We start from the raw sequence: 71,562 nt of genomic DNA, 5'->3' as shown, positions 1-71,562 counted from the left end.
ACTCTTATCTGTCTGTCTGGGTTGCTTGGTCAGAAGGGCTTTTAAAAAAGAGCCTTTAGATTTTATATAATTAAGAACAGCATGAACAACATTATGTTCAGTAGATGTCTGTATCAGTATGTTGGTTTACTGTGTGTGTGTGTGTGTGTGTGTGTGTGTGTGTGTGTGTGTGTGTGTGTGTGTGTGTGTGTGTGTGTGTGTGTGTGTGTGTGTGTGTGTCTGTGTGTTATGAGTGAATGTGTCAGAGAAGAACGTAAATTCATGTATTCATCAGTATGTTGGACTTGTTACCCTAGTTTTTACCCTATTTTTGACAAAGTACATTTGACTTAAGCAAGGTTAACAGCTCAATTAAAAACCATTTACACCATCTTCATTTTGTGCCTTTATCATTCCTGTCTACTCCTTAACTTTTCTTGATGGAGTTAATATTGTGCATTTCAAAATGAGTGAAAGAATAAATGTTGTTATTTGTTAAATTCATCTTGTTCTGATTTAACTTCTATTGGTGTTTAAAATGGGTTGTAAGTATACATACAGTAGACACTTGACCTTGATTTTTTTTTTATTGTCTTTTTTTTTAACGCCCTCTTCCCATGTTCCCACGTGGTCATCTCCCCTTTCTTCTTCTCCTTCCCTTATCACCGTGTCCCAGGTTCAAGTCCATCCACTGCCTGTTGTACCCAGAGACCGAGTGGTGCCCCAAAAGGACTCGTCCCTGACTTGGTGATGCTGCAACAACTCCCAAAGGGATCATATGGAGACCAGAGGGCCAAACCGACCTGCCAGTGTTTTAAGCCAGCAGTACACTACACACCTGGAGAGGTTTTCAGGCTGACCAGAACGTAGCCGGGGCCGGTGCCCGCACCAGATACATTTGTCACTTAAGTGCTTATATGCGAATCGTCCGTATTCATACCGGGCTCTGAGCTTTTTCTGCACATGACTGTAATACCCGGATGAACCTGCTGACGGCCACGTTGTCGTCACGGTTCACGGAGAAAAAACAAAGTATTTTGCAGTTCGCATTGTGAACCAACTTTCTAGTTCGCGAACGCTAATTTCTGTGGCGTGATCACGACGGTCGGTTCGCGATTAGGTGCAGGAACGGGCTCCGGCACGGTTCTCAGTTTGCCTGAATGTGCCTCTGGAGAGGTCTCCCGCCCAGTACAACCGGAGGCCTCTGCTCACCACTGTGTGGCTGTCTTGAGGATCGGCTCCTGTGGTGCCAGTGATCATATTGCAGTTGGCTATTGACATTACCTGAGGCTGTGAACACTCATCGAACCCCTAAGAGCCAGAGAGATCTTCATGGCCCTGGAGCAGCCTTGAGTTGAAGAAGAGGAAGATTGTGCACGTCCCTGCATAAGGTGCAGGACACAAGGCTGACTGTAATTTTCAGAGTGGGGAGTCCGCACACTCTCTCTCTGATGAGGGCTGTTGAAGTCGAAACATAATCCAGCCATGAAATAATTTTAAAAAACAACAAAAAGGATTTTAAGTGTGCGGACTCCTCACTCCGAAAACGTGAAGCAGCCTTCCCATTCGCTGATGTGCGTGGACTCCACTCGTCATGAACTGGCTCTAGCTCTGGCCTGCTCGAGTAGGGGCCTAAAGTTAGAGCTTGTGCTGAGCTTGTCAAGTATCAGCATTTTATCATTTCAGACTCGAAAAGGGCAAAAAAATAAAAGCTGTGCTTTTGCTTTCACATAAATCTCTCTTAATGAGGTACAAATGCCAGAGTTTATATCTGGCGGTTTCTTCAAACAGGGTAAAGGCTTTAATTTATTTTTTACAATCAGTCCCGAAACAGTTTTTTTTTTATACACAAACTGGACAGACATAAGAAGAAGTCCTTTTTGGATTGTGTATTGAGTATAATGATCAGTGTTACTGATGACAGGCCTGTTTAGTTGGCCTGTTCATCTAATGGCAGTTACTTCACCTTTTTTTTGTTGCCCCTCATCCGTTAAAAATCTGCGTGCTTGTGAATCCAGAATGGCGCATGTCACCCAGTGTCCTGGCCACCACTATTGCTATGGAGAGACAAGAGTAAATGGGCCTTGAAGCCTTTTATGGCAGTGGAGCTATTGAGTTCCATTGAGCTTGGCAGAACATTTTGAGAGGGAAAAACATTGGGGCACTTTTTACATTTTTATTTTTGCATGTGTGAGTAATCCACAGCACTGATTTAATCTTTCAATCGTCATGCCAAGTCATTTACTGGATGAGGTGTGCATAGTTCACTTCAGGTCATTGGGCAAATCGAGTTTAAAAGAATTAAGATGAAGGCTGCCTCATGGCTGTCCAAAAATCATATTTTTTGCCCATGTCACGAACTGGTCAACCGAAAAAGAGAATAACTTAACAAAATTGTTCATTCCAAGTTCCTGTCAGAAAGAACTGGGTTGTGAGTAATGATTATGTTGGTACTTTTGAAAATGTTGGGTCTTAAAAAAAATAACTCCTTAATATTCCTGCCAAGTTTTGTGTGTACGTATGTTGGTTCTTATTTTTGACAGTGTTGTTGCATTTTCCTGCTCCGTTGCATTGCACAAGTGTAGATCACTGCTGGTCAGTGGTAAGTTAAGTTGTAAACATGCCAAAACCTACACTTGATATATATTTTTGTTATTATACTTATTCAAGCACATTGCTGAAACACTACCAAAGAATGTTCCTGTTTATTTCAAATGTGTTCTGTGTTTTATGTGTTATGTTCATGTGTGTGTGTGTGTGTGTGTGTAAATATGTGTGTGTGTGTGTGTGTGTGTGTGTGTAAATATGTGTGTGTGTGTGTGTGTGGGGGTGGGTGTGTGTAAGTATGTTGAGTGTATGCTGTCTGAAAAATAAAGCATGTTTGCCTCAATCTGTACCCCCCTCTCTCTCTCATCCTGATTTATTAACATGTTTTCACATGAATTACACACATAAGAGCTAACAGCCTCTGGTGCTTCTGGACATTGCTTATCCCAAAAGCGTGAGGGTAGTAGTCAGTCACGATGATTGTCAGTAGCTATTAAATTAAGCCATAAAAACGCCTGGGCAAAGTAATGAAAAAGCATATTGTGTTCCTTTGTAACCAAATAAGGTATATGAGATTGCTACTACCTCATAACACTATCATGCCACCTGAATGAACTGATGAAATGTGACAAACAAAAAAGGGGTTCACATGGTCCAGTGGTTGGGGTTTGTATCAGGCAGGGCAAATTATATAAATTATAGTTTAAATTTGGGGCCTTAGTGGCACATGATCCACTCTCTTTGCTGTCCTCCACAATTTATGCGCAGGGTATTTTAATATAATTTCAGGTTTCACTGCCAATGGTAGAATGGATCACTGCTGGTTCTTGCCAAATGCAAATGCAGTAGAGCGTGTAAAGAGCCCGTTTGAACGAGCTTAGACCAACACAAGTATTATGATGTGTAGGCCAGGCCTATGTTTCCATTAATCACCTAGCCAAGCATGTGTGTGTGCGCCCTTAGTATCTCACGGGCACCATCAAAATGTGTTGAACTCAGTCAAACGTGCTCTATAGAATTGACTGTTCTTTGTTCACCAAGCCCTTAACACTGGTCCAATCCATGCAGTCTATTTCTGTACATCAAGACGTTATTCTTGGAGTCTGCCACTTGTTTGTCTGTCAGAGACACGACACCCTCTCCACATTAACGCATCTGCCAATCCAGTCCACTTCTGCTACACAGTAACTCTTTTTTGCGACAATTTTTGCTGTGCTGTTTCCTCCTGGTTGAACTCTGCTGTTGACAGCAAAGCTGAACTTCGACCAGTCGTCGGCGCTAGAAGTAGAAACGATTCTTGCTGCGAGCAGGGTAAGTGTGTATGCACTTTCTTTTCCAAAGTTAGACCGATAGTTTCGCTTTGAATGTTCATAAGATTCTGGAGAACTAGTGCCTAGGAGGTGAGATCAACAAACATGGCTGCAACATGCAAGACGGTGTTACTGTTCCACATTTCCTGAATTCCTGCAGGCTAGCGTAACTGTAACATTTCCTTCACAACTTGCCATACTAGTTTTAACCTGTTGCACTGTAGGATTACATTCATCCTTATACTCTTCAGGTATTCTATTCTGCCATGGAGATCACGTTTGCTGCAAAGCGCGCGCTGGTGACGGGGGCGGGAAAGGGTGAGCTTTTAAAGTTATGAGGATAGTGCGCCATCATTTGATCTGCTGGTGCGCATTGTTTACAAAGTGATTCGCAATGTTTTCTTTCTTGAACTCCAATATGCTTGCTATATAAGCAAACTACTCATTACAATTTCAACGCCATTATATCATTATCATGAAATCTTGGATTTTTGTATTGCTGATATTAATGTATGACATTATACCTTGTTTTGTGTGGTCTCTCTTTCTCTGTTGACAGGCATCGGTCGCGCAACCGTGCTGGCGCTGGCACGCTGCGGGGCAGAGGTCACGGCTGTCACACGCACCCAGGCTGACCTGGAGAGTCTCGTGCGCGAAGTAAATGACCCCAGTCGCTCCCTCACAAGACACTCCAATCGAGTTCCGTGACCACGCGCCCCTACGGTGCTATTGTAGTTTCAAGCCCACACCGTCTCCATTGCCATGCATATGCATTACGCGCGAGATAATTACCTATCCCCGCCGTTCATGACTAATGGTATTCGGATGAAAGCTGTGTGTGTGTGTGTGTGTGTGTGTGTGTGTGTGTGTGTGTGTGTGTGTGTGCGTGCGTGCGTGCGTGCGTGCGTGCGTGCGTGCGACAATGTCAGGAATCCCTTTGTGATATTTTGACGTACTTGATCTCATCTCATCTCTAGTGCCCCTCTGTCACACCCGTGTGCGTGGACCTGTCCGACTGGGGGGCCACGGAGGCGGCGCTGAAGAAAGTCGGTCCCGTGGACTTGCTCGTGAACAATGCCGCCTGCGCGATGCTGCAGCCTTTTCTGGAGGTCACGGAGGAGCAGTTTGACATGTAAAACATTCCATCACGTCCTTGACAGAGACAGGCAGCTATTCATCAAAGGCTCTTTGACAGAATAGTGGTGGTGGTGGTGGCTCGGCCAGCGACAAATGTTAGTCATTTCTGAAATAACTTCCAAGATTGAGTAATGATGCTTTAATGACATGGTGTTGTCCACGACCACGGTCAGCATTGCTGTGTGTGGAGGCAGAACGGCTGAAAGAATTTTAAAACTAACACTACTAGGTGCCAGATAATTCAGGGTTTTCAGACCACATCCTCATAAATCTTGTATTGAACTCACTGCCTCTGTCATTACACCCTGTTAACCCGTAGCATCCTCAGCCATCAATCAATCATGCATTCATCTCCAATATTTTTGTTTTTTTGTGACTGGACAGTTGAGAGAGACAGGAAGCAAGTGGGAGAGAGACAGATGGGGGAGGTTCGATAAAGCACCCAGGCCAGAATCGAACCCGGGTCCCCGCTGGTGTAACAGTCGAGTGCCCAGCCTATTGAGCCACAGCCATTTCCAATATTTACATTACATTACACTTAGCTGACGCTCTATCCAAAGCGACTTATAGTTTAAGTAGTACAGGGTATTGATTACAGTCCCTGGAGCAGCGTGGGGTTAGGTGCCTAGCTCAAGGGCATCTCGGCCATGGAGTAAGATAGGGAGAGGCACAGCAAGGGTAGGATTCAAACCTGCAACTCCTGATCCAAAGCCTAGCCCACCTCCTTAACCACTAAGCCACGGCTGCCATCTAATGGAGTTTTGACTGATGTCTCTTAATGGTGTTTTAATGTAGTATGTATATAGTTATGGAGGTAGACTATTCTTATCATCAATTATATGTTTTCTGCTGCATTTCTTCTCAAGGTCTTTCAACATCAATGTGAAAGCTGCTCTACATGTTGCCCAGGTAGGCATTAACATTAACTTAATGCAAGTCAGAGAATATGAGAAGGGCAGCATTTAAAACACAAGTCTTTGTTACAATTTGTTTGTAGCTGGTGGCTCGTGGCATGAAAGAGCGCGGTGCCGGCGGCTCCATAGTCAACGTCTCCAGCCAGGCCTCCCAGAGTGCACTGCGGGACCACGCCGTCTACTGTGAGAACCACACCCACACACACACACACCCATGCTCCGCTCTGCTACACGCCATGTCTGGCCGACCTCCGCAGTCCGCACGCACTCCCATACTCCCTAGCTGAGCTACACACTGCTCTTAGGGTCAGGGGTCAGGGATATGTTAATAGGCTATTTTGATGTAACAATCCATTGGGTGTGTGTGCGTGCCACGTTTGTCCTATCTCCGCACCCCCCCAGCCCAGAACAGAAGCGTCTCATCTTTTTTTCCCCCAGACATCAAACACTTGGACAGGACAATATGACAAATGCTGAAATAAAAGGGAGACGTAAACATGCACTGCTCCCCGTAGGGCAGGGACAATGGCATGAGTCGCATATCAATGAAGAGAGATTCAAACGTGTATATTTGTCATTGACGTGCCAAACTCTGAAGTTTGAAGGATAAGACTAGAACCCAATTAGGCTGAATGCTGCTGAGTGATCAGGAAAACTAAGATAACACTGGTAGGGAATTATTAGTGCAATAATACATATATTGATATTTGAAATTTGAAATAATGGCCTAAAAAGACAAGCTTAAAGCAAGCAATTTACAGATTAAAATAATGAATGAAAAATGTGCTCAAAAGAAGTTATTTACTTAACGCAAGCCTTTGGGTCTGAACCACGTTTTTAAGTTGAGAGCAGAGAAATGAGCAAAAGTCCCTCCAGAACAAATAATAAGAATGAATCAATTGTTCATTTTTTCTAAACAAGAATTAGTATAAGATCTGTGATGATTGATAATAACTAAACAGAAATAAGCCTAAAAATCTCAATTGTGAATAAAAAAACAAAAAAACAAAATGGAATGCAGTCAATTAGGCCCAATGATGTGCACATAATAGGTCTCATTCTTGAGATGTTTTCCCAAGATAACAAGAGCCTTCTTCTGGTGAGCACGTGGAATGCATTAGCCAGAGAATGCTCTCCTCCACTGCGGCTAATCACACAATGAAAACTATGTGATGAGTCGAGGCCTTTTAGAAAAAGATAGATAGTCTGTTATGTTCTGTGGACTTCACGACCGTTTCAAGGATGAAAAAAATTAACCCCATCCAAAAGATGTGTCTAAACACTTTAAATCTTGAAAACTATGTGATGACTCTGCTTTTTTAAGGATAGTCTGTTATGCACATTTCACACCAGTTTCAAGGATGAAAAAAAATAACCCATTCCTAAAAAATGTGTCTAAACACTTTGAATCTTGAAAAGTATGTGATGAGTCTGCATTTTAAAATATAGTTGTGCAAGCTTGCCAGTCTCACTAAACTCAAAAAGATTTATACTATTCCACATACTTGGAAATCTTTGTTGTGTCTCTGTGTTGTTTGGAACAGTGTGATGTTTTGACCATTCTGTTGCGTCTTCCTTCGATTCTTTATGTCCACCACCTGAACCTCCTGGAATGCACATCAAGATTTTATTTTGGAGTGTTTCCATATGACTTTACTGACCTTCCTTAAGAAGCACAGCTGTTATATTCATATCTATATATATCATCCAACCGCAGCTGTTTAAGAGATACGGACAGTATATCTGTATATCACTCCACTATGTCACACAGATAGCCTACAGCAGGGCTATTCAATTGGAGGCCCCAGGGCCAGATCTGGCCCTTGCATGGCAAGGCTCTGGCCCTCCACGAGGTCTGAACAAAATGAAAACATAGGCGTGCTATCTATATATAACATTATGTTCGGCCCTTTTACTGTGATAAACTGGCCCTCTGTGACTTGTAATTGAACACCCCAGGCTTTAGTGTGTCTGGTGTTGGTGTTGACATGTTCTCCATGTTCTCCATCTCCATCTCCTGCTGCAGGTGCCAGCAAGGGAGCGTTGGACATGCTGACTAAAGTCATGGCAATGGAGCTGGGACCGTATCAGGTCAGGTGCCCTTTAAACTCTTTATCTGTTTGTTTTTATTACGTGTGACTGACTGCATAGAATTCAAATTCTTATTTCTATGGTGTACATGTGGATGGAGAGAGAGAGAGAGAGAGAGAGAGAGAGAGAGAGAGAGAGAGAGAGAGAGAGAGAGAGAGAGAGAGAGAGAGAGAGAGAGAGAGAGAGAGAGAGAGAGAGAGTACTGTCTGTATGTGTACCTGTATAACTGTGCTCATGCTCAAGGCCAATAACTTCACATAGGGTCATCTGAAACTAGAAGGCTGCTATGGCTATAATATAGTATAAATACTAAAAAAAGGAAAAAATCCAGGCAACTCCAGGTGGAAAAAGAGGAAGTCCATTAAAAAGCCTTTATTGTAATAGGGCTAACACATGATTAAAAAAGCCAACATGTTTCGACCGCACTGGTCTTCATCAGGGCTTTGTCATGACAAAGCCCTGATGAAGACCAGTGCGGTCGAAACATGTTGGCTTTTTTAATCATGTGTTAGCCCTATTACAATAAAGGCTTTTTAATGGACTTCCTCTTTTTCCACCTGGAGTTGCCTGGATTTTTTCCTTTTTGAATTGAACTGATCCCCTTCATCCAAGAGCACCCAACAAATACTTTAAGAAGATACTGCGACTTGTTTGAGCTACCAGCCATTTTGTGTTTTTCTCATAGTATAAATACTGGCTTAATGTATTAGGGGAAACAGTGATATCCCTTACGAAAATCGACCATGGTTTTACTATTGTAACCATGGTTTTACCATGGTATTCATGGTTAGTGTCTAAGTACTCTGAATCAACCATATTATTACTATGGCTTATCCATGTTTTTTTGGTAACCATAAAATCCGTGGTTCCTGATTATGGTTATTCATGGTTTTCATGTTTTTTTTAAGCATGGTTCGTGACTATGGTTTTGACCATGGCTGAAGTGCCCTTGAGCAAGGCACCTAACCCCACATTGATCCAAGGACTGTCACCAATAAGTGCATTGGATAAAAAAGCGGTTTTAGGTGTCTAAGAGAGTTTATCAATGCATTGTTTTGGCCCTGCACCTGTACTGGTGTATTGTGCTCACATTCTTTCTCTTCTCTTCTCTTCTCTTCTCTTCTCTTCTCTTCTCTTCTCTTCTCTTCTCTTCTCTTCTCTTCTCTTCTCTTCTCTTCTGGTGGTGAACTGAACACCCTTCCCACACCTCCCATCTGCTTCCACATTCACTTGTCAACATCAAGTACCCCACCCAGTTACACACACACACACACGCACACGCACACGCACACGCACACGCACACGCACACACACACACACACGCACACGCACACGCACACGCACACGCACACGCACACACACAGACTCTGCCTTGTTTATCAACTGTTACATCTAACTCCTCCTCCCTCCGTTGGGATGACTAAATGTTATCCTCAATTTTGTCCTTTTTTCCCCCCCAACAGTTGAGTGTTTCTGTGAAAGATTTACGGTTTGAAATCTGGTGGTATTAGCAGTTTTGGCACCGCAAACAGCAGTCTGTTGTACGTGTCTGTGTGTGTGTGTGTGTGTGTGTGTGTGTGTGTGTGTGTGTGTGTGTGTGTGTGTGTGTGTGTGTGTGTGTGTGTGTGTCTGTGTGTGTGTGTGTGTCTGCTCTGCAGGCACCTCTCCCCACGCCAATATCATGTGGTGACGGATGCTTCCACCCAACTTGAGCCAAAACACCATGGCAACAGATGATTTTGTGGAAACGTGTTGTTTAAAAAATAAAAAATAAACAGGCGAGCTACAAACAGTATTTCACAAAGAATATTTTTCTCTGTACAAAATGAGAAAACGTATTGCTTCAGTGGCTTCAGTATACGCATGAACGGCATGACGTGTGCCATGTGTGTTACGCCTTTTTTGGGGGGAAAACATGGGGGGGGGAGCCAATGCAAGTCAATTGGTGGTGTTAGGAAAGAATAAACAAAAGACAAGAACCTGTAGACTAGCGTTGTTCACGCTCAACATGCCGAAAAAGTGTTGTGTTGCCAGCTGTTCAAATAATACGTATAGCCAAACAGAGGCGCAACGCACGTTCACGAGCAAAGTACCCCGATGGCCATTCATACATACTACAGTGCCCTCCATAATTATTGGCACCCCTGGTTGAGATGTGTTTTTTAGCTTCCAATTATTGTTATTTTTTTCTAAATAATATGGGACCTTAATAGAAAAAAAGAGAAAAATCCAACCTTCAATACAAGTGCATTTATTCAGTGGGGAAAAAATCCCACATAAAGAAATAATTATTTGACATCAAATAATGTGTGTCACAATTGTTAGCACCCCTGGTGTTAATATTTTGTACAACCCCCTTTTGCCAACAAAACAGCACCTAATCTTCTCCTATAATGTTTCACAAGATGGGAAAAGACAGAAAGAGGGATCTTCAGCCATTCCTCTTTGCAGAATCTCTCTAAATCATCCAGAGACCTGGGTCCTCTCCTCTGTACTCTCCTCTTCAGCTCACCCCACAGGTTCTCAATGGGGTTGAGGTCTGGGGACTGAGATGGCCATGAGAGGAGCTTGATTTTGTGTCTGGTGAACCATTTCTGTGTAGATTTGGCCATATGTTTAGGGTCATTGTCTTGCTGAAAGACCCAGTGACGACGCATCTTCAGATTTCGGGCAGAGGGCAACAGATTTTGATTTAAAATGTCCTGGTATTTCAAAGCATTCATGATGCCATGCACCCTAACAAGCTTCCCAGGGCCTTTGGAAGCGAAACAGCCCCACAGCATCACTTACCCACCCCCATACTTCACAGTGGGTATGAGGTGCTTTTCAGCATGCGCATCTTTCGTGGCACGCCAGACCCACTTAGAGTGTTTGTTGCCAAAAAGCTCAATCTTGGTCTCATCTGACCAAAGCACACAGTCCCAGTTGAAGCCCCAATACCGCTTGGCGAACTCCAGACATTTGCGTTGTGAGTGAGGAAAGGCTTTCTCCATGCATGCCTCCCAAACAGCTTGTTGGCGTGTAGACAGCGCTTGATGGTTGATTTGGAGACTTTGTGACCCCAGGATGCTACCATTTGTTGTAATTCTGTAACAGTGAGCTTTGGAGATCTTTTGATTTCTCTTACCATCCTCCTCACTGTGCGTGGTGGCAAAATAAACTTGGGTCCTCGTCCAGGCTTGTTTACCACTGTTCCAGTGTTTTGAACTTCTTAATTATTCCTCTCACAGTGGATATGGGCAGCTGCAGTTGAGTGGCAATCTTCTTGTAGCCTCTGCCTGACCTGTGAAGGTCGACGCACATCTGCCTCACTTGTATGCTGTGTTCCTTTGTCTTTCCCATGTTTAAAAGTGGATAAGAGAAATGGCCTCGGTGTCACGTCATATTTATACCCCAGGGAAACGGGAAGNGATGAATTACTNATTAAATGTTCCTACATACTCTGGTAAACTCTCTGTAAACTACTGTAGAAATGACAGAAATGCTTAAATTATATTTATTTCCTGGGAATTGTTAAGGGTGCCAATAATTGTGGAACAGGTGATTTAATGAAATAGAATTATTTTTCAGTCAGGGATTTTTTTTATTTTCTTACAATTCATTTGAGTTGAAGGCTACATTTTCCTACAATTTTCAGTGTGACAGTATTCTTCTGCAATAAACACTGAATTTATTTTAAGGCTTTTAACACATCTCAACCAGGGGTGCCAATAATTATGGAGGGCACTGTAATCTAGTCTTTCGTCTTTACGTTGTGTTGTGTTTGTGTCATGTTGGTGGTGTGTGTTTTGTAGATCCGTGTTAATTCCATTAACCCTACGGTGGTGATGACAGACATGGGCAGGATCGGCTGGAGTGACCCGGAGAAGGCCCGTGGCATGACCTCACGCATCCCACTCGGGAAATTCGCAGGTCTGTAACGGACATCTCTGTCTGTCTGTCTGTCTCTATTTCTGTTTGTCTGTCTGAAGCTCACTCTCTGTGTTAGCACCAGACATCTCTCTCTCCCTCTCTTTTCCCTCTCTCCCTTTTATCTCTCCCTCACTCTGTATTATATGTCTCACTGTCTCTCCCTCTCTCTTCATCTCCCTCTCTCTCTCTTTCTGTCCCAGCCATCTCTCTCTCTCGCTCTCCTTCTTTCTGTCCCAGACATCTCTCTCTCTCACTCTCTCTCTTTCCTCTCTCTCTCTGCCAGTGCCAGACATTTCTCTGTCTCTTTCTGTCCCAGACATCTCTCTCTCTCTCTCTCTCTCTCTCTCTCTCTCTCTCTCTCTCTCTCTCTCTCTCTCTCTCTCTCTCCCTCCCCCCACCAGTGCCAGGGTGTCTAGGTGCGGTCATGTTGTATGTGTACTTTAGGGAGTGCTCGATGGCACATTGGACGCTCGCTCGCAAAGCCCGACAATCACACTGGGAATGCGACTCAGGATGCCAAGAAACACAGCCACCCTCTGTTCTGTGCTGTGCTGTGCTGTTTATCTCTCTGACCACTGTTTTTCAAAGACATTTTTTCATCCTTACTCCATGAAATGGAGCTAAAACCAGGGCTTTGAACCGTTACTTTTTTCCAAACGTTCCGTTCCGAACAGAAACGGAATTATAACGTTTCCGGTTCTGAGTTCCACCAATAAATTCACGTTCCCGAACCGGTTAGAACCAAAAAATATTGTTCCCGGAACGGTTAATTTCGTTCCTGTTAGCTGATTACTCCCCATAGGCCTAACTGACGTTAACCAAGAAAGACGGAAGTGCAAATGAGTCAGCCTACATTCAAAACTGTTTATTCAAGCGGATGACAAGAATATCTTCCAGAATTTTGTCATTCAGGGACGACCTAAGCGGAGAAGCAGGGAATAAACCTCAATGATGAAAATGTGCGCTCCACGCTGACTTGGGTCACGGGGAGCACTATGATGGACATTGTGAGTTTGTGCATATTTGAAGCGGCCATGGATGCCCAATAATGCCGAACATTGTCGGTGCGCTTTACACGCGCTTCCCTGCAATGTCTTACAATAATGCAATGCAAACTCTGTCCTTTTGTATGACATTGGTTTCTCTTAATTAAGATGTGGAGTGAAGACTTTGTAATCTACAGCTTTCTCTCCATTCAGTCAGAGAATGTCTGATGTCACACAGGATGTGAACCTCAGCCGTCATGGTAACGTGCGCAGGAAAATAATGACTTTTTTTTTAGTTTGAGGAACGGTATTAACCGGTATTAACCGGTTACCATTATTTTTAAATAAGTGTTCCTGTTCCAGAACATAAAAAATAATAACGTTTCCGGTTTCGTTTCTGTTCCCTGTAAAATACAAAAAGTTTCTGGTTTTCGTTTTCGTTCCTTGAACCGGTTCGAAGCCCTGGCTAAAACGCTAAAAACCCAAACATCCCATTACTAATTTCAGCCTTTACTCAGTGTGGGTGGGGGTTGCACAGATTTTGATTCTAGATTAGTGTTTCTCTACGGGGGCGGTGCAGCCCCCCAGGGGGGCGTTGGGGAGCTCTAGGGGGTCGTTGGGATACAGCTGAGAGGGGGCGGTACTTACAGTAGTTGCCATTGGGGGGCATTAGTCCATTTAATTTGATAATACTGAGGCGGGCGTTGTCATGCTTATGTTGAGGCCAAGGGGCGTTTGTTCAAAAAAGGTTGAGAACCACTGTTCTAGATAAAGGGGGCTTTGAAGGGGTTGCAGGAGTTTTTATCCAGTTGTGTTTAATTAGAAAAGGCACATAGGCCTTTGTCATTGTGACTTTTAAGAATAAATTACTAAATTAAAAATGCACTCAGAGAGTGCAGACCTCTGCCAAGGAAGCTGTTTGATAGAACGTTTGACTATGTTGCACCCTATTTTTTTCCAAGTCTTTCTACCTTCTTTTTGTGGAGTTGTAAACTTGAATGTCAAAATTCCCTCTATCTTGCAATAGTGAAGAATCTTTCAAAAGGTTCTGGTTCTGGATCATGATCCGGATTACCATCATAATTGTTCTTTTGATCATTTCCAACAACTCCACAACGTTTCATCCAAATCCGTTCATAACTTTCGGAGTTATCCTGCTGACAGACAGGCAGACAAACAGACAGACAAACAAACCAAAAACATAACCCTCTTGGCGGAGGTGATTAAATCAAATGTAATTTAAGTTATACACTACCGGTCAAAAGTTTGGGGTCACCACACTTTCCTCCCACAATGCTTTTTTCTGACAGTCAAGCTTATTCCTTTTCAATTTCAGTTCTGGTATAAAATCAGTGTATAGAGTTATTGTTCCCTGAAATGAATGCATGCAACAGTTTGACAGCAGTTTGATATTGGAAAAAGTATTTACTTGTATAGACAATGCATAGAATAGACCAAAATGTATCACTAACTTGACTAATCAAAGTGTACCTTTACTAAGGTACTAGTGTACTAATCAAAGTGTTTTGGCATTAATAATAGCCAGTTGCGGTTCTACAGATTCATTCCCGGGATGAGATGTGGTCCAGAATTGCCCATGAGCTCTATGAGACCCATGCATGCAAAAGTTGATATCTGCTCCTGTCAATCCATACAATGCCAGATGATATACACACCATTTGAAAGAGGAGAATCTACATTTTCCAACGATGTATGGCACTGGCTTGCACACTAAAACATCGCTAAGACAATGGATCGTGCCTGATAAGAAGGTTCATTCTGATGGCTAGAAAATCATGCAGCTACTTTGACTTGGATTTGTGGACAAGATGGCAACTCAACAAATGTCATACACCTACCATTGGAAAGGGCAGACACTGAGCTTTCCAATAGTTCCATGCATTCTCTGATAAATCAAAGAAATGTCTTTAGAAAAATTGACTAAAACACATATTTCTATGTAATAAATGGGTGAAAAAGCTTGGTTAGATTTCACTCTTCTGTCCAGTTTAACCAATTTTATGGGTAATCAAACCTTTTTTCACCTGTGGCTGTTCAGTACTTTCCATTATTCCATTTCAAGCTATTTAAAAGATGTTTGCGACTTGAATTGCAAACAAATAACTGGAAAAATGAAGGTGACCCCAAACTTTTGAACGGCAGTGTAATTGTTACTACCATTAATTTACTATTACTTTTATTAGTGCGTGAGTGTAATGTGATGCACAATGTGACAAACATTTGAACATTTCCTCCTCTACGTCTGCTCCACAGAGGTTGACGACGTGGTGAACTCCATCCTCTTCCTCCTCAGTGACAAGAGCGCCATGACCAATGGGGTGATTCTGCCCATCGACGGAGGCTTCCTGGCCTGCTGACCTCACTTCCTGTCTGTAATGTGGCGGCTCCTGAAGGGTTAGCGGGGGTAGCGCTGAATCATGCTCACTCATGGCAGCTCTGCTCCAAATAGACACTTGCGGTCAAATCATTTGTTACTGATCCAGAGAATAGTTGCCTGGTCATGTTGTCTGCAGAGTGGAGACTAGAGAGAGCTCTAGGTAGTCTGTTGCCAATTCACCCATCATGAATTTGGTTAGTGTTGAATCGCTATGTGAGCTGCTTTTTAATCAAAAATCCTGACCAGCGTTACTTACAGTACAATGTTGTCAATCATTATCACACATTATATTGTGATCTTGTAACACTAATCAGCAATAACACAGGCTACAAAATGCAAGCCATTATGTAGCTTAGCCTTAGCAGGTTTGTTTAAGGACAACTGGAGTGAAGGTTAATCATTGTCAATCAGCCATTAACATCATCTTTAAAAGCAATGTGAGAATAATATAGTTTGACCTGTCTAATGTGAAATTAAAAAGAGAGATTGGTTGATCTTCTGCCTTTTCCACTGGAGTCTTTGGTTGCTATGAAATTCTTTCCAAGTCAGAAAAAAAGGAGGAAACCTGCTGACCTACTTAGCATTGCAAACTATATTTAGGGATGTCTGTGTCATAGTGAAATATTCAGGCAGAACCTTGTCTGCCACTACCCTGCCTGCCTGCCTGCGGTCAGGCCCCAAAATACGCAGACGCTGACCTGAGTTGACTTCAGTTGCCATGCCAACCAGGATTTGTCTCCAGTTTCAGGGGCACTAATGGCACTCTTGCCCATCACCTGAAGAGGGCACCAAACTGCAGATGTTCCAAATAATGTTCTTCTATGGAGTCCAAAATTCTTTATCACGTTCATTGTCTTAAAGTGCACCTTTACAAATGTTCACCTCTTCTTGTAAGTTGTACACATTTAAAGTATTATCCATTGTATTTGATTTGGTTGGGCACCACAGAATATAATATCATATCAAAACCTGGCAGACATTCTTTCCTCACAATGCAGTGCATAACCATAATACTCCTAGAAACTCTGGCATGACATCATGTTGGGAACTTGAGACCCAAGATTCTATAGCTAGCCTCTGTTGAGGTGAAGTCCTCAATGAGTGCGTATACATGCAGTTCAGTATCCCGAATATGATCGGGATATTAAGTATCCTGAATTTGCGTTTGCGCATATAAACACTTCAGTATCCCGAATAAGCCCTTATTCGGGATACTGAAAAATCGGGATATGCTAGGTGGAGTTCTCTGAAAGAAGCCGGGATACTGACGCATGTATACACCTTATCCCGAATACAGGGGCTTCCCATGGAACGCTGTTGCTGGTATCCAGGCTACACGCATTTGAAGAGAATTCTTTAACGGCCAAGAATGTAGACTGGGATATAACGTTCTGTGCGCATATAAATACATTATCCCGAATATGATCATAACCGGGATATGCCTCATATTCGGGATACTGAACTGCATGTAAACGCACTCAATGTGACATAATCACTAAATTCTGTTTAAGAAATAAATTTTTCAATGGTATACATAACTTGAGCTCTTTAAGTACCTATTAATCATCAGTGGTGGTTAACCTGCACAACCACCTTTAACATTCCTATTACACTGGCAAACTTGGGGCCATTTTCAAATAGGTGTGAAGAGAATTACAGTAAACAAGATTTAAAAAAATGATTCGTTTCATTGTGAATAATCTTTATTCAAAACACAATTTCCCCTTAAAATTAAACTGTAATACTTGCAAAGACAGGAATTTCATGTATGACTGACAGTAGACAATACGGACATTCTCTCTTTTTTTAATTCCAAGATCTATTTACAAAGTTACATTAAAGTGTAATATTATCAAATGTCATGTCATGGCACCTATACAAGATACGGGGGTAGCAAGAAATAGGGATTCAAAAGACAATGTCACAGTCATACACCCACCCACGCACACACACACACAAACACACACACACACACACACACACATACACATGCGTACTTCCATCCAAAGAACACAACTCACTCAAACATCCGCTCATTTTCATACAGTACAGTAAGATTAGGCGCACACACGGCAATAGTCAAACGTGTATTCACATTTATACATTAACACTGCACACGTGCCGTGCACGCATGTGCTCACACAGGGATTTCCAAACGCAAACACGACTCAGTCACACGTGTGCACACGAGCACACAGATCAAATATTACCATCACAATCACACTAATGTATTCTCACTCACACACACATGTGCATACACACACGCATATTAAATCATTTTCTGTCACACACACATAAACACCTCATGACGCTGTTCGACAGTCCATGCAAAAGACATTATATTGAAATGATGCCAGGAGGGCCGACTGACTGTCCATTTTTATCAATTCTTCCAAGTTTCTTTTGTTTCAGAAATGTAAAATTTTTAGACGCGTCCTAGCATCTCTATAAGAGGGTATGTCTGTCGGTCGGTCTGTCTGTCTGTCGATCCGTCTCAAACACACTCTGTAATTTGTAATTCCCTCCTGTATCCACAAGGTGTCAGTCCATAGACGGACGCATTTTTGTCCGCCTGTTGGACTTGTTACCTTTAGATAAAAACTTTTACATGTCTGAAACAAAAGAAACTTGAAGGATTGCTTGAACTCTTAAAACATAAGTATCTAGTATGTGTCCATTTGAGTTGTACTGTATTCCCTGTGGACACTTAGCAAAAAAGTTGAAGCACCTGGAGACAACATGCTCATAGTATCACAGCTGTCATTTGTCACCAATTAACATGGCACAGGAGAGAGAGAGAGAGAGTAACCAAATAACATGGCACAGGAGAGAGAGAGAGAGAGATTAAACTTCAGATGCACTCTGGGAAATGGTCCAAATAGCACAACTCCCGTGGGGGAGAGTGTACTCCGCAAATTACGTTGTTGGTCCACTTCAGCCAGAAGAACCACATGTGTTTTCATGTACAGTAGCAATTTCTTTAAAAAAGGTACGCGCCCTCCTATTCTTAGGCTATATGAACTCACATATGAGGATAATAGGAACAAGGTAAGCAGGAACCATTTTCTCTTTTTTCCGACATAAAAACAGGCGAGTCAGGTAACAGTATAGGCTCTTTTCCACAGCCGGTTTTCTGGTATAGTAGGCCTACAGCATGACACAGCACGACTCGGCCGCCACTTTTGGATTTTCGATTGGGCAAGACACAGCTCAATCGTAAAGCAAAAAGTGGCGGCTGAGTCGCGCTGTGTCAAGCTGTAAGCCTACCAGAAAACCGGCTGTGGAAAAGAGCCTTTAGATGGTGTGCAAGGGTTTTTTTTAACACACTACTGCATTCCGATGTGCTGCTGACCTATACTGGTTCTGACAGCCGGGTCCGGCACAGGTCTGGCCCCAGATGTGGCTCAGGTCTGGTCCAGATGCGGCTCAGGTCTGGCCCTCATCTGGCTTTTTGTTTCACAGCGCCAAACGTCAGACAAGAATGTTTTTTTTCCCTCCAAGAATCAGCGATTTTGCTTCAACAGGAAGAGGGTGCTTCAGTTCTCACATCTACTTTTTAGGCGTTCCAGAATAATATACACTCTGAAACAACTACCATAGGCCTACTACACAGATCTTAAGACAGCATCTTTTACCAGTTACCTCTAGATAATAAAAACAACCTATTCTCAGGAATGTGAGTTACTGTACGTAAGAAAAACAAAATCCATCCAAAACCACAAGACACTATATTTCTCAGCAGGCTGAACATAATCGTTTCTTAGAAAGCAACGCCATTTTTTGTTGTTGCTGTTGTTATAGTTATCACCCCCTTTCCTACAGTTTAACGAAACTCACTCACTAATGCTGAACAAAACTGATGCAAAAAAGATCTTTTCCATTTCTATCCACAGGTTCACACACTAGAAAACATCTCCAAACCAAACTGAATGGTACTCCACTGGGACCATGGCACTGACTGAATATCCACAAACTGTAAAAAACAAAACCCTTTCCATACCAAGTCAAAGAGCTGGATACTGTGGTGGAATCAGTGAGACAGGAAGTGTAGGTAGGTAGCTGCCCATGCTTCCTGTGACTGCCCAAAATTTCGCGACCCGAGCTTTGAAGTCGCGATAGCCAGGCTAAAAACCAGCCATGAGTACACAGACGAGGAAATATGTGACAAGGTTTCTACTCTCCGCAACCAAGACTGACACCTGTGCTGATGGTGGTGGAGGGAGGTGGGGGTGATTCAGGGGGGTTGGCACACCGGTGTATGTCATGATGACAGTGGCTGATGTGTATGTGTGTATGTCATAAAAGAGGGGTGGAGGTGAGGGGGGGTAGACGAGGTGGAGGAGGAGGTGGGGCGTCCTCAGAAGAGTGTGCACCTTCGGCCGCGCTTCTTGACGGGAGGGGGGCACAGGACGGCCCGGATGGCCTCGTCAAACACCGTCTTCAGCCCCCGCTGGGTCAGAGCAGAACACTCCAGATACTTCACTGCACCTGTGGGATAAACACATGACATGAAAATACATTACGTTCAGGGCTCTAAATTAACACCAGCCAACCGGACAGATGCGAAATGGTGAATTTTCAGTTTGGCTGGTAGAAAAGACCAACTTACTAGCCACTTTGACCCATCAGTGAGTGTGTGCTTGGCTAGTGAGATTAACATCCACTTAACCATTTGGCTGGTGGTGAATTATTTATTTTATTTCGAGCCCTGATTACGTTATATTTCATTACTCAGCTGACAGTTTTTTTAAACCCAAAGCGACTTACAGCTACAGTATTGAGGTACAGGGTATTTGTTACAGGCAATGGAGCCATGTGGGTTTAGGTGCCAGCAGTGCTGGTAAGGGTGGGATTTGAACCTGCAGCCTTATGATCTACAGGTTGGCGCTCTTACCATTGAGCCATGAGACACACACAGACACATACAGAAAACATGTATTATGTGGAGTTAAGTCTGCAAAGCACACTGTACTTTACTGCACCAATGTGATACATACAGTACATACATTCACTACTGTTCAAAAGTTTGGGTTGACCCTAATTTTTGCATATATTTTTTTTTCCAAATCAAGCTGTAGACATCTATTCTATTGCATAGCTTCAAATGGTACAAAGGTAAGTACTGAACAGGCAAAGTTGAAAATAGGTTTGATTGCCCATCAAATTGGTTAAACTAAAAAATATTACGCAAAAATTAATTTATTAAATTTTTTATTTATTTATTACATAGGAATATGTATTTTAATATAATTTATATAACACAATCTACAAAGACATTTCCTTGGTTTATTAGATAAGATTATTATTTTATGGTATATTTCATAATGCTCAAAAAGGTTAATCTTCATCTAAAAATGTGGTTTTAGAATTTAAATAACTCTGTGGGAGATGTTTGAAGCAGAACTAAAGCCAAATTCTGTTTTTCTCTGTTACTCTCCTCCTCAGATGCTCCCTCATATCTGTGCATCAGCAGAGAGATGTGGGGTGACAGAGACTCTCTGGAGCATGAAGATGTGTATCTTTGTATCGCTACACACACACAAAAAGAATTTACATTTGCCCTCAAGCTTGAGATTTCAACACCGCAGAACAAGGACAACATGGCCAGGGTTGGACTGGCCATCTGGCATAGCGGGCGTTTCCCGGTGGGCCCCGCACCCTTGTGGGCCCCTATTTTCAGAAATGTTAATAAATAAATAAATCATTTCTGGAAATAGGGGCCCAGCCGCACAGGCGGGTGTGTGGCCCGCCCACCGGTGAGTCAGTTGTGTGCTGCTAATTATGAGGGGCCCCTTTAAGCCAAATGTGACCGGGCCCTATTTCTCAGCACCCACATTGTGCAGAGTACAGGGAGATAATGGGACAAATGTACCGGTATCAGAGTTCCAACACCTTGCCCAGGCCCTTATGTTACCTCACGGCCCATTGTGGAGCTATATGCAGGGCCGCTGATAGCTTCCGCTGGGCCCAGGACAAAGTCATCTGAAAGGGCCCCCCTAGAACACAATTCTGGGCCCCCTATCTCCCTGGGTCCGAAAAAACATACCCCTTTGTCCCCCTCTGTCGTCGGGCCTGGCTATACGGACATACTGTACATAACTGCAGTGCCGAGTAAATGACCTCATTACAGCGGCCCGGAGACAGATTGCAGGGCCAGATGATGCAATGTTACTGTATGTTCACTAGACTGGCTCATATGTTAAAGTAAACACTGACCTGACATGCTTTAAATCATTTGCTATAGAGGGCAGGCAGTGCTGTTGTAAACTAAAGGCTCCTTTTCCACTGCCGGATTTCTGGTAGGCCTACAGCTCGACACAGCGCAACTCGGCAAACCACTTTTTGCTTCATGATTGAGCTGTGCCCTGCCCAGTCGAAAAGCAAAAAGTGGCGGCCGAGTTGCGCTGTGTCGAGCTGTACAGTAGGCCTACCTACCAGAAAACCGGCAGTGGAAAAGAGCCGTAAGAGACTATCCTACTCTTGTTACCAGAGGCGCCTCTAGAAATCTTGGGGCCCATGAAAACATACAGATCTATCACAGCAATACTATTTAAGTAGCCCCGTATATCAGAGGGGTCCCCAACCTTTCTGTGTCTGAGGACTACCAAAGAGCTAGCCAAGGGCTACTTTTGTTCAAAATCCTCTACTGATGTCTTGACATCATTCCCAAGTCACACTATGATTGAATGATACCTGCCCTATATTATCAATACCCTTCCAAGGGCCCACTCTTACTGCCAGGCCCTTAGAATTATCCTAATCTTTCCCTTCCTGGCAGCCCGTTTGCTTTTAACTCGTATGTTCGTGACATTTCTCTGTTCAAGTAAGCAGAGAAAAAACAAGATGAGGCTGCATGTGACTGCCACATTTGACTATGAGCAATCTCACCATGCTGACAGGCAGCAGAGACACGATTAAGTAAATACTAAAGTTATGACTCCACCAAGAGGCGATGCCCTGATTTACACTTACAGGCAACATCAGAGATAATTCAGTCCATTTGTACAAGCATTATTATATGCTCTATCTAGAATGACATTTCAAAAGGAAGAATAATTATGTCAAGTCAACAGTTTTTGCGAAGCCCTTCAGTCTACATTTTCTGGGCTCTGTTGACAATAAAAACGAAAAATAATGGTTTTATATAATGAAGACTTAACTCAGATCTCAGGCCTAGCCCAAAGCCAACCGTTTAAACCCAACTCTCTTCTCCAGAAACAAACAAACCAATACCCACACACGTTGACATGTCCTGCAAGCCCTACGATGAAAAACACACACATCCAAATGTCCTGCAACCTCCACAATGAAAAGATACACTATTTTACATCTTGGCCACCCGCAAGTCTATCATCATCATCACAGGCTTGTAAATATCACTAAAACACAATGACTGTTTTGTTCATCACTGCGATCTCCCTTTTTAACAGTAATGAAACCCAGTCAACATTTTAACGATGACTGCAAGGCAATGTGTGGGGTGCCTTCTACTGATAATCAGTAACACATTGGGAACAGGCAACACATAATAACCCACAGTGACGTTCAAAAGATGTTGCAACTCAAGCTGAAGACATGCAGAAGAGTTTAGCTTGAGTGTAGCACAACTGAAAATACAAAATGTCAACTTGAAGGGTTCATCAAATCACATTATTAGGAGCCCATCATACAATTGTTGTCCAGCAATACTTCTAAAAAATACATATCAATATCATCTTGCACGTATCATGAAAGTGAAAGCCCATTGGGAAACTCCAACTCCCATTGTCATTGTGACACAGCACTCCACAGCACACAAGTGTTCACTGCACACTGCACACAACGAAATTGCATGTATGCCTCACCTGTGCAAGGGGGCAGCCCCCAATGGCGCCCCAAAGGAGCAGTGCGGCAGGACTGTACCATGCTCAGGGTACCTCAGTCATGGAGGACGATGGGGGAGAGCACTGGTTAATTACTCCCCCAACCAACCTGGCGGAGTCGAACCGGCAACCTTTGGGAGACAAGTCTGATGCCAGTGTTTCCCATACATTGAGGAAACTATGGCGGCCCGCCATAGTTTAAATTTGTCCGCCATAGTTTCCGAAAATGTAAAAAAAAAAAAAAAAAATGTTTTTTTTTTTTAAACTTTTTTTTTTTTTTTTTTCTCGATTTCCGTGTTTGTTAAAAGCGATTTCAATTACGATTTCCTTCGCATTTTCCTCCTGGAGTAAATACATCCTATAGAGAAAACCACAAGTGCTTGAAAGAGAGAGGGATCAAAAGCCTTGTCAAGTTGTTGTAGCTAACTTGGGTTTGGGAGCAATAAAAAAAAAACCTTCCGAGAAGGGACAGTTGGGATGAGTTTACTAACACTCCCCAGGCTTTGTTTTACAGTTGTAATGAGTTAGGTGACAGGCCTTCATTGACAAGGCAGAGGAGACATCGGGCTGCATATAGAAATGAATGTGCGGAGCCAAAATCTTTGGGTGGAGTACAGAGGATGGCGTCGCGAGGCTACCTGTGACCAGCAGCCCTCGTGTAGAATGTGTACGCCTATGTGTGTGTGGGGAAAAGGCATAGCCTACCCTCTTAGACCCTTTTTGTTTATGCGTTAACAATTTCACAGCAATCTTAAATTCTTATCTCTGCTCCTATTTTGTTTTATTATTTTTTTCATTACATAGACCCCTACATGTGTATTATGTAGCCTTATTTCTCAAAATATAAATGGCTGAAATGTAGGCGTAGGCCTATAGTTTCTCCATGCGCCAATGTCATACTGTACTCATTGTTTTGCCATTTTGCATTTACACTGAAAAAAAAAATCCCGGCTGCCCCCATAGTTTCCAAAATTTCTGTGGGAAACACTGGACACCCTAACCGCTTTACCCATGACAGCCCAGTCATTATCATTGACTAATGACTAAGACTTGACTCAGATGACCTAGATGACAGGGAGCCTTCACTGACACGTGAACTATTCTATACCAGGTTCTGTTTTTTGTCAGTAGAGGTTTATGCTCCACATGCACGGCACATGTGCAATAGCCTTGTGATGTAATGTTATGTGTAGGTATGTCCTGTGTGAAACGGGTCTTGCTCATGGATGCAAAATTACAATTATTACAATTATTATTAAAATTAATTTCAGTTCAAACTGAAAAAGTATTGGAGTTTCTCCAAGCATATTAGTGTCTTTGGGTGGCCCTGACTTTAAAAAAAAAAACATTGCATCGGCATGCACGCTATTGCATATATCATCATTGACCATTAAGTTATCAAGCACAGGAACCTTGGGTTCCTCCTAGTGTAATGGAGGCCCACTAGCAGAGTGTGGCATGGAACATTAGTAAACCTCCCTCACGAAGCCTCATACTGTATTGGTAGCGCTGGGCTTTCGGACCAAGTCCAGGGGTGTGAGGTGGCGAAGTCGAGGCCCTGAGGGGGAACGGACTGCGCAGGAACACCTCGGGTTACAGTAGCATATTACTGTCTTAGGGTAGCCCTGACCTAAACAACTTTGCTCAAAAATACATGCAAGCTATTACATGTATCATCATTAACCATTAAGTTATTAGTAACTTGGGATAGCAGTTAGCAGGGACTTTATTTGGGATCCTCCTAGCGTATGACTTTGGCTTATAGAGTTTCCCTGGCAGAAGCTCCATAACGCGTCTCTGGTTTTAATAGGTAAACAGGATACAGGAAGGGAGTGTGAGCTGGGGGCGGGGCTGGAGCTGGGGGCGGGGCTGGGTTGCTAATGACATCTCCATCTCCTATGGAGCGGAAGCCGAACAAAGGCTGCACTACAGCCCTGGCACTCATTGTATAGGCTACTAGCCCTATAAAATACCACACACACACACAAACACACACACATGCACGCATGCACGCACACACACAGACACACACACAAGCCCTATTAAATAGCCCTTATAACTTGGACAACAACCTATACACACCTCCCCTCTCTCTCGCTCCCTCTGTCTCTCTCGCACGCACACGCGCACGCGCGCACACACACACACACACACACACACACACACACACACACACACACACACACACACACACACACACACACACACACTCCAACCCTTTTCTCTCTATTTGTTGTCACTGTCATTCTCTTATTCTCTTTTTCTCTCTTGCTTTCTCTTTCTCTGGCACAAGCACACACACAGACACACACACACACACACACACACACATTTACAAAGGGCCCTTCTGTTGCCGCTGACTGTTGTCCATTTTGTGTTGCTCTGCTCTGCGTGTGTGTGTGTGTGTGTGTGTGTGTGTGTGTGTGTGTGTGTGTGTGTGTGTGTGTGTGTGTGTGTGTGTGTGTGTGTGTGTGTGTGTGTGTGTGTGTGTGTGTGTGTGTGTGCTCTGCTCCTCTCCGGCGCCCACTTCCACTGACTCCTGCAGGCTGCCTCACAAAAGAGTCTCTGTTACCACGCCAACCAAGAGAGGAGCAGAATACGGTACAGCGCAACGCAACACAGCACAGCACAGCACAGCACTATACAACACAACACAACACAGCACAGCACAGCACAGCACTATACAACACAACACAACACAACACAACACAACACAACACAACACAACACAACACAACACAACACAACACAACACAACACAACACAACACAACACAACACAACACAACACAACACAGCACAGCACAGCTCATTACGTGTGTGACCGCAGCCAGCATTAGCGGTGCATGACAGTGTAGCATCACCAAGTGCAGCACACTCCAATAGTCCAGTAGGGCAAGTGTGTGTGTGTGTGTGTGTGTGCGTGTGTGTGTGTGTGTGTGTGTGTGTGTGTGTGTGTGTGTGTGTGTGTGTGTGTGTGTGTGTGTGTGTGTGTGTGTGTGTGTGTGTGTGTGTGTGTGTGTGTAACTATATCGGGATAGCCTTGGCTTCTTCCTCCATCTGTAACTGCTGAGTTCCACCTCAGAGCACACCTTGCCAATTAGCTCTGCGGCCCCTTTTATAACGGTGTAGTTCTTCCAAGCATATTTTATGACATATAGTGTTCACATTGCATTGGTAGTAGACAGATGTCCTTCCAGTCCAGAAACATAATGGACTTACACTTTTTTTTCGGATATTCTTAGCTGCGCAGACATCTGGGAACTAAACTTAGACATCCTCTCCGCTTGGCAATCGTAGCAACTAGCAAGACGAAAACAAAACCTTGGAAGCCATGTGAAGCAGAGCGGCCACCTGCTGGTATTTTGAACAAGGAGTCCCCAAAGCAAGAACTGCACAGTATGCAGTTGTGATTTGTATCTCTGCACTATTTAAGTATTTAACTGATTTGATCATAAATAATCGTGTGTCATTCTGGCACCTAATTAGCAGCTAATTTCAACGTTTTCCAACGTTTACACTTTTACCTATTTGTAGTTTTTGTATGATTCTTCTAACCTTGTTGCCATGGGGAGACAACTTAAAACGTGGCCCACCTGTCTTTGGTGGGATTGAGTACACACATTAGCAATCTGTCTCTATCATACATAGCCCATATTCTATCACCATAACGACATCACTATTTGCGATTTGTTTGCAAGTTAAATGGAACTGAATGCAGGTATGCTTAGGTATGTTTGGGAACCTATGGCCCCCTCTTAGCATAAAGTGCATTAGTGATAGAGGCAGAGAGGCAGAGGCCAAAACGGCCAAACAAAAACAAACTTTAACCCATTGATGCCTGATGTTGCGTTGCGCAACATTGGCCCTGGCGCCTGGAGCTGCATTGCGCAACATTCAGGCTCATGAGATTTGAGACAACTTTATTAAAAATCTCTGTTTGTTTGAGATGAATGAACACATTCTAATGAAAGATGAGGGTCTTTGCATTTAAATGCAACTTAGTGCATATTTTTATGTGCATCAGAAGCTGATATATTTAGGTTTTTATAGGCTGAGGGCAGCTTTTCTTAAAAAGGGCTCAGGCATTCAGCACCCTTTTTTGCAGGTGCCTTAGGCGTCAATGGGTTAAGCAACGAACCAAGTGATCTCTGGTAAGGCATGAATGAAGTGAGTATGGCCTGTAGGGCACCACCCCCTCCTCATCTCTATAGTATCACCCACTACCTGTCTCATCTTCACCCGTCCGTCTTTTCTCCTGCCCTTGTCTTCCTCCAAACGCCGGAGGGGTGTGTGTGTGTGGGTGGGGTGGGGTGGGGGTTACAGTAAACATAGCCTAGTGTAAGTAGCACTCTATCCCCCTTGGTATAACGTTAGCATCTTGTTTTCCTTCTTTGTCCCCATCCCATCCCATGCCCCTTCTCCACATCACCCCCCCCCCCTCTCCACATCCTCTCCTCTCCTCTCCTCTCCACATCCTCTCCTCTCCTCCCCACATCATCCTTTCCCCCCTCTCCACATCCTCTGTTCTCCATCCCATGCCCCCTTTCCACATCATCCTTTCCCCCCTCTCCACATCCTCTGTTCTCCATCCCATGCCCCCTTTCCACATCATCCATCCATCCCTCTCCATCCCATCCCATCCTCTTCTCTCCCCTAGCTCCTCACCGATCTCGCGTGCCATGGCCAGGCCCTGTGGGTATGTGATGGGTGACAGCTTCTTGTCCCTCAGCCTCTCGATGGTGTCCTTGTCGTCCCTCAGGTCCAGCTTGGTGCCCACCAGGATGATCGGCGTGTTGGGGCAGTGGTGCCGCACCTCCGGGTACCACTGCACACAGAATAGTTATTATTATTATCATTATTATTGGTAGTAGTAGTAGTAGTAGTAGTATGATTATCAGCTCCGCCGCAGGTGAAATTTGTTCCCCATTTGCATAATACTAAACTTCGCTTGCCTTCGCCTCCCTCATAGGAATGAATAGCAAAGTTCGTGTCTATAGGCCCGTTTCCACCAAGCAGTACGGTACAGTATGGTCCAGTTCGGTTCGCTATTGTGTGCGTTTCCATGACAAAACTTACCGAACCGTACCCAATAAAGCGTACCAAACCGTACTGAAAAATGGTACCCATCAGGAGGGGTACCAGTTTATGGTACGGTTCAACGATTGTGTGCTTTTGTCCCTAAATATAAACATTACTCTCGCTTTAAAATAGATGATCTTTAAAAGATATAAAAACTCAGAGGGTGAAATACTTTTTGACACAAACCTTTGCTCGGACGTTTTCAAAGGAGGCCGGGCTCACCAGAGAGAAGCATATTAAGAAGACATCCTAGTGGGAGAGGAGACACAGATGGTTATGATGGTTATGAAGAACAACAGATTAAAAGGTATGCCATCCACAAGCAATACTCGCTCCACGAGGCACTATTGTTGCCTCTGCTGGTACTAATTATCAGTTAAAATTATAGAAGAAGCTTAACACCGAAACGTCATCTTTCACATTAAAACCTTGACCGTAATTCTAGCAGTGTTGCGCTTCTTCTATAATTTTCAAGTGATTTCCATTGAGATAGCTGCACCTGCAAACAAAGATCCAAGGAGTGCAGGACATCTCATCCATTCTACTAATTATCAGTTAAACTAGAGAATGTGACACAAAAGAGAAGTATAAAAATATGAAATAGTGATGGAAGACCAGAGAGACAATACAGTGCATTTCAAATGGATGAAATGTTCAGCGTCGATGCCTATCAATATCAAAAGCTATGCTGTGTATGCTGTTCTTTTAGTTTAAACTGTCATTTGAAGTAATACGCAGAGTTGTATGAGTTAGAAGTAGAGGTACTCTTACAGATGTAATTTAAACACGAGTGGTATGGCATCACATGTTTTCAATGTTGTAATATCATGCAGTAGTACTGGTGTTGTAATTACATCTGTTTAATATATCATAAGGTTACTGTTTACTGGAATTCAAAGCATATATCTATGTAATATAGGCAGAGGTGAATCTTGCCACCAGGCAAGGCAGGCAGCCGCTTGGGCCCCCTAAGCCCTTAGATAGTGAATAACACCCCAACTTTACCACAGTAGTGGCAATTTTGGTTCATATGCTCATTCTTCTTCATTTTCGCTTGGGGCCCCACCCGACCCTAGAATCGCCTCTGAACATAGGGGAAAACAAGGTCAAGCTGAGCGGAGCTCAAAACCATGCAGCCATGCTGGTGTCACGCCTCCCTGGCTGTAATTACATCTGTAAGACTACTTCTACCTCTACTTTATACAACACTTGACAATAAGACTTTAATTTCCTTCCCTGAATACACACATTCACACGCACACAAACACACACACACACATGTACATACCGTCTGAGGGTAAGAGAGTGGTCGAAGGCGATCGTAGTCCTCCTGCCCCGCCGTATCCCATAGGCCCAGATTGACGGGCTTCCCATCCACCATAACATTGGCCGAGTAGTTATCGAACCTGGAGACACACACACACAGCAGCATTCACAATCAATGGCAACGCTCATCCCAGAGGGGTATACTAAGAGGCTGGTTAAGTTGAAGAGAGATTCAAGAGATTCAAGAATGTATTGTCATTGTCAAAAAGGCAACGGAATTGTGTTTGGGGTACAATACTTAGTAGTAGCAGTACAACATAGATTAAGTGCATAATGCTCGACGGCCCCCCTCTCTCTCAAACACATACTCACACACAATCACACACACAAGTTAACCTTGTGTCTGGAGTCCTCATTTCCTTAGCTAAATGATGCCTGCAGGTATGTCTATGAGCAGGTTTACCACTTCCTGTAGGTTAACTAAGTCTGGTTTATCACTTGACCATGATCTTAGTATACACACATTCACTATCAATGGCAAAGTTCATCCCAGGTTTACTGACAACACGACCACAATATCACGTTTTGATCCTTATTGCAGTATTTCTACATCATAAAAATACAATGTAACAAATTTTGTCACAATATGAAACATTACATCCTTGCAATACAGAGTTGTAAGGGCTGTATAAGTGCTAACTAACTGGGTTGCCTACTATGTACATACATAATACTAAATGCTGTTAGTTTTAGCTTGTAGAGAGTTACTTGTGCACAATCCCTGGTGCTGAACAAAAAGATTACGTATTTTTTGAAAAAAGGTTCGCACACTTCTTTGGATTTTTTCTTCTTTAAGTTATTTTTTCTTCTTTTTATTCATTCATTCATTGGCAATGACGTTTCGACCTCTCGGTCTTCCTCAGATTCACTAACTAACTAAGTGTTAGCTTGACCATAGAAAAACACCATAAATAAAGTGTTCCCTCTGTGTTTAGAAGAGACTTACAGCTTCATTCCCCAATCTAAACAAATTTAGGGTTTCGTTGCAAAACGGTGTATATCCATTTTAAAGAATGTTGGGGTTGACATTTTTGTGTTGCGCATTCCATTGCATTGCTTTGCAAAATGTATTTTATATAGGTGTAAAAAGTATGTTCTGTACCTAATATTTGAATTCACACATAGGTGATAAGACCTCTGAAGAGTCATCTCCAATAATAAAAAGCAAAAGTCGAAAATGGTGGATACACCGTCCTGCAACGAAACCCTTCAAATGCACAGGACTCTTCTGACACACACACACACACACACACACACACACACACACACACACACACACACACACACACACACACACACACACACACACACACACCATGTGGACATTGAAACCACAACATTCAAGTTCGAGCTCAAACTGAACATAAAACGCTGCCCCGCTGCCCGACTAGTTGACCCATGTTAATTACTTACACTTAGAGGGCCGTTAGCGATCAGCCTGGAATGGATGCTGAGACTGCGCTTGCTAAGCAGGTGTCATTTGGCCTACTCAGCATATACACCAGTGGTTCCCAAACTTTTTTGGGCCGGGAACCCCCCGTCAAGACACGGCGTTATAAATTTGCTGTTACCAGAATGATAATGACCACGTCGTAATGCATTACTAAAGGCCCTGTGCGCTGTAGTAATGTTTACAACGTGTCACAGGAGGCACAGTGTGCATTAAGGGGCTATACGAAGGATATATTCACGACCCCCTCCCCCAACCACCACAATCTTAGCCTAGCAAATGGATTTCTGGCAATATTAGCGGACAAACCATTAATGGAAAATCTTTCTAGCAATATTCATGGACAAAAAAATTGCCTGGGCAACCCCCTTCAGTACCTCCTCAACCCACCTAGGGGTCCCGACCCGCAGTATGGGAACTGCTGGTATTGCACTAAGGTTTAAAGGCCAATGTCTTTGTCTGTATCAGTATATGTGAGTCTGCTGACTGTTTGGGTTTTCCTGTTTAATGTTTAGTTGCTCCCTCCGTAATGTGCAATAACTTCATGCCGCTTCAAAGTAGGGCTGAGCGATTTTAAGAAAAAAAATTAAATTGCGATTTCTCTGACAGATATATTACGATTTTGATTTTTCCCGTTCTTTAAATCAAGTTTCAGTGCACAGGGCTCTATTCTCATGCTCCACAACAGTTGCTCCGGTTCAAGTGACTGTCTTTGCTAGTGAGTGACCTGTTCACGCGCAGCATGGAGCTTTCTGATTGGTAGCTGATACAGAGCCATTCCATCAGAGCAGTTGTTTTTACACCACGCAGTAGGGGCAATAGGCAGAGCAACCATGAGTGCAAAGCAAAGCATGGATCATTAGGAGCACGATTTTTCTGGCTTAGACAATCCCAAAATGGGGTTGTCTGAGATCGTGATTTGAAGTCTAAAATAATAGATCTTTCAGCCCTGCTTCAAAGCCACTTGTTCTGTGTTCAGACTGCCACTCTACAATTACGGCAGCTATTATCATGTGTCGCAAATTGGCCCAAAGATATCTGAAAATGAATTTCTCTACCCCAACAGACTGGTCTCAGGGCTGGACTGGCCATCTGGCATAGCAGGCATTTCCCGCTGGGCCCCGCACCCTCATGGGACCCTATTTTCAGAAATGTTTAAAAAAAAAAAAAATTAAATACATTTTTGAAAATAGGGGTCCATGAGGGTGCAGGGCCCACCGGTGAGTCAGTGAGCCGCTAATTATGAGGGGGCCATTTGAGCCAAAAACACCTGGGTCCTATTTCTCTCCCAGCCCAGCCCTGTATGGTCTCACACAGTGTTTACACCGACAAAATCATACAGATTCACTGGGGCCTTCGCAAACGGGACCAAAAATATCACAAGACAGCTTCTCCGTAGCCCCAATGGACTGGTCTGTTACAAGCGGATGTACTCACGCGGTGGAGATGTGCACAAGCATATTACAATACATTACATAACACTTAGGTGGCGATTTTATCCAATGCAACTTAGTTAATCTATAGGGTATTGGTTGCAGTACCAGGAGCAGTGTGGGGTTGGGTGCCTTGCTCAAGGGCACTTCAGCCATGGATGGAGGTGTAGGGGGGAGGTAAGGGTGGGATTTGAGCTTGCAACTGCCTGATCCCAAGTCTACCTCCCTAACTATTAGGCCCCCCACAACTACATATTATGCAGATCCATAGTTACAGTAGCTATCATTACCACAAACTGCCCAAAACTATCGGGACACAATGTCCACCTGCGCGGACGGACTGGGTTGTAAATCAGCGGACAGACGTTACTCACACTGTGGGGATATACTCTCCAGGGAAGGCATTGGTGGTATAGCTGATGAGGAGACAGGTCTTTCCCACCGCCCTAGAGAGAGAGAGAGAGAGAAAGAGAGAGAGAGAGAGAGAGAGAGAGAGAGAGAGAGAGAGAGAGAGAGAGGAACATAGCGAGAGAGAGAGAAGAGGGACAGGAGGTTTAAAGGATTTGGAAAACATATGGAGCCAATGTAACTCAGTGAAGCGTCCTACAACATCTGGTGTATAATAATATAACCTTCATATTTCAATTTCCTGGTTTGTAAACATCGCTACTGGGCAACAACAGACACAGCAGCCACTAACATCAGTAGCACAAATCAGATTTTAATCTACAACTTTCTCCTCTGCATCCATTAGAACATTAGCCTGGAACAGAAAATCTAGCAGAAAGAATCACATTTCAAACAGGAAGACCACAATCAATTAGAGCACTACATTTAAATAGTTCTTTACCATTGGCCAAAATATCACATCACATCACATTTTCAACCAATGTCATCACTAGTACCATTCTACAGCTATTCAGCATCCATTAGTGTATTAGCCTGTTTCAACCCCACAAAGGCCTAGAGGTTGACGCTGCTGGGACCTGTGTTTGCACTCACTGACAGCCTCTCGTTACTGTTACTGACTCATTCCGCCTGCTTATAATTGAGAACCCTTAACCCCTCCATGTTCAAGATGCTTTCCCCCCATATTGAATTATTCACAATGTCTACAGGCTAAGCATCCCACCAGCCACTGACCTCCTTGAGTGCCTGCCATATGTGTGCACTGTAGTGTTTAGTGTAATTGTAAATGTGTATCGGTAGGCTTATGTGCTACTCTGCTAAAATGGGCTTAAGAAATGTGATTGTGTGTTTGTTTTCTAATATTTGTTTGTTTGTAGTTCAAACAACTGGCATCTGGAGTGGGCACATACTGTAAGGCGAGGTAGGCTGCATCCTCTGGCGTATTATAATATGTGGGTGGCCTGGCCAGGCTGGCCTGAAGAGGATGGTGACAGACTCTGTCCCAGATTCTCTCTGCCGGGGGCCGTCACACACACACACACACACACACACGGCAACCTCGCACGCCCCCCACCCCATCTTATTCTCCAAAGCGCACGTGCCCGTGCGCAAGCGCGCACACGTGCACGCATTCTTCACGCAGTCATCATCGTCATCATCTGGTCTCTATAGGCAGAGCAGGGGAATATGAAGTGACAACTCAACGAGTGCTAAGTGCGCACACACGTACACACACTCACATTCTCCCAGGGGCTGAGAGCGATGGCGGCAGCGGTGGGAGGGGGAGTGGTTGGTAGCCGAGTGGGTCATTCGCTCCAACGGGGTGAGGGCGCTGACAGTGGGTCACTGATGAAGCTTTCACATCCCGATTTCACGGAGCAGCACGTTCACTACCACTACCACCACCACCATTTCCACATCACCTAACCCAGCCTTCGTTTCCAAATGCATAATGCATCAGCATTCAACTGGGGGATCCATCCGCCGTGCCGTTCGTTCCCTGACTTTGGAATTAGCCCAGTCGAGTCATTTGGCAAAGATGCAGCCGGATGTTTTCAACGATTAAATGGCATAATTATATCGTGAATTAAATGTAGGCCATCATAGTATTGATTTGCAGATAGGCCTATTGCAACTGGACTGCTGCTACGATTGAATCGACAGCTATAGCCCTACAGCAAATACAGTCAAGAGTATGAATTAATGATGGGTTGATTGATTTGGAGGACCGCTCCTTATTCTGGGCTGGTCGCTGGCATTCTCACATTGTGACAGATTTGTGCGCAATTATAAACGACATAGTCGTGCAAACATTCACATGTCAAGTTTGAAATTTAATTCTGCAGATATCTACGTGGGAATTTCTCAACCAAACGCTGAAACCATCCGCACACAAGGGCGGCACAGCCTTGCAATAAAATTCCGAAAGATGCTGCTTTTCCTCTCCGGTACTGTAGGCTACACCTCGTAAATGAACCATTTTTGGATGATCAGATGCAATAGACTTACCCATCGCCGACCACCACACATTTTATGGCTTGCATTTGCGAAACTCTTGCTGCTGCACCGCGCTGAAGGTCTTGCGTTCAGATTTACGATTTTAAATCGTTTTCGAATTTGTTTTAAAATGAATGCGCTATGTCGGTATCCTCCCAGCTTTACGCGAGGCGGCGGGCTTGGTAGCAGGCATCCCCGAACCCTACGGGAAAGCACGAGCGCCTTAAAGGGACAGTACAATGAGTGCACATCATCCCTGGCGTTGGAATGCATAGCCTATTTCTACTAAACAAAAAAAAGGCCTGTAACCATTGGAATACCACCATTATTAATGTCTTTCCATTCTATTTGTAGTCCTATCTTGTATTTTCTATATGTTAAATGTTCAATGTTTAATCAATGCTCAGTTGTTATTTATTGACTAATCACTAGTTCATCACTGTTACTTGTCCTGTCTCATACTTTAATGTCAGTCTGTAAATGTCAGTCCTCTGTATACTCAGCACTATTTCCCAATGTCAAGTGTATGAGCCTCGGAAGTGTGTCAGCCCAGTGTCACGCCCTAATTAGTCACGCCCAGTGATTGCATACTACGCAGAGTTCACCAAAGATTATTCAATCACTTGGCGTAATTACGAAGGCAGTCTGCAAGGTTGTCTGTGAGATTAAACCAAATCCAGCATCAATGTCAATACACTTCACTGAAAAATTATTCCTGATGTTGTCACAGTAGAGAGAAATGTAATTTCATTCACCTTGTATGACCTGTACATTTTGAGTAAGTGACAAGTGACAAGCTGACAGTGGTGGACGAAGTACACCAGTTATGTACTTGAGTAAAAGTACAGTTACCTTGCATTGAAAACTACTCAAGTAAAAGTAAAAGTATTCACCTCACTTTTTTACTTGAGTAGAAGTACAAAAGTATCTGTCGTCAAAAATACTTAAGTACTAAAAGTAAAAAGTAAAACCTTAAAAATGAAGCCTTTGGTGCAATTTTAATATTTAAGTGTTGTAGGCCTAGTTTGGTCATATCTAATTAAATATCCTCTGATTTAGGCTATACCAACATGTTAGAACTAGGCCATAACAGGCCTCAGAAACACTGTGGAGTAAGTCCATGGATGTTATAGCATCAGAAGTTCATTTTTACCTCTCTAAACATTTAATACTGACCCTAACATGCCCAAAAGAACACATGAAAGGGCCATTAATATTAAGAATGATTAGGCTGAAATTGATTATATGCCTATTAGAACAACTACTACAATACCCCCCAGCCGTAGGCCTACAGTCCAGTATAGGCCTACTTATTTGTGACAGCAAGGAGTTAGAGTAGTAGCCAATAAAGTACTTCATGTTTAATTTTTGTTATAATTATGGTTTTCGTAGACCTCTTCTTCTTATTATTATTATTATTGTTGTTATTATTATGTATTGTTTGGTTATGTTAAGGTTGGCTTAGGCAAATGGACAAACAGACTTCTTGCGATTCTAAGGTACCTTTAAAGATAGGAGCATCTTCATATACTTGTAATGGTCTCTATTTGCTAGATGCCAATGATTTGCAACAGCCTAGGCTACTTGATACAACTTAATTGGAACACTATCTGTCTGATCATGAAAAAGCCTTTTGTGCCTGTGCACATCACTGGGCCAATATTTAGCCAAAGTCCACTTTTTCCCTCTTTTTTTACTTTGTTACTGTTGTTTTTTTACAACCTCACTTTGGTGGTATTGCCAGTGCTTTTCATATCCACTGTAGCCTACTGACCTGACTTAAGGGAAAGTTTGCATGTTGCAAGGATACATGTTGCATGTAGCCTCACTTTGCAAGATATGGTGGGCATGGCAATGCTCATGTAAAGATACAAACCCTTTACACAAACCTCTTTCCCATAAAGTTGAAGCAAATCATTTTTGGTGACAGGGGAGTCTATTAGACAAGTAGGCTAATTGATATCCCCAACTACTTCAGAAAATACTGCAATGTATTGAGGGGAAAGAATGCTATCACGGAGTTGTGCGCCTGGATGGTTTGGAATAAGCAGCATGTTTAGGCATCCTGTGTAGGCCTACTTGACTCAAGAAACCAACACGCTACAAAAGCGGCAATTATGTGACTCTATTGTAGGCCTAAGCCATAACACAGATATAGCACAGCAAGTCAAATAAGCAGTATCAATTTGCGGATTATTCAGTTCAAACGCGAAGCCTATCTGACACATTTCGTCTTGTCAGGCGAGTGCAGCCTGCGAGCTAACCCCCCCCCCCCCTCACACAACAAATAAGACGTGCAAATTAATACACTTTATTATATGGTTGTGACGTCATCTGTCGAATGCTCCATTCATTTCAACGGGGCTCCCCAACGTTCGGACGTCTGTTATTTTTCGATAACGGACGGGTTGGTCTATAACAGACCGCTGTCAATGGCAACAAGACTTTTCACTGCTAAAAGCGACTTTTCAACAAGACTCTAATCAGCTGCTGTGATAGACAGCACCCGTTGTCCTGGCTACCGCTGTCAATGGCAACAAGACGTTCACTGCTAAAGCCACTGGCTTGTATACAAGTCAGTGGCTAAAGCGAATATTTCACATCACTCCGCAGGGGGTCCGGTCTTTTGTCACTCTAATCAGCTGCTGTGATAGACAACACCTGTTGTCCTCCTGGCTAGCCTACCTAGCTGTTGCCTAGCGGTGTTCCACAACGGCAATGTTTTGTTTTGCGCAGCAACAATCTTAACATTAAATATGTCTAAAGAAATGTCCCCGCATGTGTGAATCATTTAAGTATATCCATATAATAAGCGGGTTAACTTTCGGCGAGTCGGTCGCTTTAGAGAGAACAAGACCCCTCCGCTCTGCGTCGGGGTCTAAAGATTCTCTCTGTCGTGCTGCTATTCCACGGTAGCGACCTTCTCGCCGAACGTTAACCCTTACCTAACAACGTTATTGTCGCCTGCTTTATTGTTTTGCTGTGCTCTCCGCATGTTACAAGTACCGTTTCTTCTCATTTCAATTCGTCTCGCAAGTCGCAACAGTGGACACAGTGGTCTTGCTCTGCTCGCTTTCCTTCTAGAGCTTGTTGTCACGTGACACATTACAACCAATCACAATGGCGAATCTCTGCGTCTGCCAATCAGATTCAGTTTCATTTTCTTCACTTCACTTTCTTCATTAAAAATGAATTAATTCACCTGCCGTATCGCCTTAAATAAAAAAGGAACGAGTAAGGAACGAGTGTTTCTGTAAATGTAACGAAGTGAAAGTACAAAATTTCGCTTTGAAATGTAGTGAAGTAAAAGTATAAAGTCTTACCAAACAAAAATACTTGAGTAAAGTATGAAAGTATGAAAATGTTACTTAAGTACAGTAACGAATTACATTTACTTCGTTACTGTCCACCACTGCAAGCTGACTTGACTTGACTTGACTAACAGCTTCACTTACAAGCACAACTCCCAGACCACAACGTCTGCAAAACACACATTTTTTTATTAATTAAAAAAAGCAAGTGCAAAAATATACAAAAAAACAACAATTACGTATGTATTCACCACATACAAAGTGTATCAAACTTCAAGCTTTTAGGACCATCAGAATAAGACAAAATGACACTGTGAAATCCCAACAAATCTCCTTAAGCCTTAATCATTCAGTGGCTCAAATAGCACATAATTATTGCTCTGGATATCTACAGTACTACTGCAGAGGTGGGGAACCTTTTTCATTCGAAGGGCCACTTCAAATTGCTCCAAGGGCCGTAAAAGTCCTCCAAGGGCCGTACTGTGATCACAAACCAGGATTTCTCCCTGCACTTGAGGCTTATATTGAAGGCAGCCACTTTTACAACAGACCCCACCTTCTCTCGGTCCCCTGGATATAGCTTAATTGTATTGCAAATGGAATTTCTAAGATTCCTTTACAAAATATATCATATTTCATATGAAGCTGCATAACAATAAAATTGTGTATAAAACCGCTTCAAGGGCCGCACATGGTCCTCGAGACATAGGTTCCCCACCCCTGTTCTACTGTATACGGTAAATGAGCATGTCATTGATCATCAAGCTCCTGTTGTCCAGTGAGGTAATGTCCCACAAGTTGACACTACGTACATTTTAAAGCCAGTAGCACCATTCATAATTACAAAAAAGTCTTCTGTCGTCTGCATACAATGTGGTATAAAAACGTCTATGTTGCTCAAAACATGACAGATGCTAAGGACTCTAAAATGACTGTTGGTTTATTATTGGAAGTGCTCTGCGAGAAAAGCAGTGTCTGAAAGAGCATACTTGAAACCAGGATGCAAGGTACGTGTAGGTACGTCGATAGGTAGGTGTGTGGTAGGTAGGTTCTATGTAGCCCTAGTTTTCTTCAAATAAATAAGCCCTTCTCACTGATTAGCACAGTGTGCATGTACATGTGTGCACAGCACGCCCACATGAATTCCTTGCATTAAAACACACAATACAAAACTCAAATCTTGTGCGCGGGTCAGGAGACAAACAGGCCACCAAGTCCTGAACCCAGAATTGTGTGCTCAATGGCTCCCCATTACATTGTGTATGTTCAGGTCATTTTGACCCAGGCACAAATATCAGTGGCGCTCCATGGGTCACTTGTTGGGGCCTAAGTGTGAGTTTGGTTGTGCGTCTCCAACTGGATGCGTGTGTGTGTGTGTGTGTGTGTGTGTGTGTGTGTGTGTGTGTGTGCGTGTGTGTGTGCGTGTGTGTGTGTGGGATGGTGAAAGTGCCCCCATGCGTCACTCCTTTGAGGGGTCCCATGATGGTGGAAGACTGCCATGGATAGCGGTCCCATGGTGCCATGAGGAGAGGGGCTGCAAGTGTGTGTGTGTGTGTGTGTGTGTGTGTGTGTGTGTGTGTGTGTGTGTGTGTGTGTGTGTGTGTGTGTGTGTGTGTGTGTGTGTGTGTGTGCGCGCAGCCTCCTGGTTCCTGTGTGTCACTTCTTGGGTCGATGGAGGAGCCGTGCGCGTAGGTGGTGAGAATGGCGTTAAGACCAGGTTTGATGTGGCCATATGTGGGTTTGTGTGTGGGATTTTGCGTGCAGGGTGAATGTGTGTGTGTGGGGTTGATGTCTTGTCCCCTGAGTGTGTGTGTGTGTGTGTGTGTGTCACTTCTTGGGGCTGAAGTGTCCCATGGATGAGCCCTGTACGTAGGTGAGAATGGCGTTTAGACCAGGTTTGATGTTTTCTGCGTGGGTGACTGTGTGTGTGGGGTTGATGTCTTGTCCCCTGTGCGTGTGTGTGTGTGTGTGTGTCACTTCTTGGGGCTGAAGTGTCCCATGGAGGAGCCCTGTACGTAGGTGAGGATGGCGCTGTGCAGGGCGCTGGCTCTCTGGGCCTCGTCCTCCCTCATGCGTTGGATCTCCCCGTCACGCATGCGCAGACGCTCCAGCAGGGAGGAGATCTCACTCTCCTTGTCAAGGACGGCCTCCCGATGGTTACTGGACAGCACTGACAACACCAACAACAACAAGAGATAAACATGTTAAAGGGTCAAAGACAGGTTTTTTTGGGGCTCAGACGTCAAGTGGAGCAACGGCATCTAATGCCCGTAAATTATCTAGTAATTGGTGGTTGATATGCTGCAATGAATATGCTTCTTAGATAGGCTACTAAAAACAAAAAAACACAACAAATAATCCATACAATAGTGGCACTGGCTGTCGTTGCGCCGACCTGATGTGTGCTACAGCTGAAACGTCACTGACCCTAATACAGCATGAGTTCGGCACTGGCTATCAATGACAGTTATTGTCAGTGACGATAAAAAGAAAAAGAAACGCAAAAGAAAACAACAATCAAGTCAATCCATCAAAACATGTCAATAGCAACCCACTACCATGACAATCTGGGCAAGAATGTCATTGACGACCAGATCAATCCATGCAGTTATGCAACTAAACAATGTGATAAAGCAACACTGCAACTTCTGGTTTAAGGCGAGGACACCTTGTTGTCTCTTGTTGTCCAGTACGACCCCATGGTAGTCGCTGTTCAATACTGACAACACCAACGCAACGCAAAGCAATGTCAATACCAACTATCACCCAGCAACCAGAGCAGGAGTGGCATTAGCTACCATTACCATGACAATATGAGCAAGAATGGCATTAGCTACCATTACCATAACAACCTGAGCAAGAATGCCATTAGCTACTACCATGACAACCAGAGCAGGAATGTCATTGAACACCAGATCACAATCAGTGCAGTTATGCAACTCAACAATGAGATTAAAACAACAAGAGGCAACGTCTGGTTTGAGGATTCATTTGAGGATTGAAAAGCTAACTGCTAACACGCTGCCAAAAAATTACCATAATAATAACATGATAGTTGCATTTGAATAAAATAAAAAATAGATATGGGGTAAAATAACATTATATTATCTATTTTTAATTTAATGATTCACTGTGTAAGATTGTAGCCAGAGTAGGTATTGCAACTATGCTGCTCATTGAAACTGTGCTGCCTATTGACACATTTGATCTTTTCATGAATATTAATAAATAATAAACCAATATTTACTAGTATGACCAAAGGACGGTAAGTTTGGCCGCTAAAAATGCCTGTTTCTGGAAATTCAAAATGGCTGACCATGGAGAAGATCCCCCTTTTCATATGTAAAATGCTTTTTTCCCAGTCATAATGAATACTTAGAATTGAATCTTGGTGGTAAGTATTTGTTAAAAAGGTAACATTTGTGAATGGACAGCATTCTGGAAATGAACTACTAATAATGTTACACAGTGCACCTTTAAATTCTTATATCAGGGATGGGCAACTTTCATGATACGGAGGGCCACATTTTTTCATCGCCACCATCAGAGGGCCACATGACCAGGGATCAGACTGCAACTGACATAGCTCATGATGCAGTTGGTTGCTCACTGACTGCCTATATTTTAGCTTAATTCGTGTTCTCTATCTGCCAACAATTTAATTACAATGGCTTAATTCAGTCCTGTTTTGAAAAATCTGGTCATTATTCATTTATGTCTTTAATTATGTTTTATCTAAGGGCCCCACTGAATGACGAGTTGGACCGCATGTGGCCCTCTGGTCTCCAGTTGCCCATCCCTGGTTTATATCATATTACATTACATTACATTGATTATATTATATTATATTATATTATATTATATTATATTATATTATATTATATTATACAGTATAATGGCATAAATGATGACCTTTGATCTCTCTCTCCAGGGCGGAGATCTTCTCCTTCAGGCCTCCCTGTGCCGTCCTCTCCGCCTGCAGGTGACCAATCTGCTCCTGCAGCTCCACACGCACACGAGACACCTCCGCCACCTTCTCCTGGTCCTTACCAGACAAGTCCTAGAGGAGGAGAGGAGAGGAGAGGAGAGGAGAGGGGAGGAGAGGGGAGGAGAGGACAGGAGAGGAGGTGTGAGGAGAGAGCAGAGGAGAGGTGAGGAGGAGAGAGGAGAGGAGAGGAGAGGAGAGGAGAGGAGAGGAGAGGAGAGGAGAGGAGAGGAGAGGAGAGGAGAGGAGAGAGGGGAGGAGAGGGGAGGAGAGGAAAGGAGAGGAGAGAGCAGAGGAGAGGTGAGGAGAGGAGGAGAGAGGAGAGGAGAGGAGAGGAGAGGAGAGGAGAGGAGAGGAGAGGAGAGGAGAGGAGAGGAGAGGAGAGGAGTGGAGAATAGAAGAAAGGAGAAAAGGAGAGAGGAGAGGAGAGGAGAGGAGAGGAGAGGAGAGGAGAGGAGAGGAGAGGAGAGGAGAGGAGAAGAGAAGAGATCGGAGAGGGGAGAGAGAAAGTGATTATCTATCTATCTATCGATTTCTAACTATCTATTGCAGGGGTGTCAAACATACGGCCCGCGGGCCGCATCCGGCCCGCCAGAGGGTTCGATCCGGCCCGAATGTAAAAAAAAAAAAAAAAAATTTTTTTTAACTTTTTTTTTTTTTTCAATGAAATAACAGAAATGCGCAATTACGGGGCAAAATCGATACCTGCATGACATTAACCCAATGGTCCCTCATGTAGTAAAGTGCACATCACACTTCTATTATAAATGGTGAATTTGTACTGTAACAGGCATTTGATAAAGCTCATATATTATAGACCTCATATATAGAGATAACATGTTAATACTTCTTATTCGTATTGTATTGGTATTGGTTGTAATTAAATAATAAATATAATTGGATTTGTATTGGTTCCTATTAAGCTGAAATTGGAAACGGGATGTTAGAATGTGTGAAAATGCAGGAAATGACATCTAAGAAATACAACATTTTCTGGGGGGAACCCCCAGACCCCCTGCCAAAATGAACTGTCCCATATTTAATTCATTGACGGTTGGCAATGAATGAATGAAGTCAAGGAAATTTTGCATAGGATTATCAGTATTGCATCGCTTTCTACATATTCAACACACTTAAAACGTGATAGTACTGAACACTAATCCTCTGCTTTACGTTTTTTTTTTTCGCGATGATGTTACTAATGCGGCCCGCTTGAGGTCCACATGGGTTGTATGCGGCCCCCGGACCAAAATGAGTTTGACACCCCTGATCTATTGTATCTATCAATCAATACACACAGATCAATCTACTTTCCATTCCAACCATATAAACCATCTATCCCTGCATTTTCCCACCAAACTATCCACCCATCCATCCAGAAACAGAGCTCAATCTCCATTCTTTTTCTTATCATGCATCTAGTAGAGAGAGTAGAGTAGAGTAGACTTTTATTGTCACTATATAAATATAGTGAGATTATGTTTAGTAGCAACCCACCCATCTAGTAGTTATCAAAAAAAGAAGCTTGCTAACATTTTCATTTTTTGTAGTGCAACTGCTGCATTTCGTCCATGCGTCCCCATCTATCCATCTAACAATTTCTCGATAGATCCTCTCTTTCATTTATCAAGCAATCCATCCCCCCATCCATCTCCCCAGGGCTGGACTAGTCATCTGGCATACCAGGCATTTCCCGGTGGGCCCTGCACCCCCGTGGGCCCCTATTTTCAGAAATGTAAAAAATTTACATCTCTGAAAATAGGGGCCCACGACAGTGCAGGGCCCACCGGTGAGTCAGTTCTGCGCCACTAATTACGAGGGGGCCCTTTAAGCCAAAGGTGCCCAGGGCCCATTTCTCCCCCAGTCCAGCCATCCATCCTCCCATCCCCCCACCCTCACCTGTTGTAGTTCGTCCATGCGTCTCCTCAGGGCGTCCATCTCTACACACTGCTGCCCCAGCTTGGCGTGCAGGTCTGCCACGGTCTGCTTCTGCTGCGTACACAGGTGCTGGGCCTCGTCACGACCCTGACGCAGCACACGCAGCTTCTCCTCAAGGCCGCTCAAGTTTTGTTGCTGCATTTAAAGGAAGAAATACAGGTGAGGTAAATTTGTTATTTACAGACTAATCTTAACTCATTTCAAAATGAAGAGCTTTGTACCAAAATTACATACTATATCCATTTAGGAACGTTTTGGGAAATAGACAAAACTGTTGCTGTGTGCAGGGGCTACAAAAAAACATGGCTAAACATGTTTTTACAATTTAAATGCAATTTGCATACATCTTTATTGCTGTTATTTGATTTTGGTGTAGCATTGGTGTAATTGGAACTCTATTAATGTTAGGTAGCTACTATAATGTTAGGTACCTACAACAGTATAGTGCATTGAAGAGAAACTGTTTCAAATAATGTAAGTTATTTGGAGATACTTAAGTGAAGAGTAAATCAAAGAGGTCAATCAGTAAAATCAGCTGTTAGACACATGAGTTTAAAAAACATGAGTTTGAGGGAGGCTTATGACTTTCTGAAGGTGGGGCTGACAACTGTCCCTGAGATATTGTGTGCCCAACCAAGTAACCCCTGCACTGAGGACAGCTTGCCATGAATATGTTTTGCATAATGACTGCTGTATAAGCAAGATGTGATGACGCATTTTAATAGTACATATCAATGCTGTAGCAACTTGCTTGCATTAGCCAGTTTCATTTCACTTAAAGGAATCATCTGACCTCACTCGCAGCACTAGGATTTATTTGTTCCAGCCAGGTATGGCTTAAACTTTTTTTATTCCGTTGCTGTTGTTTGACCATGATGTATGCAATCATGTGCTTTCTTTTGGGGTTTCTTTTTGCCTTTATTAACAGAAAAGCAAGGAGTCCAGTCTGACTTGGGCCCTCACCCTCACCAGGACCGTATTAATGGCTCATTCTTTTGAAACTCGGCTGTCGGTTCTTCCGACAACCGCTGTAAATGCGTTCTATTGCAACGGCTGGGGACAATACAAATGTTTGAAAACACTAATGTTAAACGAGAGTTTCCAACAATCGAGTTTCAAAAGAATGAGCCATAAGACACTGTGGTGCCCCTGGTCACTACACCTCATTGGTGCCCCCCTTATGAACAATACTTATGAAGTTTGTGTCATGTGGTGCCCCCTAACTGGCTGTAATTGCTTGGTGCCCCTGGGCACTGTGCCACTGGCCCTTATGGATAATCCGGCCCTGACCCTCACCCTCCCCTGCTCCTCACCTCCTACATTCTGACTTGGGCCCTCACTCTCAACCTCCCCAACTCCTCCTCACCTCCTCCAGTCTGAATTGGGCCCTCACTCTCACCCTTCTCCTCCTCCTCCTCCTCCTCCTCCTCACCTCCTCCAGTCTGACTTGGGCCCTCACCCTCCTCCTCCTCCTCACCTCCAACAGTTTGACTTGGGCCCTCACCCTCCTCCTCCTCCTCACCTCCTACATTCTGACTTGGGCCCTCACCCTCCTCCTCCCCTGCTCCTCACCTCCTCCAGTCTGACTTGGGCCCGTACTTTCCCCAGCTCCTCCTCCGCCTGGGCCCTCTCCGCTACTCCTGCTGCCTTCACCTTGCTCAGCTCCTGCAGACAAAGACACACATGCACGCACACACGCATGCAGACATGCATGCAGGCACGCACACAGGCACGCACGCACGCACACAGGCACGCATACAGGCACGCACGCACGCACACAGGCACGCATACAGGCAGACAGGCAGGCAGGCAGACAGGCAGGCAGGCAGGCACGCACACACAAAAAACGACATGTTCATCATCATTGGTTTCCCAGCAGAGAGACGGAGGAGTGATAGACAGAGGAGAGAGGCTGAGAAGAGAAAGAGGAGGAACTTATATTTAGAGTGAGATAGAGTGAAATAATAGAGAGATAGAAGAGAGCTTCACAGACAGACAGAGAAAGGTGTGACCTCCTCCAGCTTGATGGAGAGATAGAAGAGAGAGAGAGATAAATGTGTGACCTCCTCCAGCTGGATGGAGAGATAGAGAGAGAAGAGGGAAGAGAGCTAAACAGAGAGAGAGAGATAAAGGTGTGACCTCCTCCAGCTGGATGGAGAGATAGAAGAGAGAGAGAGAGAGAGAGAGAGAGAGAGAGACAGAGAGAGAGAGAGAGAGAGAGAGAGAGAGAGAGAGAGAGAGAGAGACAGAGAGAGAGAGAGAGAGAGAGAGAGAGAGAGAGAGAGAGAGAGAGGTGTGACCTCCTCCAGCTGGATGGAGAGATAGAAAGAGAAGAGGGAAGAGAGCTAAACAGAGAGAGAGAGATAAAGGTGTGACCTCCTCCAGCTGGATGGAGAGATAGAAGAGAGAGAGAGAGAGAGAGAGAGAGAGAGAGAGAGAGAGAGAGAGAGAGAGAGAGAGAGAGAGAGAGAGAGAGAGAGAGAGAGAGAGAGAGAGATAAAGGTGTGACCTCCTCAAGCTGGATGGAGTGATAGAAGAGAGAGAGATATATATAAAGCTGTGACCACCTCCTCCAGTGTGATGCGTTGTCCCTCCAGCTTCAGGACCCGTTCCTGCGTCTTCCTCTCCACGTCCTCCAGGTGACGAGTCACATGATCCACCTGCAACGAACAACACAACGCAACACAACTCAGCAACAGCCATGCATACAGTACGCACCTTTGGGTAGTCATAGAATATAGAATAGTGCATTCCTTGTTGCTTGAGGCAAAAAAAAAGATGATCGTCATGATAGTCATGGGCAGGACTCCAGCCCACCAGCCAAGTACTGGTGAAATTTCAGTTTGGCTGGTAGAAAAGACCCATTTTGTGAGTGTTTGTTTGGCTAGCAAGATTAACATCTATGTACTAGCCCTTTTGGCTGATGACGAAAAAAGAGAATTCAGAGCCCTAGTCATGGGTAAGCGGTTAGGACGTCAGACTTGTAGCTCAAAGCTTGCAAGTTCGACTCCCGACCTGCCAGGTTGATGGGGGGGGAGTAATTAACCAGTGCTCTGTAGTACACTTCTCCCTTGGGGCGCCATTGGGGGCTGCCCCCTTGCACGGATGAGGCATAAATGCAATTTCGTTGTGTGCAGTGAGCACTTGTGTGCTGTGGATAGCTGTGTCACAATGACAATGGGAGTTGGAGTTTCCTAGGTGGGCTTTTGCTTTCGCTTATGAGTTATGGTAGCAATGCCCATGAGCAGACAGACGCACAGGACAGACACACAGAGATGAACGAGGGAACAGAGAGCAGAGTCATCATTAACGTCACATCATGTTCTCGCGTTAGGGATGCAAACGATTAATCGATTAACTGACTTTAATCGATTAATGTGCTAATCAATTAAAGGTGCACTGTGTAAGATTTTTAGTTGTTTATATCCAGAATTCATGCTACCCATTCTCTAATGTTACTTTTTCATGAATACTTAGCACCACCATCAAATTCTAAGTTTTCATTATACTGGGAAAATTGCACTTTTCATACATGAAAAGGGGGATCTTCTCCATGGTCCACCATTCTGAATTTACAGAAATAGACATTTTTAGCAGCAAAAATGACTGTACTTGGGCCATACTAGAAAATGTGTTTATTACTTAGTAAACTTTCATGAAAAGGTCAAATTTGCCAATTGGCAGCACAGCTTCAATGCAGTAGTTATAGCATAGTTGCAGTACCCCTTTTGACCATTTCCTGCACAGTGCACCTTTAAAAAACATTAATCGCCAAGCCAACTGACAAGAGACCCAGGTGAAATGGGCATGTGAAGAGGAGCCTAAATAGTGTGAATATTTAAATCACCTTTTAAATAGAATTAATTTAAATGTAGTATTTTATCTCAATTTTTAATTGTAATTTTTAGATTTAGTTGTTTAGTAGGAAAAACACTGCTGATCAATTAATCGTAAGTCGATCGATAAGGCAATCAACTAACAATTAATGAATTAATCGATAATTTGCATCCCTAGTTCTCATGGTATTTAAAAAGGCAGTGGCCGTTTCCTCACCTCTTTCTGTCTGAGGGCGTCCATGTCCACCATCGCCTGTTTAGATCGCCTCTTCTCCATGTCCAGACGCTCTACACACACACAAAGCAAATTTACATTACATTACATTACAGCGGGGATGTCAAATTCAGGCCGGACGGGGGCCAAATCTCAAATTTGTTTGTGTGTGTGTGTGTGTGTGTGTGTGTGTGTGTGTGTGTGTGTGTGTGTGTGTGTGTGTGTGTGTGTGTGTGTGTGTGTGTGTGTGTGTGTGTGTGTGTGTGTGTGTGTGTCTAACCCTCGGTCTGTGTGAGGCGTAGTTTCAACTCTGCTGTGGTGTTGGTCAGCTCCTGCTTCAGCTCAAACACGTGCTCCTGCTGCAGCTTACACCTGCGCTCCAACTCATCCACCTGGCACAGAGAGAGAGAGAGAGAGAGAGAGAGAGAGAGAGAGAGAGAGAGAGAGAGAGAGAGAGAGAGAGAGAGAGAGAGAGAGAACAAGGTCATTCTCACACGCAGAATGTGTAGAAATTACATGAGAAATAAGGCTACCCATTTTACCCATGACATGTATAATAGTAGTACATTGTCATTGTCAAAAAATGCAGTACAGTGAATCATTTCTGTTTACAACACAGTTTCATTTGTCCCTCATGCAGGGGTCTATATAATGAAAACAATAATAAAACAAAATAGGAGCAGAGATAAGAATTTAAGATCACTGTGTGTAACGCATAGACAAAAAGGGTCTAAGAGGGTAGGCTATGCCTTTTCCCCCACACACATAGGCGTACACATTCTACATGAGGGGTGCTGGTCACAGGGCCAGTTTTTCAAAATTCCTTCCATTAAAAGGGCTGAACAACATATTACACATTTATGTCTATATTCACATTCATTACACATTCATTTCTATATGCAGCCCGATGTCTCCTCTGCTGTGTCAATGAAGGCCTGTCACCTAACTCATTACAACTGTAAAACAAAGCCTGGGGAGTGTTAGTAAACTCATCCCAACTGTCCCTTCTCTGAAGTTTTTTTATATTGCTCCCAAACCCAGGAACGCAGGAACTCATTTTGACCAGGGGGTGCTGTGGTCGGCGGAGGCTCTGGGAGTCCTCTCCCAGAAAAAAAAAATGTGTTTTTTAGATGCAATTTCCTGCATTCTAATCAATTTTAGGATGAAGAATGGCGAATCCCATCTGACTAACTTCTTCATGTTTTATGTAGCCTAACCAAGGATGACTAGATTTTACCTTTTTTGCTTAACATTTCACTTCAAAATTATTAAGTTCTTCTTGCGGAAGGGAAACGCGCACCTAATGTGGAGGTGAGGGCGTGTTCAAGAGCAAATCGCGCTGCCGTGACAGTTTCTCTCTTCTCCATGGGCAGTCTACAATGTGTGAAATTAGTAGAAATGCATGACTAGGCTATGCGATGCACTTGTGAGAGGCTTTCAAACAATTTAGATTGTCTTGCAATTGCGACTGTGTATCTCAAGATGCATACGATCAGGACAACTGCCCTGTCTCCCTGTCGCGCACAAAAGCACGCACGACACACAGACAGGCATACTGCTTCCCGAATGTGATTACACTCTGACGGCCGAAGAGTTTGTGCCACCGGCGAGAGAAGTAGGCTATGCGCCAAAGTAGCTCGTGCCATTTCCTGGTGATACAGGGAGAGTGTGAAAGCCACCTTTAGTTTGCATTTGACGTAGGCCATAGGCTAAACGGTGGTCAAATCAGCAGCAAGAGGCAAAAGGAACAAATCGCCACCACTACAAAAGTCCAAAACATCTAACAATAGCACAGCCATTTCACACCGCGGCAATTCAACTTTGGCAACAGTTGATAGACAAGCCACGCACAACATCGGCTGTGCTACAGATTCACCCCATAGCAAACTTCGAGGCTAAGATAGACATCACCAGAAATAGGCAAGACCTAGCCAACAAATGTGCTACTACGAATCCAATCTCCACCGCAAGGAACAAAAGTCACTTCTTACCTGACACGATGCACAATTTTGGTGACATTCCCTTCTACCGTCGCACTTTAAATTCACCCAATTCCTTGCTTAGTTGGTCCGTGTTTGATCACCAAAGTGATGAGACTTCTCTTCACAACAAGTTAGCTCCTCCAATGGGTTTAAGACCGTGTATGTTGATGCATGCAAGCCAACATATCGCTGTTAATACCACATTTATTACTACCTTGACACCACAAGCTAAACAAAACAAACATCTCTCCCGCGTCACTGGCTGCACCGTTCTACACCAGTGTTCCGGTCTGGTTGGGGTCTAAAAGTTAATCACTCATTTCGAACCAAAATTGCATTCACATTTCAAACTACTTATAAGTATTAAAAAAGTAGAAAATATTCATATTTTGTGTTTCTATTTTAGAATAATAATGAGGAAAAAAACTATGTCTGAATTTAGGGTAGGCCTAATACACAAGTGATGCAGTAGGTAGAAAGGCTATGATGCAGCTGCGTCTGTTGTCCAGCACCCGGAGCACCCCACTTCCTGCTTCCCTGCCCAAACCCAAGTTAACCCGCCCTGTAGCAACCCAATGTAAGTAGGCTGCCGGATGTGAGTGCCCGGATATCCGCCCGAGTATTTACGTCTATTTTACCTCAGCTACTCGATTCCGGTCGTGTATTTACGACAGTTTAACCTCAGCTACTTGATTTCGGTCCGATTTGAGTCTGACTGAAGATGGAAGGGACATACATAGGCCTAGGTGCCGTGCGTGCGTAAAGAGCCCACAGCACATCGCCGTTTCGGCGATACCAGAGAGTTCATTGATCTCCCAATCAAAAGAGTAGGCCCGGTGACCAATAACATCAAAATAATAATAATAATAATAATAATAAAAATGAAATTGTAACTTAAAACCGAATTGATTTGGGTGTGAAAATTAAACTCTCAACCGGGCACCCAAAGGGAATCCATCAAAAGATAACGGCGTTACTTTCTCGTCAGCATTATTTTGTTTTTATTATCCAGGAGGACTGAGCTGAAAACTGCTGTCACCTTGTTCTAGCTGCTCTGAAGCACGTGCGTGTCTAACAAATCATCCTGCCCATTCGCAATGTTAAATAAAAAGTTTTGCACAAGACTATAGTCTAAAATAGATACACTGTCACAGACACTGGAATAGCCCGTTTCGGAAGCCATTAAAGTCACGAGTTTACCCAGTCTAAATGTAGCTAGCACTCGGAAAGTTTCTGAGTTTTACACTTTACATTAGTGAAACATAACATCAGGATATCCAATAGGGCTATCTGGGCATAGCCTTCTCCCTGAGTTAGAAAACAGCAGCTATGCCGCACATTGTGTAGGTAGTTATTATTTGGTGGTGCAAAAACAACACGCGAAACCATGCCGCATATTGTGCCATTATTGTCGGTGATGCCGAAACAACAAATCCAGATTGGTGACTAGAGCCTGCCTACATTTAGACATAGCCTACTTGATTGTGCCATGTACATTTAAAAGTGTCAGTGCAGAATTAAACTGGGCGCTGAATATAGGCTAAATATTGGAGCCATTCTCCCTCCGTGTCTAGAGTCAGAGGCGCGCGCGCACGCTCTTATTTCTGTATTATATGAAAATATCCTAAAACGGTCACAACATCAGAGGACCTTCGTGGTGGAGGATACTTGCGGCGCGGGCCGAGACCGAGTTGTTACGGGACACTCTTAATATTATTGAAGGGACAGACCATGCTCGATACTTTACCCGGTCTAAATGTAGCACTCGAAAAGTTATGCCGCATATTGTGCAGATTATTTGGTGATGCCAACAACACGTGAAACTAGGCACATTGGAGACTAGAGCCTATAATTTAGACATAGCCTATTCATTTGATTGTGCTACGTAAACTTAAAAGTGTCAGTACAGAATCAAACGGGACGCTGAAATATTGGAGCCAGCTTCGTGTCCGTTGAATATTGTGCAGAGGTGTGCGCGCGCGCACAACACATTTCTCTTCCATCTCTTTGCTCATCAAGCCTCCGATCTCCAAAAAGACACGGGCACTCAGGATAACTGTTTACACGAGCTGTTTAAATAATGTGATGCACGTTCTTCATGACATGGCATGGTTTGGCCACCCTAAATTCCCTATCGTTTAAACATCCATGATGGAATTGCCACTCTTAATGTGCAAGTATTGGATATGAAAAAAAGATCCTAAACGGTCACAACACTAGAGGACCCGTGGTGGTGTGTGGTGGATATTTGCGGCGGGGTCCGAGGCCGAGTTGTTACGGTAGGCTATCATATTATAGAAGGGACAGTCAGGCGACACAGCGCGACTCACATAGGGTAGCTGTGGTACCGCAAAGCATTCCTGATGGTGGAAATGAATGCAAATGCATGCAAATACTCGGGCGGATATCCGGGCACTCACATCCAGCCGCCTACTTACATTGGGTTGCTACACGCTCACCCAATGCAAAAGTGTGTGCTCAAGTTGGGCGTTGTCCCCTCCTTCTTCTTCTATTTTTGAGGTGTTTGCACAAGAAGTGCACTACCGCCATCTACAGTGCTAAGGGGACTCCATTTATTCTCAACCTGAGGACTCCGAAGGTCTCCTAACCGAAGGTCTCCTAAAGGGGCGTTCACCCTACAGAAAGTGGATACCAGAAATGAACTAGAATGACTTATCACTGTCTAGAGCCCCCATACTCAAATAGCGGCCCGCGGGCCACTTGTGGCCCGCGGGGCATCTATTTGTGGCCCTCGAATAATTTTGAAAAATTTAAAAAAAAAAAAAAAAAAAAAAAATTTTTTTTTTTTTTGGTCCGATCGCGCTGTCGGCTCTTATTTTGAAATCGCGCCACAGACGCTAGGGCGATGCGTGCCGTGTCTCCGCCCCCTCAATCAGTTTCTCCCTGCAGGCTCCAAACAGAAGTGACTATGAGGGTGGCAGAGGCTGTTGTGAGGTAGACTACAGAAGGGAAGGACGGTAGAACTTGTAAATAAATTATTTACAAAGTTCTCTTTGCCTCGTTTTTGAAAGTAATGGTCCACATTTCATTGCATACAGTGTGTTAGGACTTCGAATTGGTTTAGCACTAGCTGTAGCTAGTTGCTAACACAAATGAAGGCAAATTGTGTTTGAGCTCTGCTGGCAGCTAACTAGGGGTAGCCTACTTAAAAACGAATTGCTTGATAAACTTTTCACAGTTTTAAACAGTCCCCAAATAGTTCGTTTTGAAAGCTAAGCCCCTCATAAGATTTCAAACAAAGTTATGAGCAACTTGATGATTTATTATTGGCTGTTGCATTTAATCAACATTGCATCAATGTGCCATTTTCTTGTTGGCAAAACCTGGTGTCCTCCTATCTATGTGTCCTCTTTGTTGGGTCCATTATTGCATCTGATTCTCATTATGCATGTGAGAGCTGCATAAACAAAGTCATAATAAGCAACATTTGTTTGAAAAGTGTTATCTTCAGGCTTATTGGTTTTCTCACTAAGAAATAAATGTTTATGAATGTAGTCTGCAAATATAGGCTAATCTTATGTCATTTAAAAAATATAATCTTATGTCATTTAAAAAAAATACTGAAGGGTGGGTGGCAATGACAGCAAGGCAGGCACCTCACCCCACAGTGCTCCAGAAAAATGCAGGCCCTTTATGAGAGAAATGTTCTCCCATCCTGTCACTGGAAACTAAATATCTGCTGTGGGTGTGAGTGCGTGTGTTTTGTGATTACAAAGGCCTTATCTTTTTATATATATATATATATATATATAATTTTTTTGGTGGGGGTCGTGTCGTGTCAGCCCGGCCCGGCCCTTTCTTGGGAGGAATTTTGAAAAACTGGCCCTCCGGGACTTTTAATTGAGTACCCCTGCTCTAGAGTATCTCTGGACTAGGCTTTTGATCCCTCTGTCTTTCAAGCACTTGTGGTTTTCTCTATAGGATGTATTTACTCCAGGAGGAAAATGCGAAGGAAATCGTAATTCAAATCGTTTTTAACAAAAAAGGATTTTTTTTTTTTTTTTAACATTTTCGGAAATTATGGCGGCCAAATTTAAACTATGGCGGGCCGCCATAGTTTCCTCAATGTATGGGAAACACTGAGTGTATCTTGATAAAAGGGAGAGTACATTGATAGTGTACCTTGCAAAGAGAGAGTGTGAGAGAGTACCTTGATAAGAGAGAGTGTACCTTGACAGTGTACCTTGGTAAGAGAGAGTGTACCTTGGTAAGAGAGACAGTACCTTAGTAAGAGAGACAGTACTTTAGTAAGAGAGAGTGAACCTTGAGAAGAGAGAGTGTACCTTAGTAAGAGAGAGAGTACGATGGTAAGAGAGTGTGTACCTTGATAGAGTACCTTGATAAGAGAGAGAGTACCTTGATAAGAGAGAGTGTACCTTGACAGTGTACCTTGGTAAGAGAGAGTGTACCTTGACAAGAGAGAGTGAAAGAGAGTACCGTGATAAGAGAGAGTACATTGATAGTGTACATTGCTAAGAGAGAGTGTGAGAGTGTACCTTGATAAGAGAGAGTGTACCTTGATAAGAGAGACAGTACCTTAGTAAGAGAGACAGTACTTTAGTAAGAGAGAGTGTACCTTGATAAGAGAGAGTGTACCTTGATAAGAGAGAGTACCTTGATAAGAGAGAGTGTACCTTGATAAGAATGAGTACCTTGGTAAGACAGAGAGTACCTTGATAAGAGAGAGTACCTTGGTAAGACAGAGAGTACCTTGATAAGAGAGAGTACCTTGGTAAGAGAGAGAGTACCTTGTGCTGGAGATGATGGTTTCTCTCCGTAACAGCTTGCAGGTCCTTATGAAGTTTTGCTTCCCTCAGGGTATTGTCCTGAAAGGGGATCATAGAAATATTCACACAGTTGGCACGTTCAGGCCGACTAAGAGACATGCCTGTGCCAGTTCCCGCACCTAATCTCGCAACCAGTCGGCGTGTTCATGCCGCAAGTCTGAGTGCTCGAGAACCAAAAAGTTGTAACTGATGCGGGCAGTGTGTGTGTGTGTGTGTGTGTGTGTGTGTGTGTGTGTGTGTGTGTGTGTGTGTGTGTGTGTGTGTGTGTGTGTGTGTGTGTGTGTGTGTGTGTGTGTGTGTGTGTTACCTCCACTTCTTTCTACAAGTCTCTGACCTGCCTCTCCTGTGTGTGTCTGTGTGTGTCTGTGTGTGTCTGTGTGTGTCTGTGTCTGTGTGTGTGTGTGTGTGTGTGTGTGTGTGTAGTACCTCCACTTCTTTCTGCATATCTCTGGCCTGCCTCTACTGTGTGTGTGTGTGTGTGTGTGTGTGTGTGTGTGTGTGTGTGTGTGTGTGTGTGTGTGTGTGTGTGTGTGTGTGTTTGTGTGTGTTTGTGTGTGTGTGTGTGTGTGTAGTACCTCAACTTCTTTCTGCATGTCTCTGGCCTGCCTCTCCTTTAGCTCCGCCCTCTCCTGCTGCACACGGCTCAGCTGGTCCCCCAGAGCAGTCACCTTCTGCTCCGACAGGGCCAGAGCTGCCTCCGACATGTGCAGCCTGCAGACACACACACGCACGCACGCACGCACACACACACACACAGAAAAACACACACACACATCACTATATAGTAGTAGTAGTAGTATAATAGGTTACACCTTCTGCTCCGACAGGGCCAGAGCTGCCTCCGACATGTGCAGCCTGCAGACACACACACACACTTTTCCCTTACTTCTACATCACAATATTAGATCATAGAGATAGATAGATAGATAGATAGATAGAGGTGTGCATAACCAAACAAGCACAAATGCACACAAACACAAATATACATAGATACAAGACATAAATGCAAACACAAACACAAACACGTGCGCGCCGGCACGCGCGCACACACACACGCACGCACACACGCACGCACACGCACACGCACACGCACACGCACACACACTCAACTCAATCAACTAAATCAACTCAATCAAATAATATTCTCATGAAACAGTCTTAATAACTGACTTTGCTGTGAGTGAGTTGACAGCTGATTTCCTGTCGTTCAGAGCCTCATGGAGCTGTCCGAGCCGTAAGCTGGCATTCCTGTGGCAAGGAGACAATAAGGTACGTACAGTAAAGACGTTCTTTCATGACATTGCTACATTACATGCACTAGTGCTTGAGCTGTCCTAGTCCCAGGGTGACGTGTTGTGCATCTGTGTGTTTATGAGTATGCCTTCAATTAGGCCTATAAGTCGCTTTGGGTCTGTGAAATGCAATGTAATATAATGTACCGGTAATTTCACAATTTGTACATTCTAATCACTAAATATGTTTATACAGTTGTAACATATTGTATTGCTATAGTGAATGGGTTCAAGGTTTTTTTTTGTTTGTTTTTTTTTTAGGGTTAATTTCCAACCCAAATGATGTGATGGCCTGAGGTGGAAGTTACAGTATTGTCAAAGAATCCTATAGGTGAGAAAGACATGTCAAACTCTGCCTATCCAATGCAAAAGAGTGTGCTCAAATTCGGCTCCTAAGGGGGCGTTGTCCCCTCCTTCTTCTTCTCTTTTTGTGGTGTTTGCACAAGAAGTGCGCTACCGCCATCTACAGCGCTAAGGGAACTCCATTTATTCTCAACCTCAAGACTCCAAAGGTCTCCTAACCAAAGGTCTCCTAAAGGGGCGTTCACCCGACATCACATGGATACCAGAAAAGAACGAGCCTGAAGTATCTTTCTCTCCTATACGCTTCTTTGGTGTAGTTCTCTCAGATGCCTGAGTTCTGACCTGCTGCTTCGGCCCATCTCGTCCCTCTGCTTATCAATGGTGTCCATCAGGTTCAGATACTGCAGACACAGCAGGAAGAAGGTGAGTATTCACTGACCAATACCTACCCAGCGAACAAACCAGAGGAGACCTAAGCTACATAGAGTCGCTGTTCATAACAAGAGCGACACGAGCAATGGAAGCAACAGAGTATACCCGCTAAGCTGTACAATCCCACACACCAACCGCTTACTGGTGTGAGTGTGACTGAAGTGCATTCAAGTTACAACACATGAGAAGAACATGTCCATAAAAGTTAAATACACAGTTTTTGGCAAAAGGTAAAATTATTACCGTTAGTATTGCACATTAGATTGGGCAGTTCACAGGAGATATCACCAAAGACTTTCAACATGGTAAAACAAGATAACGCGTAGCAGGTGTCACCAACTCAATGAAGTGAGATCAACTCTGCTCTGCTAAATGGGTGTGACTTTCCCATTGAACTCCATTTTTTCTCCATTTATTCTCCTAAAAAGGATATAATGGCCTAGACCATAGTCCATAGTCATCGGTGATATCACTGAAAGTAAAAACAAAACAAAAAAAAGACTCAATTTCCCAGCATGCCTCACCTGCCGGCTCTTCTGGTCCTTGAGGGTCTGGATCTCCTTGGAGAGCACCTGTGTCTTGGTGCGGCTCTCCCTCATTGTGTTCATCCTGTCAGCATTATGGCTGATTGCCTGGTCTGGAGGAGAGGGCAGAATAATGCAATGCAATAATGACATGTACTGTATGCAATGATAGACTACATATGTATTTAGTGATGACAGTTAATGTGTCTGCAATGCATGGCCTGGAGAGGAGAGGGCAAGGCAGAATTATGGTCTGACATTACTGACACATTGATAATTGTGTACTTAGTGATGATGGTCAGAATTATGGTTTTAACATTACTTTTGGAAGAATTATGGTTTTAACAATGGCTGTTAATGAGAGAGCATTACCCAGGGCCTTGATGGTGTCGCTGGGCACGTTGTTTCCCGCCATCTCCAGTCGGATGAGCGAGCGGTTCTGCTGCAGGCCTTCCTGAAGAGCGCGGCCCCCCAGCAGTCCGATGTTGTTCCACCGCAGGTCTGGGGGCCAGAGGGGAGGGAAACAGAATTTGAATGACAAAACTGAACATACAGAACAAAATGTCACACGATTCGTTAATGGTACAAGAGCCAATTATTTCATTCTACAGTATTGTCACAAATGATCAATGGTGCATATACGGTCCAAGCACTGCAGCTCTGTGCCTACCGAGCTCCTGCAGGACACCGTTCCTCTTGAATGGAGGTGTATACAGTATAATAGTAATATAGAGCCAAAAGGAGGACAATTGTGCTGATGTCTAAAATATATACAGTTGGGGTATAACTTTTAATGTCTGTCATTTGTTCAGTTTCACTGTGTATATCTCAGTTCAATGTTGCTTAAATGGTCCTAGAGCTGTAGCTGTGCGTGTGCCTACCGAGCTCCTGCAGTGTGCTGTTCCTCTTGAGCACCATGCCCAGCTCTGCTGCCCCCTGGTGGGTGATCTGGTTATTACGCAGGTCCAGCTGCGCCAGGCTGCTATTGGTGGCCAGTCCCTCACACAACATGGAGAACGCCTCGTCCCACATCCCCAGCGCATTCCACTCCAGGACCAGCCTGCACAACACGGCCAACACAACAAGACAAGACATTAGAGCCTCAACGGAAGTATTACAGAGGTGTGTGTGACGTAAGTGTGTGTGTATGTGTGTCTGTGTGTGTGCGTGTGCTTGCAGGGCTGCTGACAGCTTTGGCTGCGACCGGGACAAAGACATTTGAAAGGGCCCCAAGCCCAATCAATACAATGTAATGAGGATCCAATTCTGAGCACTCTCTTTCCCTGGGCCCGTGACAAGTGACCCCTTTGCCCCCCCTGTCAGTTTCCCTGTGTGTGTGTGTGTGTGTGTGTGTGTGTGTGTGTGTGTGTGTGTGTGTGTGTGTGTGTGTGTGTGTGTGTGTGTGTGTGTGTGTGTAAAAGTGGTGGGGGGTAGTTTATGTTACCGTCACATGGCTTTAAGAATGGGCCGGTCTCCAGTCAGGGTGTAATATGCCCCGCCCAGGCCCTCTGCCAAGGTACGGGAATAGTGTCGGAAGTGGAAGTCGGGGCTCAGTTACATTTACGAGACGCCGGTCTGCTCCGTGCTGCCAGCGCTGTCTCTGCCAAGGACTGACCTGACCAAGCAAACTGGCCTGTGGCAGGGGAGGGAAGGGCGTCGAGTTCTCCTGACCTGTGTATTGGTGTGTATACTCTATCTATGCAGTGTTGCCAGATTGGGCGGTTACCCGCCGAATTGGACTGCTTGGCAAGACCGTCTGTGGGTAAAAACAGGAAAAATCTGCCATTTTTTCTGCAGTTTTATGTCCATAGAAATCAATGTAATTTGTTTAAATTGGGCGGAATTTAGCGCATTTTGGCTTTTTTTAGAACCTTTTTAGGCGGGATTTGATCAGACACATCTGGCAACACTGATTGTATGTAGGTCTCCCATTTACAAACACTCCCGCTGTGAGGTGGGGCAAGATGCTGACAGCCAACCATGTGAGCTCATTTTTTTCAGTGACAGCAGTTTCCAACAATGAGAGGTTGAAGAGTGCGCAGCCAGGGGTGCACAGACAGAGATTGTTTACAAACGGGAAACCCATGTATTGTACATGTCTGTTATGTCTTTATAAATGAGTGTTTCTCAACAGAGGTTCTACAGCTCACGGTTGCTCAGTTGCCATTGGGGGCCATTAGCCTATTTTATGGGGGCGTTGGCAGGCTTGGAATGAGATCAAGGGGGCGTTGGGAGGGTTGTGATGAGGCCAAGGGGCATTTGAATAGTGTCGGAAGTGCAAGTCGGAAGTGGGCGTTGGGAGGATTGTGATGAGGTCAAGGGACATTTGAATAGTCTCTGAAGTGGAAGTGGAGGCTCAGTTACACATGTACACGATGCCGGGTTGCTCTGTGCTGCCAGCACTGCCTCTGCCAGGGACTGACCAGGCACACTGGACTGTGGCAGAGGAGCGAAGGGCATCGAGTTCTCCTGACCTGTGTAGTATAGGCCTTATACTGACAGCCGTGTTATTGTACATGTTTATCATGTCTCTATATGTACATGTGGATGCTCTGAAATAAATTTCTCAACGGGGGCGTGTGTTGAGAAGGATACAGTTCTGGGGGACACTACAATTTAGAAAGTATTATAGATGGTAGATAACTAACTATAACTAAAGGGATGTGAAAATAAAGCTGCTTTTACTTTCTTTTTAAAACATGATACAGTACTGTCGGGGCAGTGTGTTTATGAGTTTGCCTCACCTGCGTATTGTCTTATTGCGGACCAGTAGCTTCCCCAGTGCCTCTGCTCCTGAACTCCTCAGGTTGTTTCCCTAAGAAAAGTAAACACCTTAACAGTGATACACAAAACAACTTAACACCTAAACACAGAAGTAAAATGGCTTAACCTCACTGGCCAAACACACACTCACTAATGTAATGCGTCAAAGTGGTTGGTGAGTTTGTCTTTTCTACCAGGCTTGTGTTAATTAAGAGCCCCTCATACATGTACTTTCCATCCTGCGTTTTAAATTACAGACGCCTTTGATGAAGAAAGGACATAAACACTCTTTCATTTTCTTAAAATGGTCATTCTATTGGTTAGTGGGACTGCATTATAGCGCCTTTTCACTCCTTCAAGCACTCAAAGTGCTTTACATTGTATGCCTCACATTCCCCCATTCACACTCACATTCACACGCCGGTGGCAGTGGCTGCCACACAGGGTACCACTCTGCCACCAGGAGCAACTTTGGGTTAAGTAACTTGCTCAAGGATACATCGATGGCGCCAGGTAGCCTGATTATCATTGTAGCGAAGGGGAGTAGATTTGCCCAGCTGGTACTCGAACCCAGACTTTCTGGAGTAGTAAACTGGGTCTCTGACCGCTACACTGAAGAGCCAGGCTCGTTGGCATGTCAGTCAGAACACACCCACAACCCTAGTGATGGTCACTCCATCACACTGCCTTCCCCTTCGGGAAGCGCACCCGTGCGCTTCACACACTCACGGTGTCCCTCACGCAACTGCCCATCATGCTTCTCCCATCCAGTGTGCCCCGTCATCAATGCTTCACCCATCACTGGGGTCCCTCACACCGGGGTCACTAATCCTGGTGGTCCTTCACATGGAATTACGGCTCACACACAATGGGTACGCTTCCGATGGCCTCACGGTACCATCCCACTTCTGACACCATTTGTAGCGAAGGGGAGTAGAGTTGCCCAGCTGGGACTCGAACCCAGACCTTCTGGGGTAGTAAACTGGGGCTCTGACCGCTACACCAAAGAGCCAGGCTCGTTGGCATGTTAGTCAGAACACACCCATAACCCTAGTGATGGTCACTCCATCACAATCATCATGACTTTCAAATCGCTTCCGAGACTTGGTCTGACCAAGAGCATAACAACTAACGTTCTCAAACGGCATGGTTGACCCACCTCCCTTGGTTTGCTTAGTTTAAACCAAACATTTTCTTGGTCCCAATAGAACGTCTCTGTTTTGAATACGCTTCTATCAGGATCATTGAAGATGCTCAAAGTTGATTGATTCCCGACAAAGTGGGTGGAGTTCCCCAGCCCGGCGGAGATCAGATTGTACCTGAACAAGCTCTTTGCCTGAGTACTAGTGTAGCAGAGCAGAAGGTGTTGCATCATTATGAGGGAGGAGCCTTGGGTAGGGGTCAGGCAGAGCAGGGCTCAAACCTGCAACCTTCTGGATGCCAAACAGCTCCTCTACCACCTGAGTCAACACCACCAACTGTGGCTAATGGTGTTCATGTCCTTTCATTCTCTTCAAATGGTCAAATGGTTAGTGCAGGAGTGGGGAACCTATGTCTTGAGGGCCGTTTACAGCCCTTGAGGCCGTCTTATCCGGTCCCCAGTTTAATTTCAATGATTTGCACTTTCACATGAAATATGACATGTTCTGCAAAGGAATGTTAAAAATTACATTTTCAATATAATTAAGTTATATTTTCAGGGGATCTAGTGAAGGAGGGGTCTGTTGTTAAGGTGGCCGCCTTCAATATAGGCCTAAAGTGCAAGGGGAAATCCTGGTTTGTACTCATAGTACAGCCCTCGGAGGACTCTTACGACCCTTAGAGGAATTTGAAGTGGCCCTGCGAGTGAAAAAGGTTCCCCACTTTGGTTAGTGGGTACCGTAGCAATGCATTGAGTCTCACCTTCAGATCGAGGAACCTGATGGTGGCATTAGAGCACAGGCTGTTGATCAACAGTTTGGCACCTGAAGAATTAAATGACAAGAGTCAAGAAAAGAGTCAAGAGTCACGTCGGCACTATGATTTTTAGGTTTGTTTGGGATGAAAATATTGAGAACAAAATCACGGAGAGTGACAAGGGTGCCACCCAGTGGTGAGGAGGTGAACTGCAAATAAATACAACACATCACAGACACAACACTTCAACACACAACAGTAAGTTCCACAACACTTCAGTTTTTTTGCAGGATTGCAGTGAAAATACAGCATTCTGCATTAAAATGCAATGTTTCCGTATACATTGTATACGGGTGGTTGACGTTTAAGGGCGTAACGCAAAAAAAAAAAAAAAGTTTTTCAAATTCCTGAAAAAAATGATGGATAAAAATTGGAAAAAAATAGAAAAAAATAAAGCACTCAGTGGTCTGTGGAATTTCACCTTATTTTTGCCATTTTTGGGAAAATGTGTCCTGCATCAACACATAGCATAGGCATGTCACACCGCAGGAAAATGGAGTCACACCACAGGGAATTCACTGCATTATGGCCATTTTAATCCTTTTGTATACATGACTGACATCTGAGCTCATGCTAACTTGATAATGATATCATGTTAAATCTCAATATGTGTTTTCATTAAAATAAACTTTTTTTCCCTCCTATAAGAGCAGTCACACCACAGGACACCATAAAATGAACCTAAGAATTGTGTGACAGAAAGATTGCAATATGAAGACATATTAAGAGGTTAAGAGTCACCTTAAACTTCCACAGCACTCTCCAATAACTGAGGTGCTGACTGGTTAGGAGCCAGTCTTTAAGACCCTTGTAGTTGGCCTTGCAGCTGCCCATTCACAAACATTGACATACATGTCACCCCACAGGACGCAATTTGTGTTACGAAATTGAACTTGTAGTTAATATTACTGTCTTGAGTTTTTTTCCACATTCACATATCTTAATCTAAAGTTAAGATTTATGCAATCATGCCAAATGCTTCATACATTATTCAAAATGTTGTTGGTTAATTTATATATATTATTATATATTGTTTCATTAATGTTACAGTCACACCGCAGGAAATTTGACATATAAACCTTTACATAAATCTTAACAAAAATGTTTCTTCTCATCTAAGACGAATATGAAACATTAAGTACCACATCTTCTTTCATTGACATTTGTTTTTTAAAGGAAAATAACAGTTTTGTAGGTTTTTAACCAATGTTACGAAAAAACAAGGCGTCACGTCTCCCACCCATACATTTTTTGTCTTACACACTGCATTCATTGCACTAATAATGCAGTAACATTGCAGTAATACTGCTATTTTGATACTTGACTTCACCTTTCAACTTTATTGTCTCCAAAAGGGGTGATTAAATGTCTAGCAAAACAGCATAAACACATAGACAACAGCAGATAACACAGGGCATAAAGTGCAATGGCAATGGAAGTGCAAGGAAATGACACTCGGGGACAAATGAAAGCCTAAATATGTTGGTTTTGACAAAGGGGAACCTGAGGAGTGAAGCGGAGGGAAGTAGCTGGCTAAATTTACCTACAACAACATCTTACACTCCTTCGTCAGCACTTGAAGGATGATGAACACATGCATTAAGCATGCATCAAGCATGCATCAAGCATCACTTAAGTGTGTAATTATCTGATGACATCAATTACACTTTCATGTGGAAGTAAAACTACAAGAGAGAGCTTGTAAGTGCAGGTGAAAAGTATTGATTGCGATGGTTAGGAAAAGAGGGATCACTTCTTGGAGGTAAATTATAGCAGGTCATTATAGCAACCGACTTAAAAAAATGACTTAAAAATGTCTTCCATATTGCACCTTTTGATAACTTGTACTTTATGGGCCAATGACGTTTTTCAGACGCTCAGACGTCAGTTGGTACAATCACATTTAATGCCCATAAATTCATTAGTAATTGGTAATTAATGTACTGCAATGACTATGCTTCTTAGATAATCCACAAAAACATTAAATCATTTAATCAATACAATATTGGCGCTAGCTGTGGCATGCTACTAAAACGTCATTGATCCATGAACATCACTCAGCAACCCACTGTCAACATGGTTAACTTGAAAACTCTTATGGCATGGCAGGAGGGTACTGGAGATTTAAATAATCCTGATATCAGGATGCCATTTTACAACCATTTTGCACCTTCTGATAACCTGTATAAGGGGCAATGGCATCAGGTTGTACAACCACAGCAAAAGCCCATAAATTAATAAGTAATTGGTTATTAATGCCCTGCAATGACTATGCTTCTTGCAAAATCCACTCCACTAAAAACAAAAACACCCATTCAATCAATACAATAGTGGCTAGCTGTGGTTGCACCAGCCTGACGTGTGCTACTACTAAAACTTAACTGACCCATTTCACGACCCGGCCCCCAGCAGCCTCACCTTCCTCGCTCAGCATGCAGTCACTGAGCACCATCTCCGTGAGGGCCGTGTCGTGGCTCAGCGCCCTGCCCAGGGCGGCACACGTCTCCGTGGAGAGGCTGTGTCCACTCAGGTCCAGCCTGGTGGAGGAGCCCGACCCTGACCCCGGTGTGCCCCCCGCCACGCCCCGGGCCTCGTGCAGGTGGGTCAGGACCGACTCCTGGGCCTCGATGCCGTTCTCCTTGCACAGACGCACAAACGTTCGTCTGAAGTCTTCCATCGCTGTCCTCTCAGTCGCTCAGGTCCAACTGTGCACACACACACGTGACAAAATGGGATTTCACTTAAACACAATGAATGAACATGATCGTCTTTATTCAAATCTACATTTGTGATACCAGTAAGTGATCTTTGATTCCAACTAATAAAACAATGATAGCTAATAACAAGGATATAAACAATACCATCAACATGAGTAATCATACAGAAAAGAAAAATAAATAATGACAAGAAAGCACAGAAAGCACAGGCACATTCGTTTACAATCTATCACAGATTACATTTGCATTATACTGCTGCTCCCGTTGTAAATGTTTGGCGCAACGTTGTACCATGTATTGTCCATTATATAAACGAGAGCTTCCTGTGCACAGGAACTGAGGTATCAAACCATTGAGTTAATAACCATATTTTCACTGCTGGACACCCAATAATGAACTTCAACACTATGGTACAGTAGAGTACACAATGCACTGGAAGGTTTTCTAGGTATGCTAATTAATACACTGTTTATTAGCTCACATAGCTAGCAGCACTGCCAAAACACAGCGTTTTAAACACACACGAAACACACAAGATATAACTGATTTGTTGCATTTGCATTTACTTAACACAGAATGATAATTTTGTTACATGATCTGACTGAGTGGGTGACAGCAAAGAGTCTGACAGCTTCATGTAAACAAAGTTGGCTATAACTTACAGTTGTTACTACTTCATGGGAATTAATTAGCCATATCTACCTGAATATCGTAACCAAAAGTAAGCTATTCTGGTACATTTACCATTTAAGAATGTCCATAATTCTTAAAACGTACTTAGCCTTTGTATAATTCACATCCCTGTGTTCTTTTAACAGATATGTTGTCCAAGAAGTCAGTTGTTGGACTGTTAGCAGCAGTTGCAGGGTAACCAGGAAGTCTATAGTGTGGCGTCACTTCCGGTGGTCTTGTGGATATTGTAGTTTTTCAACTAGCCTCACTTGTTGCCTGGAATCACTTCTTTATGAGGAGTGTTGCTAATGCATACAGTTCAGTCCAAGCAATCCATAGAATTCTATCTATGGTTCAGTCAGTCAGCGCAAAGATAGTAGGCCTACTGTAGCCTCATAGACCAAAAACTTCAGAGGAAGAATGCATTTTGGGTGTAGTCTCGTGGTAGGACCAAATAAGACGACAAAGATTGTCTAATGTTAAGTCAAGTCAAGTTGGTTTTATTGTCAATTTCTTTACATGCACTGATCAAACAAAGAATTTGAAATTACGTTTCTTGCTTTCCCATGCAGACATAGACTAATCTAGGTAAGGACATAGACAGTATAGATATAGACAGTACTCATACATGGACATAAGACAGTATGGACATAGACAGTGCTCATACAGACATTTAAAGTTATTGAGAGGGACCTAGACCTAGTGCAATAATTATCTGGTTACATTTTACCTGACGGGTTCCGGTTCCCTCATAGCACATTCATGATCGCAGACATCATACACTAGGCCTACACAGGTTCAAGAGGTCACACAATTTGAAATATAAAAAAGGGTGACAATGATAATCTTTGTGATGTCAGACCAATCGCAATCATTGTTTCTAGTCCACTAGAATTTCAGCAATAATTCAGTAACAATATCTGTGATTGGCCCAAAAAATTAACCCTTTATTTGACCAATAACCTTAATTGTCCCACTCAACCTGATGTCCCACTCAACTTGAATTTACCCTAAAGTCATGACTGTTTCATGAAACATGACTCAAATAATGAACAACCCTTTCATGAATGTGGCAAATAGAAAGGGAAAATAGACTGTCTAAAACGCGTTGCAAAGCAGCATTGACTTTTTGTTTGAAGTTTATCATGTCACATCTGCATTAATTTGCTAATCCAGTGACAAAAAGACAGAAGATGGTCAAGCAAATGATTTCATTTCTTTTAAAATGCATTTTTTGATAGATAATACATCACTGAAATGGCCCCAGCCTATCTAAAGGACATACTAAAGCAAGTTATGTTTCTAGAAGAGAACTACGCTCCTCCAACACAGGCCGTCTGGCCCTGCCACCTGTTCTCTCTAATTAGCGATCCCAGTCAAGACTGTTCTCTGTTGTTGTTTTACCTCAATGTAAGAACCTCCCAGAGACAGCAAGACAAAGCACATCTCTCTCATCCTTCAAGAAGCAAGTAAAAACTCATCTCTTTCGTAACTATCTACTATTAATGCTTGAACTGATGTGTAGGTGTGTTTGTACTCTAGTAGTAATGTCAGATGATGTCCTCGATTGTAAGTCACTTCGGTGCAATGTATTGTAAAGTAATGTAATGTAAAATGTTCATTAGTAGGATACAATAGGCCTATCTGTGGATCCCAGGTTGAACATAGAGTAGAGTAGAGTAGATTAGAGTAGTGTAGGTCTAACTTTATTGATCCCGGGGGCCATTAGGGCTACAGGTCTGACGCCCTAACCTCTTACCCATGACTGGCCTAGGCCTTTACTTACACAGCTGCATCCATATCTCTGACCACAACTCATGTCTGATTATTAACAAACATAAAATCATGCCACACTCGCTGTAAAAGGTCTCAAACAGTTAAGTGCAGGGGCTCTTCAAAGGCATCTAGAACATAAAAATTGGGAAAGTCCCGAGGCACCTTTGCTTAGCTCTGTTTTATTTGTGCCACACACACCGATGCACAGGATTTGCCTCTGGAACTTCCCTCTTTTAATAAAATCATAGGCTACCACTGTAGTGTTTTTTCTGTTCAAATAGCCTAATAGAAATTCAGGAAATAACACTGTGCACTGTGGACAAACATTTATACGTGCGTACAGGGCCGGTGACCGCTTTGGCCAGTCCCAGGACAAAATCAACTAAGAGGGCCCCTGACCCAATGCATATAATGTAATAGGGGCCCAATTCTGGGCCCCTCTCTCCCTGGGCACGGAACTACTGACCCCCTTGCCCCCATGTCGTGTGCATTGGATGGTGAAATGTCAGTACAGATGACGTTTTTTGGACAGGCTTTGGCTCTTTGTAATTATTAATCATACAGGAAAGTGAAATTATTAACTGGACCTATACTGGAAGAAAAACGAAATCATTACCAGTATTGGTGATTCCCCAATTTCATGCTATGAAGCATAAACAACTTCCTTTTCAGGGTGTATAAATCACCTACTTAGCCTAGATCTTTCAGTCCCTGGGACAGATGATGTTCAGACAAGTTTTGTCCGATCGGCTGACCGTCCGACCTAAAGCATTGCACTGTGAGTAAAACTGGCCCCATTTATACACTTATAAGTTATAATGTAGGGAACATTTTGATTACAACTGTATACAAGGGATTTATCTGAATTCACTGGCCTTTCTGATTGTGTCCGCAATTGATGGTGTGGTTTAAAAACACTTGGGCCTACTTGACAGTGTTCAATCTATATCATTTCTGACATTATATATAACTATAGCTTAGGAATAATTATCTTTAAAGGTAATAGGAATGTATGAAATATTCTCTCCACAGAATAACTGGTTCAACACACTTTCATACTTTGTATTATCAGTGCAGTTAATGAACATCAGCTGTGAAGAAAAACGCTGTTCAAACAATTTCCGTAATTTGATCCAAAAATAATAGTGTGCACCTGTGACTGAGGTGTTCCTGCGCTCTCTGCCCATCGGGCAGAGGTCCTATCATCTATGTGTAAATTTTTTCCATTCAAATATTTTCAGAACATACTTTTTAAACCTACATAAAATGTATTTTGCAATGGAATGCCCGACACAAAAATGTAATTTCCCAAAATCTTCCAAAATGGATATAGGCCCTTTTGTAACAAGCTCTTAATTTGTTCCTAGGATACTAAAGCTGCCACATTTCAAATGGCCTTACACTTTCTCTTTCCCCAACTGTAGAAGAATCAGCTGAACGAGGGATCAGAGATACAGTATGAAGCCTCATCACCTCATTTTGCCCTTCCTCCTGTGGGCCGGATCAGAAGTGGATGCGGTGCTGACAAACTGCTCCATCCTCCAGTTGGGTGACAGAACACGCTGCAAGTGCACAGCAGATACCATCCCGGATCTGGAGTGTCTGCGCCAAAATGAATTGGAATATCATGATATGTCATGGAGTGTCTCTCCGGAGGAATATCTGGTGGATTTTAATGCAGAAGTCACTGCATTTCTTCCACTCATCCCCATAGACCGACTTCTTTTCACGAGTGTCGAGATCCCTGGCATGTTGGTGTCGGCATTTTTTAGCATATTTGAAAAAGCCAACATCAGACAACTGGACTTCACAGAAGTTACTCTACAGGGAATGCCACAGCCCCCAAGCCCAACCCGACCTTCGACAATCACCACCATCTTCATGGACCAAGTGACCATTGACCCTTCCTGGCTCCAGCCACAGATGCAACCTCTACGCGTGTGGCTGCTGTCCTCCCTGAGACACCTGACACTGAGGAGTGTGACGGGGGGCTTGCAGCTCGACGGCAGTGACTGTGTCTCTACCCTGATGGTGATGATGAACCTGCCTGAGCTCGACCTGTCACAGAATAACCTGACTGATGACAGCTTGGTCAACGTGTCTGCCTGCCTGTCGTCGTCACCTAGATTGTCTAGTTTGTCTGTCCTGCGTCTGAGCCAGAACCGGCTCCACATATTACAGGAGCTGTGTCCTCTGCTGCAGTCGTCCCCTAACCTGCTGGAGCTCGACCTGAGTCACAACATGTATGGATACACCCAGGGGAGCCGACGGGGTGGGGGGTGAGGTGGGGGTGCAAAGGGGTCTCTTGTCCCGGGCCCAGGCAAAGCTGTCAGCGGGCCTGGATACACCCATTACGCACTTCAGGGACCTAATACTACTGTGGGGTTTTTCTTATAAATGTCAGACAGGCACTTTTGATCCGGTGAGTTTTCTGCAGATTTATTACTGCCCCAAATGGAGCAGGAGACATTTTCTGCGAGGGACAACACTGTGTTTATTTTACCCCTAGTAGAGAAAGCCCGCTGACCTGTGGCATCGTTTAGCCTTTTATAGCCCTTGGCTCAGCCAGGGCCAGATTCTTTACACATGCTAATTAGCCTGGCCCCACCTCAGCTGACAGGCCCCCTTCACTCAGGCACAGACTGCAATACTTACACACTGGAAATATATATATATAGTCACATACATATACATCTATATTCCTGCATATACATGTACATATAAGAATCTACATAAGAATAATATAAGAATAAAAATGTAACCACACTACAAAGTTGGTTCAGGATAAGTTAAGGTTAAGTTAAGAGGTAAATCATCTAATACAAGAGCTTTTCTTAAGAAAACGAGGACTCCAGGCTCTCCTATTAGATGATTTACCTCTTAACTTAACCATAACTTATCCTGAACCAGCTTTGTAGTATAGGCCCCCCAGTACTGCACTTTGAATAAGCCTATTTATTGAGTCTTTCTTTTGTTATGTGGGTTTTTGTTTTGTTTTTTGTTATGTGTTATGTTTTATGTGTCATGCGTTGTATGTTGTAGCAGCTTTGTGATTGTCCAAAACAAATTTCCTGCGGGACAAATGAAAATAATCTTGAATTTTGAATCTCTTGAACAGCCTGAACTATGCTGCCGGCTCCAGGTGCTTTGGCTCCACGACGAGGGGGCTGAAACGGCTCAATTTGTCCCACACAGGCCTCCGTACTGCAGACGAGGTGGTACCAGGTACTGCTTTTTTTTGGTGTGTGTGTGTGTGTGTGTGTGTGTGTGTGTGTGTGTGTGTGTGTGTGTGTGTGTGTGTGTGTGTGTGTGTGTGTGTGTGTGTGTGTGTGTGTGTGTGTGTGTGTGTGTGTGTGTGTGTGTTTGAGAGCACATGTCTGAGTATGTGAACTCATGTACTTGCTGTACTCAAGTGTGTGCTATATGTTTACTGCAATGTGCAACAATGTGCATTATGTCTTTGTGTAGGCCTTTGTATGTTTTGTGTTTGTGTATTTATGTAATCTGTCAGACACCTTCATTTCCTTCTGGATTAATACAAGTACTCTACTCTACTACTACTCTATTCTACTCTACTCTACTCTACTCTATACTCTACTCTACTACTCTATTCTACTCTACTCCACACTACTCATACTCTACTCAACTCTATTCTATTCTACTCTACTCTACTGTACTATACTATCTACTACTCTACTCTACTCTCTACTACTCTACTCTACACTACTCTACTCTCTACCCTCTACTCTACTCTACTCTCTACCCTACTGTACTCTACTCTACTCTACAGAGGGGGTGGAGGTGCTGGATCTGTCTGGGAACCAGCTACAAGAGTTCAGGAACCCTCTGGTGGAGATCACTGAACTGTATCTCTCTGATAACCAGCTCAGCCTGCTGCCAGATCTCACGCAGGCCACTCGTCTAAAGGTTCTCCGTCTGGATGGGAACCGCCTCACCAGCCTGAGCGGAGAACCGTCTCTCCAGTTAGTTCTTGAGCGCCTTTCCAGCCTGCGCGCTGGTGGGAACCCATTCACCTGTGGCTGTGAGAACAAAGAGACCGTGGTCATGCTTAGAAAGCACCACAACAAGGTGCAGGACTGGCCAGAGGCTTTTCTCTGCACAGGAAGGCTGGATGATCCCAACATATCTAATTGTGGCAAGTCAGGGGGTGAGCGTTTGTCTGGCATGCGCGTGCATGGAGATGCTGTATTTCATGTACTG

The 71,562-nt window shown here is 43.7% G+C and overlaps 4 protein-coding genes across 6 annotated transcripts in view; 2 read left to right on the top strand and 2 right to left on the bottom strand.

The window, feature by feature from the left end:
* rfng (RFNG O-fucosylpeptide 3-beta-N-acetylglucosaminyltransferase) overlaps window positions 1-2,776 on the top strand; it is a 22,552-nt gene extending 19,776 nt beyond the window's left edge. For both annotated transcript variants that reach the window (XM_063221940.1, XM_063221941.1), the window contains exon 9: window positions 656-2,776. In XM_063221940.1, coding sequence (XP_063078010.1) covers window positions 656-722 — 67 coding nt within the window. In that variant the 3' untranslated portion in view covers window positions 723-2,776. The remainder of the gene's footprint in view (window positions 1-655) is intronic.
* Window positions 2,777-3,740: 964 nt separating this feature from the next.
* On the top strand, window positions 3,741-15,789 carry dcxr (dicarbonyl/L-xylulose reductase). 2 transcript variants are annotated; one of them, XM_063221211.1, is made up of 9 exons: window positions 3,741-3,837; window positions 4,088-4,154; window positions 4,396-4,493; window positions 4,814-4,968; window positions 5,840-5,882; window positions 5,971-6,070; window positions 7,914-7,978; window positions 11,773-11,890; window positions 15,151-15,789. In XM_063221211.1, exons 2-9 carry the CDS (start codon window positions 4,103-4,105, stop codon window positions 15,252-15,254), a joined length of 735 nt encoding a protein of 244 aa, XP_063077281.1. In that variant the 5' UTR covers window positions 3,741-3,837; window positions 4,088-4,102; the 3' UTR covers window positions 15,255-15,789. The 2 variants fall into 2 exon arrangements, with proteins under 2 accessions (XP_063077281.1, XP_063077280.1); XM_063221210.1 differs by lacking the exon at window positions 3,741-3,837 and adding an exon at window positions 3,839-3,926.
* Window positions 15,790-18,541: 2,752 nt separating this feature from the next.
* Window positions 18,542-35,063, bottom strand: rac3b (Rac family small GTPase 3b). The gene is made up of 6 exons (XM_063221939.1): window positions 34,845-35,063; window positions 32,801-32,872; window positions 29,506-29,623; window positions 28,404-28,466; window positions 27,804-27,963; window positions 18,542-19,762 (listed from the first exon to the last, which is right to left on the bottom strand). The coding sequence occupies exons 1-6, from the start codon at window positions 34,877-34,879 to the stop codon at window positions 19,632-19,634; spliced, it is 579 nt and encodes a 192-aa protein (XP_063078009.1). The 5' UTR covers window positions 34,880-35,063; the 3' UTR covers window positions 18,542-19,631.
* Window positions 35,064-38,311: 3,248 nt separating this feature from the next.
* On the bottom strand, window positions 38,312-65,761 carry lrrc45 (leucine rich repeat containing 45). The gene is made up of 18 exons (XM_063221938.1): window positions 65,671-65,761; window positions 64,595-64,881; window positions 62,123-62,184; window positions 60,202-60,272; window positions 58,339-58,517; window positions 57,830-57,958; window positions 57,458-57,570; window positions 56,844-56,902; window positions 56,077-56,154; window positions 55,482-55,617; window positions 54,868-54,945; window positions 48,397-48,508; window positions 48,120-48,190; window positions 46,634-46,726; window positions 45,639-45,731; window positions 44,028-44,201; window positions 42,056-42,203; window positions 38,312-40,313 (listed from the first exon to the last, which is right to left on the bottom strand). The coding sequence occupies exons 2-18, from the start codon at window positions 64,851-64,853 to the stop codon at window positions 40,117-40,119; spliced, it is 2,052 nt and encodes a 683-aa protein (XP_063078008.1). The 5' UTR covers window positions 64,854-64,881; window positions 65,671-65,761; the 3' UTR covers window positions 38,312-40,116.
* Between the last annotated feature and the right edge of the window lie 5,801 nt (window positions 65,762-71,562).

This window comes from Engraulis encrasicolus, chromosome 17 (assembly GCF_034702125.1).
Source record: "Engraulis encrasicolus isolate BLACKSEA-1 chromosome 17, IST_EnEncr_1.0, whole genome shotgun sequence".
NCBI lineage: Eukaryota > Metazoa > Chordata > Actinopteri > Clupeiformes > Engraulidae > Engraulis > Engraulis encrasicolus.
This window is presented reverse-complemented; position numbering and strand designations above follow the sequence as displayed.

Coding starts and splice junctions, on each gene's coding strand:
- rac3b (XM_063221939.1), bottom strand. CDS start 34,879: ATGCAAGCCATAAAATGTGTGGTGGTCGGCGATGG. Junction 32,873..34,844: donor TGTGTGGTGGTCGGCGATGG/GTAAGTCTATTG, acceptor CTCTCTCTCTAG/GGCGGTGGGAAAGACCTGTC. Junction 19,763..27,803: donor GGCCATGGCACGCGAGATCG/GTGAGGAGCTAG, acceptor TTTATCCCACAG/GTGCAGTGAAGTATCTGGAG.
- dcxr (XM_063221211.1), top strand. CDS start 4,103: ATGGAGATCACGTTTGCTGCAAAGCGCGCGCTGGTGACGGGGGCGGGA. Junction 4,155..4,395: donor GGTGACGGGGGCGGGAAAGG/GTGAGCTTTTAA, acceptor CTCTGTTGACAG/GCATCGGTCGCGCAACCGTG. Junction 4,494..4,813: donor TGGAGAGTCTCGTGCGCGAA/GTAAATGACCCC, acceptor TCTCATCTCTAG/TGCCCCTCTGTCACACCCGT.
- lrrc45 (XM_063221938.1), bottom strand. CDS start 64,853: ATGGAAGACTTCAGACGAACGTTTGTGCGTCTGTGCAAGGAGAACGGC. Junction 42,204..44,027: donor GCATGGACGAACTACAACAG/GTGAGGGTGGGG, acceptor CTCCTCCTCTAG/GACTTGTCTGGTAAGGACCA. Junction 40,314..42,055: donor CCTGGAGAGAGAGATCAAAG/GTCATCATTTAT, acceptor TGGTGTTGTCAG/TGCTGTCCAGTAACCATCGG.